The 72,089-nt window shown below is 42.5% G+C and overlaps 1 protein-coding gene across 2 annotated transcripts; it reads left to right on the forward strand.

Moving 5' to 3' along the window:
* The first annotated feature begins 3,586 nt into the window (after nucleotides 1-3,586).
* Nucleotides 3,587-34,944, forward strand: LOC120880534 (quinone oxidoreductase-like protein 2). Of its 2 annotated transcripts, none has more exons than XM_040263912.1 (10): nucleotides 3,587-3,835; nucleotides 3,917-4,025; nucleotides 6,321-6,417; nucleotides 8,434-8,492; nucleotides 9,027-9,092; nucleotides 9,880-9,989; nucleotides 11,365-11,446; nucleotides 16,017-16,198; nucleotides 18,153-18,381; nucleotides 34,859-34,944. In XM_040263912.1, exons 1-10 carry the CDS (start codon nucleotides 3,660-3,662, stop codon nucleotides 34,925-34,927), a joined length of 1,179 nt encoding a protein of 392 aa, XP_040119846.1. In that variant the 5' UTR covers nucleotides 3,587-3,659; the 3' UTR covers nucleotides 34,928-34,944. The 2 variants fall into 2 exon arrangements, with proteins under 2 accessions (XP_040119846.1, XP_040119848.1); XM_040263914.1 differs by having other exon boundaries at nucleotides 3,627-3,808.
* Nucleotides 34,945-72,089: the final 37,145 nt, after the last annotated feature.

A 72,089-nucleotide genomic window follows, 5' to 3' on the forward strand; every position in this document is an offset into this window, starting at 1 on the left:
ACCTTCACTTTTCTTAAATTCTTTTCCTACCAAAGCCTTTTTTTAGGCCATAATTTTAGAAGTTTATTGGTACTTCATTTTTGCTTTCTATTTTTCCTTTATTCCATTCCTGGTCATTCCGTAATTCTGTGCTACCTTGGACTATTGTTTCCATCAAATAGAAAGAGAATTTAGCAATTTAGGGATTATTTTGCCTGATGCTTTCACTTTTAGGGGGAGGAACTGGACTCCACAGCCTTGAGAATTGCCAAAACCACACAAATAGGTGGTAGACTTGGGCTTGAACCTCAGAGGCTATATGCTCTTTGATCAGATGTCCTTTTTGGGGGGTTTAGTTTTGTTTTTTGGCTTCTAGGCTTGCAGGATATTAATTCCCCTACCAGGGATCAATCTAGACCCTCTGCAGTAGAAGCACAGAGTCCTAACCATTTGAACTGCCAGGGAATTCACCAGACTAGCAAAGTAATGCTCAAAATCCTCTAAGCCAGGCTTCAACAGTATGTGAACCATGAATTTCCAGATGTTCAAGCTGGATTTAGGAAAGGCAGACGAACCGGAGATCAAATTGCCAATATCTGCTGGATCATTGAAAAAACAAGAGAGTTCCAGAAAAACATCTACTTCTGCTTTATTCACTATGCCAAAGCCTTTGACTGTGTGGATTACAAAGAGCTGTGGAAAATTCTTAAAGAGATGGGAATACCAGATTACCTGGCCTCCTGAGAAATCTGTGTGCAGGTCAAGAAGCAACAGTTAGAACTGGACATGGAACAACAGACTGGTTCCAAGCTGGGAAAGGAGTACGTCAAAGCTATATATTGTCCCCCTGCTTATTTAACTTATATGCAGAGTACGTCATGCAAAATGCTGGGCTGGATGAAGCACAAGCTGGAATCAAGATTGCTGGGAGAAATATCAGTAACCTCAGATATGCAGATGACACCTACCTTTTGGCAGAAAGCAAAGAAGAACTAGAGAGCCTCTTGATGAAAGTGAAAGGGGAGAGTGAAAAAGTTGGCTTAAAATTCAACATTCAGAAAACTAAGATCACGGCATCCGGTCCTATAATTTCATGGCAAATAGATGGGGAAACAGTGGAAACAATGAGAGACTTTATTTTTTTGGGCTCCAAAATCACTGCAGATGGTGACTGCAGCCATGAAATTAAAAGAAAATCTATGATCCGGTGGCTCAGATGGTAAAAGCATCTGCCTACAACGTGGGAGACCCGGGTTCGATCCCTGGGTTGGAAGATCCTCTGGAAAAGGAAATGACAGCCCACTCCAGTATTCTTGCCTGGAAAATCCCATGGACAGAGGAGCCTGGCAGGCTGCAGTCCACGGGGTCAGAGAGAGTCAGACACGACTGAGCAACTTCACTTCACTTCACTTCAACCTAGACAGCTTATTAGAAAGCAGAGACATTACTTTGTCAACAAAGGTCTGTCTAGTCAAAGCTATGGTTTTTCCAGTAGTCATGTATGGATGTGAGAGTTGGACTATAAAGAAAGCTGAGCGCAGAAGAATTGATGCTTTTGAACTGTGGTGTTGGAGAAGACTTTTGAGAGTCCCTTGGAGTGCAAGAAGATTCAACCTGTCAATCCTAAAGGAAATCAGTCCTGAATATTCATTGGAAGCTGAAGCTCCAATACTTTGGCCACCTGAGGCAAAAAACTGACTCATTTGAAAAGACCCTGATGCTGGGAAAAATTGAAGGCAGGAGGGGAATAAGACGACAAAGGATGATATGGTTGGAGGCATCACTGTCTCGATGGACGTGAGTTTGAGCGAGCTCTGGGAGTTGGAGATGGACAGGGAAGCCTGGCATGCTGCAGTCCATGGGGCTGCAAAGAGTCAACATTACTGAGCAACTGAATTGAACTGAACTGAGGGTAAATACATAATTCATTAACATAGCTTAAGACAAACATAAGTGACTGAACTGAAGACAAACATTTCCGTAAGAAAAACGCATTGGTTAACTCAAGGTTTGAGAAAATTTAAGTTCAGTTGGAACCAGGTGTCATCATGGCAACACAGAATTTTTAAGAGAAACCTCTTTTTAAATTTGTGTAGAGAAGGGGAAAACATCTAACACTTGTTGGTTACCTCCTGCCCCTTAAGAGCAAAAGAAAAAATGTCTGACACTTACAGCCTATTTCCTCCATTTGGAGACCGCTGGCTTTCATGCCTGTTACCCTCTCAAATCCTAGTAAGATGTTGAAGGCAACCATAAAGCCTTTATGCATTTAGGATTTTGCACATGCAGAGGTCCACCCTCACCCCCTAGTTGTTTATTTATTCCTTGTTTTGTTGAAATATAGTGGATTTACAAAGTTATATCAGTTACACGTGTACAATATAATCATTCAATATTTTTTAGAGTTATAAGAAGTTAAGGGAAGAGTTTATATCAAAAGATGTGAGGTCAACAGGGTCAAATGTCCTTTTGAAGCAGTCAAGAAATAGTCTATTAACAGAAAATACTTTTGTCTTGGAAAAGAGTACTTTGATAAAAATCAATAATTCCAATAATTACCCCAAAAGTTATAAAATTGGCAGTATTCCCTGTGCTGTACATTACATCTTTGTTTCTCATTTATTTTATACCTAGTAGTTTGTGCCTCATATTCCCCTTCCCCTATCTGGCCCCTCCCCTCACTTCCACTATTAACCACTAGTTTGTTCTTTATACAAGAACCCTAAGTGTGGGTTAAAAGTCTCCCGAATTGGCTACAAAAAACGACAACAAAGGTTCAGTTTAGTTCAGTTGCTCAGTCGCATCCGACTCTTTGTGACCCCATGAATTGCAGCACTCCAGGCCTCCCTGACCATCACCAACTCCTGGAGTTCACTCAGACTCACGTCCATCGAGTCAGTGATGCCATCCAGCCATCTCATCCTCTGTCATCCCCTTCTCCTCCTGCCCCCAATCCCTCCCAGCATCAGTGTCTTGTCTCCAATGAGTCAACTCTTCACATGAGGTGGCCAAAGTACTGGAGTTTCAGCTTTGGCATCATTCCTTCCAAAGAAATCCCAGGGCTGATCTCCTTCAGAATGGACTGGTTGGATCTCCTTGCAGTCCAAGGGACTCTCAAGAGTCTTCTCCAACACCACAGTTCAAAAGCATCAATTCTTCCGCGCTCAGCCTTCTTCACTGTCCAACTCTCAACATCCCTACATGACCACAGGAAAAACCATAGCCTTGACTAGACGGACCTTTGTTGACAAAGTATTGTCTCTGCTTTTTAATATGCTATCTAGGTTGGTCATCACTTTTCTTCCAAGGAGTAAGCGTCTTTTAATTTCATGGCTGCAGTCACCATCTGCAGTGATTTTGGAGCCCCCCAAAATAAAGTCTGACACTGTTTCCACTGTTTCCCCATCTATTTCCCATGAAGTGATGGGACCAGATGCCATGATCTTCGTTTTCTGAATATTGAGCTTTAAGCCAACCTTTTTACTCTCCACTTTCACTTTCATCAAGAGTTAATCTCAGGGAATCTAGTTCTATCTACTCTTCTTTTCCCTCCACCCTCCCTACACGCCCCGCCGCGGACTCCACCTCCGGGGGAGTCCCCGGGGGATCAGGGGGCTCCGGCCCGGTAGAAGCTGGTGGGTGGCGCGGTCCGGGCTGTTGCCGCCTGCCTGGGTCAGTTCATGTCGCATGCCCCCGGGCCTGTTGCCCGGCGCCCTTGCGCTCTTCCGGTCACCGGGGCGGGGCAGGCGGCGGCCGGCTCTTACTGCCGCGCTCGGACCTCTCCCCTCTGGAGACACTTGCTCTGGGCCATGGCGGCGGCGTGGGGACGGTGCGTGTCTCGGGCATGGTTCTGCAGGTGCGACCTGACTCATCCCCAAACCCCTAAGGGCGGCCCCAGTTTCGGCCCCAATAACCCGACCCTTGTTCCGCTTTGCAGAACGGCCTGGCAGGGCTGCGGCCGAAACTACCGCGCCGCGCTGTGCACCGAGTTGAAGCGGCCCCTGGTCATTGAGGAGGTGGCCCCTCGCCCTGTCCAGCCGCACGAGGTAGGTGACTGGCCGGGCCCCTGGACGCCCCCTTCCCCGCGGCCACCACCCACAACCCGCTGGCTCCCCTTCCGGACTGAGTTCCCGAGTGCTCAGCTAGGGGGCGCCCGTGAGACTGGAGCACAACTTTCTGCTGGGCTTCTAGATGGGCCCTTTCCAGGGTCACAAAAAGCCCAAAGTGCAAAGGGAAGATTGTTCCTCAAAACACAAATGTAGAAGGCCCTAGAGCTGTTGCCTCAGAAACAGAGAATTCTGATTTGCACACGACTTTGCATAACCGCCTGCAAGTTATTGATTTAACACAGATAAATGGACCCCATCCTTTGCTTCCCCTCCTTCAGTTGCAGCATCTAATTATCTGCCTTCCTTCCTCCCCTCAGCCAGCCCTATATTTCCATGATAATGTGCCTTGTGCCCTGCTCTGGTGTACTGCAGTGATTTGGGGTGGGTGGGATTATGTTAGGGTTGTGGGCATCTACCCACATTTAGGGAGGTGGAAAATGTGGTAGTCACTGTGGCTTTGCCTCTTGATCACCCTGGCGACACTCATCTGGTGTGGAGAATGAGACTGACAAGGTGAAACAGGCAGTGAGTCTCAGGGTTGGAGACCACTGGGAGGGGAAGAAATGTGGCTGCAGTCCCAAAGTATCACTAATGTGGACCCTGGGACTAATTGGATAATTTGGGTGACTGTAGGCTAGCAGCCAGCCTGCTTCTTGGGATTCACATGCTGAAAGACATCCATGTTGAGTTAAGGTGGAGTGGCTTCAGGAATTTATATGTGCTATGGAGAAGGCAATGGCACCCTACTCCAGTACTCTTACCTGGAAAATTCCATGGATGGAGGAGCCTGGTGGGCTGCAGTCCATGGGGTTGCTAGGAGTCAGACATGACTGAGCGACTTCACTTTCACTTTTCACTTTCATGCACTGGAGAAGGAAATGGCAACCCATTCCAGTGTTCTTGCCTGGAGAGTCCCAGGGACAGGGGAGCCTGGTGGGCTGCCGTCTACAGGGTCGCACAGAGTCGGACATGACTGAAGCGACTTAGCAGCAGCAGCAGCAGCAGCATGCATGTCAGCACACAATGTTTGAGACAGTCATTGAGACAGCACACAAACAACTTGAGAGCTGGGCTTCTTTGTTCTGTTATTTGCCCAGACTGTTGTGTCAGGAATTAGCTCATGAGAGCTGGGACTCTGTGAGTTTATCCATCATTAAATCTCCATAGTCTGGAATGGTGCCTGGCATGTGGCTGATGCTTAAAATATTGTTGAATGAATGCATTTTGTTCATAAAATATCTTCTTATCAATATGGTCACCTCTGTATAATATGGGAAATGTAAACAGATAAATGAATGTCACCGATTCTGTCTCAGCCTTCATTTCCTCCCATGACTCCAAGCCCTGTTGAGTTGGGTTGGTATGTGACAGTAGTTCTTTAAACTTCAGGCTGCATCAGATTTATCTTGTCAAAACAGGTTGCTGGTCTCTAAAGTTTCTGAGTCAGTAGGCCAGGGGCTGAGCATCTGAACATCTAGCAAGTTGCCAGGTGACACTGAATCTGATTGTCTGGGGAGCACACTATGACAACCACTGCTTAACAAGGGCTACAGAAACTGCTGCAGGGCTCCCTCTTCTCTATCTCTGTCATGAAAACACATAAGCTGGGGAGTCTAGTTCCCACTTCTAGAATTCCTGATTCCCCAAACAGCTGATCATGTTACCCTCTGCTTAAAATCTTTTAATGGCTTCCATTGTCCCATCTATCCTTGGGTTGGGAAGATCCCGTGGAGAAGGAAATGGCAACCCACTCCAGTGTTCTTGCCTGGAAAGTCCCAGGGACAGAGGAGCCTGGTGGGCTGCAGTCTGTGGGGCCGCAGAGACGGACACGACTGAGCAACTAAGCATACACTGGGCCTTTGCACAGGCCATTGCTTTTGTCTGTGCCAGGCTCCCCTCCTCCCTTTTGAATAGTTAACTCCTCACAGTTCTTACTTCCCTCAAAGGTCAAATCTCCCCATTATGTGCTTTCATAGCACCATATATTTCTATCTGACATTTTGTGTAGGAGTTGTAGTTTAGCCCATGAACTCTCTGAATTATCTGGTTAATGTCTGTCTTCTGTACTATATACTCTTAGCTCCTTGTCCATTTTGTCCTGTGATTGTGCACCAGTACTTAGTTCAGTACCTAGCATATAGTGGACATTCAGTAAATATTACTATATAACTGAATGAACTTTGTCTCCAAAGATGTGTACTGATCTGCCTTGTTGCTCTATTTCCTTTGCAGGTCAGAGTTAATGTTCATTTCTGTGGGATTAACTTCGCTGATATTTTGGCCTGTCGTGGTCAGTATCAGGAGAGGCATCAAATTCCCTTCACACCCGGTGAGTATGAAAGGGCCAAGTGATTGCTTCAAAAAGAGAAGATATAGAGACTTTTAAAAGAGCTGCTTGATGGACATGTACACACTGCTATATTTAAAATGGATAACCAACAAGGACCTACTTTACAGCGTGTGGAGCTCTGCTCAGTGTTATGTGGTAGCCTGGATGGGAATGGGGTTTGGGGGAGAATGGGTACATGTGTGGGTATATCTGAGTCGCTCTGCTGTTCACCTGAAACGATCACAACATTGTTAATCAGCTATACCACAAAACAAAAAGTTCAAAAAAATCATAATTGGTAAAAAAAAAAAAGACCCGTGTGCTTCATGTGTTTGCCTGCTATCAGTGGTGATTCAGATATGTCAGCTTCAGTACTTCCCTGGTGGTCCAGGGGTTAAGACTCTATGCTTCCAATGCAGGTTTGATCCCTGGTTGGGAAACTAAGATCCCACATGCTATGTGGTGTGCCCCCCCCCACCCCTGCAAAAAAAAGACATCTCAGCCTTACTGCTAATTAGAATCACTAGAGCTGTGAAGGAAGGTTCTATGACTGTCTTGTTCAACATTATCCTGCCTGCCCACCCTGGCCCTGTTAGTACTCTTGTATCTGGCTCATACTAAATGCTCAATAAATACTTGATTGATTGATTGAAATACAGTTGACAAGCAATGTTGTGTTAGTTTCAGGTGTACTAGGTAGTGATGTGACATTTGCATACATTATGAAATGACACCACAATAAGTCTAGTAACCCTGTGTCCCATACAGAGTTATTACAATATTACTATTTCCTTCTGCTGTATATTACATCTCTGTGGTTTTATTGTTTTCTAGAGACTTGTACCTCTTAATCCCCTTCACTTACTTCATCTACCCCTCAATAAATACTTTGAAAAGGCATAAATGAACAAATAAAATTTTATGTATTATTATGAGCACCAGAATCCTGATCAGAATCATCAATGGCCGTAGTCATTCTCTTTCATTCCTTGACAGTTCCTCAATTTCACTTTTTCACTGAAGGATCATAAACATCTGGTTGCAGCTACGACTCTCAGTCCTCACAAATACATTCCCCAAGAAACCTAATACCAAAGGATCAGAAAAAAGATACAGAGTTTATCCATTTCTTAGTAGGCTGCTCTCTGACTTGCATTATACTCAATCTGATTACATTTAGATCCCGAGTATGTGGACCAATGACTCATTTTTGTTGGTGAAATTTATTAAAAGAGATATAAGTATAGTTTGGTGTGTATCTATCTACTATATAAGTAATATACAGTTATATACTGTAAATATACAGTACATGTATATTTTATACAGATAGACACCACTGAAGATACAGTGATTGCAAAACAGTTGCAGTGTTTTGGCCTTAGGGCATTTGGTTATGCCTCAACAGTTGGAACCGGTTCCCTCTGTTTGTATTTGCTGACATGCTGGCTGGGGGGGGAAGATGTCTTACTCAGTTGAGTTATTCTTCTGGCAGCTCAAGTGGGAAATGTATGATCATTAAACTCAGAAATTTTGGAGGTGGAGGAGGAAAGAGCAGACACCACCAGTTCATCCAACTGGGCCAAGTGCTGTATGCATGAATATAGTTCATGTCCTTGAGGGGCCTCATAGTCCAGAAGAGGATACCTGGGAACAGATAAATACCATATGATGAATATTATCATTGGGCGTGCTGGAGGAGCCCAAGGCCCCAGAGATCAGGGTCAAAAGTACGTGTATACTCATGATTCTCTATTCTTTTGCCCATTCTTGAAATTTTCACTTGTGTCATGGTAAGAATGGGACTGCTATAGCTTTTCAAGTTGTGATCATGAAATCTTAATTCACTTTCCTGTGTGTTGGGTATAACACTCCTATTTTTCTTCCTGGATGGGGTAGGGGGCAGAACACAAACACTTTTGGCTCCAGAAAGCTCATAGGACAGCCTGTTGATCAGAGTTTTCTCATCTCTCTGGTGCTGGGCTTTACAGATAACCTGATCTTTAAAATTTGTTTTAGGAATGGAGTTTTCTGGGATGGTATTGGAGACAGGCACAGATGTCAGCATGGTGAAAGAGGTAAATTAGTTGAATCTAGGGAACTGATGTGTGGGTAACTATGAGAAATAGTTTGTAGCCAGAGGGTCTTGCTTTTCCTGGACTTTGCCAGCGGACACCAAAGGCAGAATGAGATGGAGCGGGGAGAAACGAATTCTGAATTGAGGGAAGGAAGCCTGGCTGGGCTTCGTTAAACTTTTTATTACTAATGAAAGGCAGCACCTGGGGTTGTAGTTACTGAAAGGATAGAGAATTCTCAAGTTTCAGTATTTTGTGAGAGAAATGAGTACTGGGATTCTAATCCATATCAGTTTTTTCCTTTCTTGGTTCAGTCATCGTCCAAAATGTGCTCAAATTGGCTTGGCCACCTGACGGGGGTTGTGTGAAAACAGCTGAATTATTTACTAAGCAGCAACACTGAATAGATAATTAAGGGAACCTGTGTCTTACTGGATCAGAAAGAACAATTTTCTTTCTTTTTTGGGTTAATTTGGGAAGGGGTTAAATGGCAAGAGCATACATCTGAACATACCCTTAATGGTATTTCCCCTTCAGGGAGATCGAGTCATTGGCCTGCCTGCCCTTGGTGGTATGGCTGAAGAATGCATCATTGACCACAAGGTAGCCTGACTCCTCAATATTCATCCTTGGAGATTCTTTTTCTGCTGTCTTTCATTTTCACCTATCCCTCAGTCCTTCTCCTTTTCCTTTCTTTTTTTTTTTTTTTTGGTATTCTTTAGGTTATATCTTGTTTCTCAGCCAAGCATTTCTTTCTTTCAAATGCTAAAACCTTTTTTTTTTTTTTTGGTTTGCTTGTTTTGGTGTGACAGTCATTGCATAGAGCTTTGTTTGTGTGGAGTGGTTTAATGAAGAAGGGCATTTTGTTTTCTGAGGCCTGGAACAATTGACTGGCTGTCCAACTGGACTATAGTTAGGTGGTTTTGGTAGAAAAACTGGTTTGGAGCCTGGATATAATGAGCTTCTTCCCTGCACAAAGCGTGTGAAACATAATCCTCCTGGGAGGTAGCCAGCTGGTGTAGGGGTGTGGTTGTCCAGGATGTGAATGGTGCCCCCTAGTGGTGGCTAGTACACACTTAAAAAAAAAAAACAGCTTTATTTAAGGTAAAATTTTTGTACCATGTTATTCACTTATTATATTAATACCGCAGTGGCATGTGTTATATCCTCTGCAGATTGGTTCCTTCCTGATCCAGATGCCAGCTTTAGGATTTTTGAAAGCTGATGTGCCCAAGTCTTGAAATTGACCATCACTTGCTTGGTCTTGACTACCTCTGGGCTTGGTTCCTGACATGTGTTGCCCTTTGCAAGTCAAGTCATAATATGTATTGAGCAGCCTTTATGAAGAGGTAGGGGCTTAATCTCTAAGTCACTGTTATCTCTTTTATAGAACCTGTGGCAGATTCCAGAAAAGGTGTCCCTCCGAGAAGCTGCCGCCCTGCCCGTGTCGTATGGCACTGCTATTTTCGCCCTGGAGCATCGGGCCTGTACCCAGCCTGGGTGAGGACTGTGTCAACGACAGAGGGATAGATGGCACCTCCTCTAACACCAGAAATGTCCACCAAGATTGTGGCCCTCTGTTCCCTTCCCTAACCCTGTGTACATTCTAAGCCTCTTTGATCATGCCCGACTCTTTGTGACCCTATGGGCTGTAGCCCGCCAGGCTTCTCTGTCCATGGGTTCCTCCAGGCAAGAATACTGGAGTGGGTTGCCATGCCTTCCTCTAGGGGATCTTCCCAACCCAGGGATCAAACTGGAGTCTCTTACATCACCTGCATTGGCAGGCAGGTTCTTTACCACTAGCGCCACGTGGGAAGCCCTCCCTGACCCTTACCTCACGGCTATCTAAGGAAAAGCCAAAGGAAGGGAGTGGCCCAAGATTGGAGCCTGGTGACAGTGGGGATACCCTTTTGCCTGAGAGGGGATGGTAGACTGTGAACTTGGCCAGTATGAATTTGGAGAAATCTTTCTCTCAAATCTGACCCCTCTGGAGATCACTTCCTAGAAAACCTTACATTTTAGAGAGCTGGTTTATTTCAACTCATTTCACTCAGGTTTTAATGGAAGCCTGTGGCATTTGTTTCTGTGAGGCTTGGCTGGGCATCACAGATCACAAATACTGTAGGCAGGTGGTGTGTTGGTAAAGAATCCACCTGCCAATGCAGTGGACACGGGTTTGATCTTTGGGTGGGGAAGATCCCTTGGAGAAGGAAATGGCAGTCCACTCCAGTATTCTGAAAAATCTCACGGACAGAGAAGGCTGGCAGTCTACAGTCCTTGGGGTCGCAAAGAGTAAGACAGGACTGAGCACTGAGTGACTGAGCCCAGCGCACACATAGTGGTATTTGCCTCTTGAGGCTTGGCTGGGTATACTTAACAGGTATTTCAAGCTCAGAGGTGCTGAGTTTCTCACTTAACTGGGAGCGTTCCCACAGCTTCTTGCTCTTTTCTGAGAGCTCAGAATTGCTCCAGGGAGATGGGCTTAGAAGAGCAGCGACTGCTACGTGATCATCAACTTCTAAAATTTGGCAGTGTTTAGTATGGGAGTGATTTTAGGACAGAATTTAAGAAGCAGAAATTGGAGTGGTAGAGCAAAGGAAGGCTACCACTGAAATGAGGGAGAGGCTGCCTAGAGAGATTAAGGACCCTCACCTGGGAATTCTTCAGGACTGGACCAAATTAGGACTCATCTACATATATAACACGGCCCAAGAGGCCGGAGAGTGTTCACGTATGTGTACGTGCACATGAGGGGGTTAAACTAGATGAACTCTCAGTTCTCTTCTTTAAAATGTCCCATCTTCAGAATGTTCATGAAATCATATTGCTGGGTGATTTTTGGTTTCTTGAGTAACACTCATCTTTCCGGGCACAGAGAAACTGTTTTAGTGACAGCAGCAGCTGGAGCCACCGGCCTCGCCGTGATAGATGTGGCGACAAACGTTCTTCAGGCCAAGGTATTTGCAAGTTCGATTCTCCATTAAAAAATATCATACCTCCTGCTTTCAAACATGGAATATATTCCTTTATTTATAAAAAAAAATCAGGTGCGAGGTACTGGGAACGTTAAGTAGCCTGGAGTAGGGTCTTGCCATCTATTTGCTTGCAGACTAGTGAGGGCACTGAGGAGTAAGTCTCTTGTGCTTCCAGTTATTAGACCTTGGTGAGATTCAACTCGCCTCACAGCCTCTGAAGATTCTATTCCTTCTACCTGGAATGCTCTAAACTGTCTCCCCCTGAACTTCAAATTTAAACTCAGATGCTGCTTTTTCAGGGGAGTATTCTCTGTCCCTCCCCACCATGGGACCATTTCTATGTGGTCTCCAAGCATCCTGTACTTCTCTTTCATAGTGTGGTTAGCCCTGTTGGATCAATGTCTCCTTCCCATTGGACTGTAATCCCCCTCAAGGCAGGACCAGTATCGGTTTGATCCATTATTATAATCGCAGCAGCTAGCATGGTGCTGAGACCATCGTAGGCAGTCAATAATTATTATTATTTTGTAAATTTATTTATTTATTTGGCTATGCTGGGTCTTTAGTCTTCATTGTATCCCGTAGGATCTTTAGTTGTGACATGCCTAACTCTTAGTTGCGGCTTGTGGGGTCTAGTCCCTTGATCAGGGATCAAACCTGGACCCCCTGCTTTGGGAGCATGGGGTCTTAGCCACTGGACTACCAGAAAATTCCCTAAATAATTATTTCTTGAGTGAATGAATAAATACATGAAAGAAAGACCCAATTTTCTATATGGGCTTTTCCTGGAGGCTGTGAGTGTCAGAGAAAAAGCATTTCTTGGAGAAGGTGGACATTTACGCTGACATTTACAGTTGACTAGCGGAAGAAGAGAAGGGAAGGAAGGCCGTTTAAGTCACGGGAAGACAGAGACATAGGTACTAACATGATTCCTTCAGGGAATGGCCAAGAGCATCTGTGGAGCAAAGGATGTGGGGAATGGTGGGGGGTGACTCCAGAGAGGTGGGAGAGATAGGATCATGAAGCACTGAGGAATCTGAACATTTCTTGGAAACTGTCAGGCGCTATTGAAGATTTCACAGAGGAATGACGTGATTATCTTTTCGTTTTTGCAGAGTTCACTTTGGTAGCGATGGGGATGAGGGATGGGGCAAGGTCAGGGGGTCAGGTATAGTGTGGAGGCAGTAGGGCAGATTCTTGGAGCAATTGAGGCCAGAGGTGATGATCCTTGAAACAGGGCACTGGAGATGATGATCAGAAAGATACCAAAGTAGAAGAAAATAGAGAATTTGGTGACTGGAGAGCATCCTAATATAGTTGAAGGAACAAGGACTTTGAAGTTGGCCTGCTGTGTTGTGCTTAGTTGCTCAGTCGTGTCTGTCTGAGACCTCATGGACTGTAGCCTGCCAAGCTCCTCTGTTCATGGGGATGCTCCAGGCAAGTGGGTTGCCATGCCCTGCTCCAGGGGATCTTCCCAACCCAGGGATCCGCACAGCAGGCAGATTCTTTACCATCTGAGCCACCAGGGAATCCCTGGAGTTAGCCTGACCGAGGTGCCAATTCTCATTCTGTCTCTAGCTTAATAGCTTCAGTCGCCTCATTTGTACAATAGTGCTTTGCTCACAGTATGGTTGGGGGAATATTGAGATCGCACGTGTCATGTACCAGTCCGAGGCATAGTGTGTTGGGGAGGACTTTTAAAAAGGGATCCTGGTATTATCAGACATGGAGTGGGAAGGCACAGCCTAGATGCACTTAGAGATGTGCCATTTGCTGGGACTGAGAACCTAGGAGGAAGTGGTGAGCTCAGTTTGGGATGTGCTGAGTGTGAGCTTCCTCTGGAGCCTAGAGGCACAAAGATACTGTCCCGGTTTGGTGATAATTGGACTGATCTGGAATTTCTCCAGGTGGCAGCTCTCTTTTCTCACATTGACTCTCTTTTGGGAAGGACATGTGAGTTCTGAAACTAGTCTCAGATACCAGGAGGCTCCTCATGGGATATTAACACATTCACACTCAAAATAAGGGCTTATAGCACCTCTCTTAAGGGGGAGACCAAAATTAGTCTCATTGTTTAGAAACACTGACTATTTAACATTTCTGGGAAGACAAGGCTGTACTGTTTGTTTTAAATAGATACAAGAAATTAAGTAGAGAGAAAAATTTGCTTTAATTCCAATCTTTAATCCCAGGAGACATGGATTCGATCTCTGGGTCAGGAAGATCCCCTGGAGGAAGAAATGGCAACCCACTCCAGGATTCTTGCCTGGAAAATCCCATGGACAGATGAGCCTGGTGGGCTACAGTCCATGGGGTTGCAAAACAGTCAGACTCGACTTAGTGATTGAGCACACACACATGCATTTTCTTTAGCAGGAATAATGGTTTTAAGCAAAAGCAAACAAACAAAAAAATAATGTCATCATGTCACTGCTCAGAACATGTCATTTTGATAACACCTTCCACTCACAGCGTCTCAGGTTGCTTTCACATTGCCTGCACAGCAATTTTCTTACCCTTGGTCCTCACAGAACCCATGGGGGATGGGGAATGGAAGCATTTATTATCCCTGTTTCACAGATAAAGAGAGTGAGGCACCTGGAAAGAAAATGATTCACAGCATGCCTCTCTGGGACTTACAAGGAATCCTGGAGTTGGAGTCAGGTGCCCAACCCTAGTCTGGTGTTTGCCCACTGTAGCACTCTGTGTGGGTTCTGCTGGGCAGTGCAGCCATTGGAGGGTTCCATTGGGGAGCATTTGAGGGTAACTTTTAGCTTCACATAGTTATGGGTGAGTCTGGACTTTTTTAAGGGCACAGATGTTCTTGGGTGTTTGAATGCACATTCTGAATGTCACCTTGAAGCCAAAGTGCTTGGGGTGGTGGGGGCTGCCCAGTGAACAGGCACCTCTAGGCAATGCTTCAGTGTCTGAAGCTTTTCTGAAGACTTCCAAAGCTCAGACCTCCTCACAGTATGGCCCACAGCCATCTATGTCCTCTTTGGCAGGCCGTAGGCATGGCTTTCTCCCAGCTCGAAGGAGTGGGCTTCAGTATCAGTAGCATTGGATTTGAATAGTTGTTCTACCATCTGTTATGTGAATAATCCTGGCTTAATTACTTAACCTCTCTGGGTCAATGTCTCCATCTTCAGAAAGGGACTAACTGTAAGTCCCCCATAATGTTCTTGTGAGGTTTAAATAGAATAAATAATTGCCTATGTCTAACAATAGATTCAATTTATCTAACACTTTGTTTCCCAAGTGCTTATTCCTTTTAATTTTAAAAATATAAATCAGTTTACGGATGAGGGTAACTGAAACTTAGAGAAGTTGGTAGGTAATACAGACAGATGTTAAAAGCATAAACTCTAGAGATGAATTACATGAGTTTGGATTCCACTTCTGCCTCCCATGAGCTGTGTGACCTTGGACAAGATACTTGACTTCTTTGGCCTGTCTCTTCATCTTCAAAATGGGGATGATAATAGTGTGTATATTATTGGGCTATTAAAGTGAAATGAGTTATTAATATATGTAAGGCATTTTATTGCATACTAAGCTAGTGTATTAGTTGGAGAAGGCAATGGCAGCCCACTCCAGTACTCTTGCCTGGAAAATCCCATGGATGGAGGAGCCTGGTAGGCTGCAGTCCATGGGGTTGCGAAGAGTCGGACACGACTGAGCGACTTCATTCTAAGGCATTTAGAATAGTGTCTGGCACAGAGTAAGCACTATGTAAATGTTAGATCTTACTAAGTAATTTATGCCTTACTTTATACTTAATGCCTTAAGTAACACAGCTAGTTAGTAACAGAGCCAGGATTTGAACTCAGGTCTGTCCGACTTTAAGCTCTTTCCACTGAATCATGTTTTACCCCCTGAGAAGCCTTCTGGATCTTCTAGCTCTAGGTTAGGTGCCTCTAGCTCACAATTCGGAGTGCTCTGTTCTTCTCCCATCATACTGCTGGATCATGCTTTCTTGGCTCCGAGCTTGGTATTTAGGTTGTATCCTTACTACTTGACTCATAATGGGTACTCAGTAAGTGATGGGCTTCCCCTGGTGACTCAGATGGTAAAGAATCAGCCTGCAATGTGGGAGACCTGGGTTTGATCCCTGGGTTGGGGAAGATCCTCTGGAGGAGGCATGGCAGCCCATGCCAGTATCCTTGCCTGGAGAATTCCCATGGACAGAAGAGCCTGGTGGGCTACAGCCCATGGCATTGCAGAGAGTCAGACACGACTAAGTGACTAAGCACAGCAATAGTGGTTTTAATTTTCATTTGGAGAAGACGTTGTGTCTCCTGAATTATTTCTTAGCTAGACCCACTGAGCTTCCGGGGTTCCTGGAAATGTGGACCCGGTTGTCAGTGGGGCATGGAGAGGCCAGTGCGTTGATGCTGTGTGATGGGCCTGTGTGTTGGATTGAGGCTGGTGCTAAGACAGAGGCCACATTGGTTTCCTTGATCAGCACCCTTTGTTTGGAGGCTGGGTGGGTCGGGTGAGCCCCTCTTGCTACGTATGCTGGACCATCTGAAGTGTTGTGTTCTTCATGTAGGTAATAGCTGCAGCTGGAAGTGATGAAAAGTGTCAGCTGGCGATGCAGAGGGGGGCACAGTCCAGTGTGAACTACAGTCGGGGCAGCCTTAAGGAGGCCGTGGGGAAGCTGGTGGGCAGTGGCGGGGTGAACGTGGTCATTGACATGGTGGGAGGAGACATCTTCCTGGAGGCTCTCCGCAGGTAGGTGAAGTGGTCCTCCTGGGTGGGCTAGACCGGGGGCTCTGCTGAAACCTTGTCAGACCTCTGGCCTTGCTGCTTTCTTGTTTTTGCTGCTCACTTTTCCTGTATGTACTGGCATCAACAGGAACAGCTGAGTGGGTGGGTGAAAAGGAATAGAAGCAGAGGGAAAATCAGGAAATGCTTAAATATAGCAAAAACAAAATAGCCAACTGGAAAATATCCAAAAAGAAAAAAAAAAAACGCAGACTCTCTAGTTGGCAATATCAAATGCTTTAGAAATTATACATGTGTTAAATTGAGCTCTGCCTGCACCCACTAGCTACTTTATATACATGGTATGGGTAATTCTTTTTTTTTTTTTAATTAAACATTTTATTTTGCACTGGAGTATAGCTGATTAGCAATGTGATAGTTTCAGGTGGATGGCAAAGGAACTCAGCCATATATATACATGTATTCATTCTCCCCCAAACTCTCCTCTGTGGGTAATTCTTGAGGAGATCATTGTTTGGATGTTAGAATTACTGGGGTGGCAGACCCCCAGTTCACTATGCACCAAGGGAGAGTCTTTTTTGATCTTACTGGTTTCCGAAGCTACCACCAGTGTAGGTGTCTTCTTGACTTGTTTTATTAAAAAAAAAAATCACTGCAGATTTCATGGGACTGTTGTATCTATACTAATTCTCATTCTGTTTCAGCCAGGAAGGCTGCAGTGCTCTGATAGTATTAGCTTCATTTCTCATGTCATCCTGGCAAGCATAGTTTTGTGCTTTATCTTAGTTTAAGGAGAAGAAGCAGAGAGAGCAGCTTGCCCACAGAAGGGATCCGTGTGGTCCCCTTACAAGACTGGTTAGTTCCTCTGCTCCTTACTGTCTTTCTTGCTTATGGCTTATTTTTATCTTTTCCTACTGAGAAATCCAAACTGGTGCAGAATGGTTCCCCCCTGCTAGTTTGCAAGGTCAGGAAGAATTCCCAACTGGGGATTTAATGCATGTTGCCTTTTTTGTTGTTGTTAATTGTGGTAAAATACAGGTAACCTAGTATTTAACATTTTAACTGTTAAACTTGTTCACCATCTCCAATATTGTGTAACCGTCTCCAATACAAACTCTGTACCTGTTAAACAACTGCCTGCCAACTCCCATAAACTCTATTCTATTTTCTGCCTCTCTTAATTACTGTCCATTGCTTTTTCTTCCCTCATTCTGTTTTTTATTGTGGTAGAAAGTATATAACAAAAGGCTTGTGTATTAACTGCTATCAAATGTAGAGTTCAGTGGTATTAAATATATTTAGATTGTGAAACAGGTCTTCATGACTCTTCTTGCAAACCTAAAATTCTGTACCCATTAAATAACTCTCTTCTACCCAGCCCTTAGTAATCACTATTCTACTTTGTTTCTATGAACTTGACTATTTTAGATACCCCAAACAAGCAGAATAATACAATATTCATCTTTCTGTAAGTGGTTTGTTTCACTTACCGTAATGACCTTAAGGCTCATCCCCGTCTTAACATGGGACAGAATTTCCTTCCTTTTTAAGGCTAAATAATACTCTACTGTTTGTATATAACACCTTCTGTTTACCAATCCATCAGTGGATGGACATTTGGATTGTTTCCACCTCTTGGCTTTTATAGATAGTGCTACTGTGAACTTGGCTCTTCAAATACCTCTTCAAGACTCTGCTTTCAGTTCTTTTGGATATAGACTCAGAAGTGAGATTGCTGGGTTATATGGTAGTTCTAGTTTTGAGTTTTTGAGGAACCTCCATGCTGTTTTCCATAACATTTGCATCATTTTACAATCTCACCAATGCTCCTTGAGGGGTCCATTTCTCTAGATCCTTGCTAACACTTATTTTCTATTTTATTTTTAATAGTAGCCATCCTGGTGGCCATGAATGTGCATTGTCTTTTATAATCTTTGTTTTTTCCTCCTTTTCCCCTCAGCCTGGTGCATGAGGGCAGGATCGTGGTGGTAGGTTTCGCTGGAGGAACCATTGCTTCTGTACCAGCCAATCTTCTGCTGCTGAAGAATATTACTGCCATGGGGCTCTACTGGGGCAGATACCGGCATCAGAACTTTCCCATCTTCTCCAGAAGCCTGTCCTCAGCACTCCAGTACTGCCAAGAAGGGCGCATCCAGCCACACATTGGAGAGGTTTTTAAACTGGAAGAGGTGAGATGCTCTTGTGTTCAGTCGTTCAGTCATGTTTGACTTTGCGACCCCCTTGGACTGTAGCCCACCAGGCTCTTCTGTCCATGAAATTTTCCAGGCAAGAATACTGGTGTAGGGTGCCATTTCCTCCTCCAGGGGATCTTCCTGATCCAGCAGTTGAACCCACATCTCTTGTGTCTCCTGCATTAGCAGGTGATTCTTTACCCCTGCACCACCTGGGAAACCCCGGAGACACTCTTAAGGGATATGATATAGCTAGTCAGTCAGTTCAGTTGCTCAGTCATGTCCGACTGTTTGCAACTCCATGGACTGCAGCACGCCAGGCTTCCCTGTCCATCACCAACTCCCAGAGCTTGCTCACATGTATGTCCATCAAGTCGGTGTTACCATCCAGCCATCTCATCCTCTGTCGTCCCCTTCTCCTCCTGCCTTCAATCTTTCCCAGTGATATAGCTAAGGCCAGGAAATAACGTGTCAAACTATGGAATGATTTCTCTCTGCATGCGTGTGTGCTAAGTCACTTCAGTTGTGCCTGACTTTTTGCAACCCTATGGACTGTAGCCCTCTGGGCTCCTCTGTCCATGGGATTCTCCAGGTAAGAATACTGCGGTGGGCTGCTGTGCCCTCCTCCAGGGAGTGGATATTCCCAACTGAGGGATTGAACCCCGGTCTTCTGCATTGCAGGCAGATTCTTTACCACCTGAGCCACCTGGGAAGCCCCAATTTCTCTCTACATACTATAAATCTTCCTTATATGGAATTAAAGGGTGAAAACAATGGGGTCTCACAGGCTGCAGGGTCATTGGATTTCTCTCTGTCTTGTAGGTTGTATAGTTATATACTCAGGCTTAGTAAGTCAGAGGGAAACTGAAACTGTGAAGGCTATGAAGAAGCTGGGTTTTGAGGGCTCTTGTCTACATCACTGGTGTCTTAAACAGAGGGTTGTGATAGTACTTTAGAAAATGATTTACTGGTGTTGATATGAACTCTGAACTGCACAGCATACAAGTTTAAAAAGGAAGCCCTTCATTTGACCTTTGGTTTTAGAATACAGACTCTTTTAAAGTACAACCAGATGATGTAAGCTGGAGTTCTGTGAACAGAACAGCAAATCACGCTCGGTATCATATGACTATAATTCATCCATTAGTCACTGTAGTTAATTTTGTTGGCTAGTCAAGCCCTTTTTTCACTCCTTTACAGTCCCATTAATGTGGCTTAAACGTCCTCCAAAGTGTAATTATGTGCATGTGTATGCAATGTAGTTGCAAATGCAAATCTGTTAGACATTCACTGGGAAGGTTTTTTTCTTTTTCCCGGACAGTGCTGCATGACTTGTGGAAGTTAGCTCCCCAGCCAGGGGTCAAACCTGGGCCCTGACAGTGAAAGTGCTGAGCTACTGGACTACCAGGGGATTCATGGAGTTTTTTTTTTTTTTCTTAATATGTTTTACTCTTCAAAAGACTGTTTTGGTAACTCTAGTCAGCCACTGGTGGAGGCGATGTTTTGTTCATATGCAGATTAGTGGAGCCCAAGGTGCCAGGTTTCATTCTCTCCAGCCTTCCATTTTTATGTTTTTCCTATGATGAGATGAGACACATTCTTCTCAAACATGATTTACTTTCTTCCTCATCTTTTTGGTATGTTAGTCAAGAAGGTAATGTTCAGTGGTAAAAAGAGAACCTTATTGGCCATCAGAAAACTGAGTAGATTCTGTTTCCAGCTTTGTCCCCATCTATTTGCAATTTTGTGGAAGTCCCCTCACCTTTCTGATCTTCACTTTCCACATCTGTAAAGTTGAGGAGTAGGCGTTCCCTTGTGGTCCAGTGGTTAGGATTCGGTGCTTTCCCTGCTGGGGCCCAGGTTCAATCCCTGGTGGGGGAACTAAGATCCCATGAGCCACATGTCATGGCCAAAAAAATGCTGAGGCTTTCAGTTTATTCTTCCGAGCCACATTCTGAATGAGAGTGAGCTGCTTGGCTCTGGGGCTCCATCTCTGCTGGGACCTCAGTGAAGTGAAGTGAAAGTGAAAGTCCGCTCAGTCGTGCCCAACTCTTTGCAACCCCATACAGTCCGTGGAATTCTCCAGGCCAGAATCCTGGAGTGGGTAGCCTTTCCCTTCTCAAGGGGATCTTCCTAACCCAGGGATCACACCCAGGTCTCCTGCATTGTAGGCAGATTCTTTACCAGCTGAGCCACAAGGGAAGCCCAAGAATACTGGAGTGGGTAGGCTATCCCTTCTCCAGCATATCTTCCCAAACCAGGAATCAAATTCTCCTGTATTGCACGCAGATTCTTTATCCACTGAGCTATCAGGGAAGCCCTGGGACCTCAGTACTGCACGTTTTATTTCTTGTGTTCATGCTTTTCTTTTCGGAAAAGGTTTTGTGGCTTAAAAACTTGAAAACCATCAGTTAAGAGAATTTCTGTGTCCCTTTCCTTTTTTATTTTGTGACTCGTAAACTGAGGTTTGCTTTACCTGAGGCTCATATACACCTGCTAATAGAGGATAAGAACAGTTAGGCAGTAGCCAAGTGGAAACATGTGCTAGTTTGAGCTGTTTCTTCTCTGCTTTGACGTGTTCTAGGTACTGCTCAGGCATAAAAGAAAGCTGGAGGTGATTATTGTTTTAATTACCCACATTGAAGTTCTCTCTTCTCTTAAACACAGATTACCTAATTATTAACAGTTCTCAGCTTCCATTTGCCTACCTCTGCAATGAGGACTCTGCATGTAGGATTTTTCTAGATCTTCCCACTCTGCTGACTTCTCTGTTATTAACTGTTGTCTGAGGCCATGTTCTGTAACACATTTCAAGCATCTTATTCACACTCTGTCCATTTACTATTTCTTCCCTTTCTTCTTCTTTCAGTATGCAAGCTATTTAGAATAATAGTAATAATGGCAGCTCACAGACAGTAGGTGTTTATTATGGGTCAAGAACTGTGCTAAGCACTTTACAGGCATTTTGTAATCAATCTTCACAACAAACCTTTGAAATATGAACAATCTTTTATCACATGTTACAGATGAAGAAATCAAAACTTGTAAATGGTAAGAAACCTGTCCAATGACATGTAGTAATGACAGACCTGGAATCTAGTTCAGGTATGTCTCTGACTCTGGAATCAGAGCTCCTTAAGGTAAGGTCAGACTCTGTCCTTAAACAAATCAGAAAATTTCTTCTTAGAAACCGTTTCCTAGAGCATGAAGTTGATCCATCTGTCACGGAGGCATCTATGTGAACAAACTTATTGTTAAAGTGACCAGGAGTCGTGAATTTTTAAAATGAAGATTAAATGAAATTATAATTAATTTCACTAAACTTTAAAGCCTGGGTAATAATATTTTTTTCATGTAAATCAGTTAACATATTGGACACATTTGTCAGAACCTGCTTGGGCTTGGAAAATGACCGTTGTACTTGTATTTCTATAATACCAGAGATATCGGTGCTTCCCAACTTATATTTTCTCCTGAATATGTAGAATATTGGTTTGACCTTGATAGTTGATATTAATATTGTTCCTGATCGGAGTTCTTGTTTTCCTTAATCAATAGAAGTTGATAAGAGGCCGGAGGAAGAAATCAGGCAAGGCTTTGCAGAGACAGCAAAAAAAGGAGTAGTTTCCCTTGCTCACTCCCTGAAGTGGGGCAAACTGGTCCCTCAAATGTGGTGAGGGTAGGGTCAGCCTGGAGAGGGGCTTAGTGGTCTGCCCACCCCCTTGGTGGTGCCATTTGCAGAGATCATGCCGCAGCCCCCTGCTTTTGCCCCTAACACTTCAGAAGTGGCAGGTAGGTTTTTTTGTCTTTTTGTATCATGTTGTTCATAATTTGCCCCAACTGCACATGTGTGCAGTTATTTTAGTTTTTAAAAGAATATTTGCCTGCTCTGTGTCTTAGTTGTGTCACGCAGGATCTTCAGTCTTTGTTGCGGCACGCAGGTTCTTTAGTTACGGCATGTGAACTCTTACTGTGGTATGCAAATTCTTAGTTGAAGCATGCAGGATCTTTAAGTTGCAGTATGTGAGATCTAGTTCCTTGACCAGGAATTGAACCTGAACCCCCTGCATTGGGAGCATGGAGTCTTAACCATTAGAGCACCAGGGAAGTGCCCATGCAGTTATTTTTAGTCCCTTCCAGTTTCTTTGTGTTCTGTTGCTCGAGGGGACATTTGTCCAGGTGTAAGGACCACAGCAAAGGGACCCAGCTTCTAGTCTGTTTCTACATGGTTACATATTTTGTATCATAGCCTTTTTAGTAGGCATGAGGTATGGACTTCTGTAACGCTCTGTACTTCTCCTTTATCTACTTGTAATTACTGGTTCCATGTTTGTCATTCCCATAGTCCATAAACTCCATGGAGGCAGGGACCATGTGCTGCCGCACCTGTGTGTCTCCGGATTCTGCCAGGACTGAGAGGAAGGGGCTCTAGGATCAGGCCACCAGAACTCACACCCTGGCGCTGCAGCTTAACTGGCTGTGTGACTTACGTCTTTGTGATTTAGTTCCCTCATCTGTGGGGAGGGCAGTAACATACCCAATTGTTGCAGGAAGGGGGGCCCCTTCCAGGGCCCCAAAGTGGGCTGTTGCCTAACACTCAGAAATTAATTGTCTGAGGAGATACAGGTGCTGACAAAACAAGAGACTTTATTGGGAAAGGGTGCTCAGATGGAGAGCAGGAGGATAAGGGAACCCGAAGAGCTGCTCTGCTACATGGCTTGCAGTCTTGGGTTTTTTGGTGATGGGCTTAGTTTCCCGGTTATCTGTGGCCAATCATTCTGACTCAGGGTGCTTCCTGGTGACGCACACATTGCTCAGCCACGATGGATGTCCGGGAGGAGGATTCTGGGAGGTCGTAGGACACGTGGAGTCTCCTTTTGACCTTTCCCGGATTCTTCCGGTGGCTGGTGGCTTGTTAGTTCCGTGTTCCTTACCAGGACTTCCTGTTGTAAAATAACTCACACAAGTGGTTACCACATCTGGCACCACCTGGCCAGGGTGGGTGGTTGCAGTCAGTTTCCCCTGACACAGTCTTCCAGGGTTGACAATTAAAGAAGATAATACACATAAAAGCACATAGCAAACATGTTTAAAGGAAAATGACCGGTCATTATAAAATAACAGAGTTGAGCTTTTTCAGTCCCTGAACTGTAACATTTTGCATTGACACTTTGTGCGTGATAAGTCGCTTCAGTCGTGTCGGACTCTTTGTGACCCTGTGGACTGTAGGACTCCAACCCCTCTGGTCTATGGGATTCTCCAGGCAAGAACACTGCCATGCTGTTCTCCAGGGGAACTTCCCAACCCAGGGATCAAACCAGCATCTCTTATTTATCTCCTGCATTGGCAGGCAGGCTCTTTACCACTAGCACCACCTGGGAAGCCTGTTGACACTTTAGCGGACAGGATTAGAGCCACAGTCTCCAGGTTTTGAATTTTTACTAGAATTTGCTGTTTTCTGAACTGTTATGTCTGTACCATGATGGGTAGATCATGAATTAGCACTGTGATCTGCTCAGAGGGTGGCATTATTTGGATGTGCTGGGTTTCTTTTCTGTAGGGAGCCGCCCACACACATCTCAGTGTGACACAATACTTACACCTCACGGAGCTGAGCTTGTTGTTATGTGAAGGTTGGGTGAGATCACCCCATGAACAGGTTTAATGGGTAGAAACTGTTTGGTTTCCTCAGTGTATCTGTGGAATTTTCTAAAGAATTAAATGACTCTATTTTGATAGAATGTGTATTATTTTAGTCCATTGCTCTAGACCCAGTTTATGGGCCCCTCACATCAGCCAGCCCACCTGCCCTAGGCCTTGGCCACTTACCACACTTCTCTTGTCCACACAACGATGCAGCCCAGGGCCTATCCCTAGCGTCCGTCTCCTGACGCTGTTGACTGTCTCATACTTTCCCTAAGTATAGGGCTGATCTTAGGCAAGGTCGCTGCTTTGTTCATCAGGGAGCTGCTGAAGCTCTAGCTTCTCCAGAAACCAGATGTGGGGCTCTGGGTAACACCATCCAGAAGTGTGAGGGAACTCCCTCGCAACTGGACAAGCTGGGACAAGTGAGAGACTGGAGATAAATCGCTTGCCTTTCCTCTTTTCCTATGTGCCTTGGGCCCTATACTGCCTCTCCGGAGAGTTCCCAAGTGGACAACAACCAGCTGCATCTGTCCCTGAGGCTATGAGCAGTTCAGGATTGGTCACACTCATCTTGTGCTTCCTCTTCCTCCTTCCTTGACTCACCCATTTCCCTCATCCTCCCCGCTAGCACCGCAGTGTAGCATTAGAACATATGTTTTGATCAGGCTGTATTTTCTAGGGAACCCAGGCTGACACTAAGTATTGAAAATTTATTTATTTTTGGGTTTAATAATATATGGCTTGACTTTTTTTTTTAAAGTCAGGTTTATTGAGGTATAGTTGCATATTCAAAATCCAAAATTGAGTATTCAAAATTCTCCCAGTCAGGCTTCAACAGTATGTGAACCATGAACTTCCAGATGTTCAAGTTGGTTTTAGAAAAGGCAGAGGAACCAGAGATCAAATTGCCAACATCTGTTGGGTCATTGAAAAAGCAAGAGAGTTCCATAAAAACATCTACTTCTGCTTTATTGACTATGCCAAAGTCTTTGACTATGTAGATCACAATAAACTGTGGAAAATTCTGAAAGAGATGGGAATCCCAGACCACCTGACCTGCTGCCTGAGAAATCTGTATGCAGGTCAGGAAGCAACAGTTAGAACCATACATGGAACAATGGACTGATTCCAAATTGGGAAAGAAGCACGTCAAGGCTGTATATTGTCACCTTGCTTATTTAACTTACATGCAGAGTATATCATGTGAAATAACGGGCTGGATAAAGCACAAGGAGGAATCAAGATTGCTGGGAGAAATATCAGTAACCTCAGAAAGCAGATGATATCGCCCTCATGGCAGAAAGTGAAGAACTAAAGAGTCTCTTGATGAAAGTGAAAGAGTAGAGTGAAAAAGCTAGCTTAAAACTCAACATTCAAAAAATTAAGATCATGGCATTTGGTCCCATCACTTCATGGCAAATAGATGGGGAAACAATGGAAACAATCAGAGATTTTACTTTTTTGGGCTCCCAAATCACTGCAGATGGTGACTGCAGCCATGAAATTAAAAGATGCTTGCTCCTTGGAAGAAAAGCTGTGACCAACCTAGACAGCATATTAAAAAGCAGAGACATTACTTTGCCAACAAAGGTCCGTCTCATCAAAGCTATAGTTTTTCCAGTAGTCATGTATAGATGTGAGAGTTGGACTCTAAAGAAAGCTGAGTGCTGAAGAATTGATGCTTTTGAACTGTGGTGCTGGAGAAGAGAGTCCCTTGGACTGCAAGGAGATCCCACCAGTCCATCTTAAAGGAAATCAGTCCTGAATATTCATTGGAAGGACTGATGCTGAAGCTGAAGCTCCAATACTTTGGTCACCTGATGGAAAGACCTGACTCATTTGAAAAGACCCTGATGCTGGAAAAGATTGAAGGTGGGAGGAGAAGGGGATGACAGAGGATGAGATGGTTGGATGGCATCACTGACTAGATGGACATGAGTTTGAGCAAGCTCTGGGAGTTGGTGATGGACCGGGAAGCCTGGCGTGCTGGGGTCTCAAAGAGTCGGACATGACTGAGCGACCGAACTGAATTGCATGTAGTAGTGAAAGTCACTCTGTCATATCCAACTCTTTTTGACCCCATGGACTGTAGAGTCCATGGAATTCTCCAGGCCAGAATACTGGAGTGGAGATCTTCCTTCTGCAGGGATCTTTCCAACCCAGGGATCGAACCCAGGTTTCCCTCATTGCAGGCGGGTTCTTTTACCAGCTGAGCCACCAGGGAAGCATATAGTAAAACTTTTTCTAACTTTGACAAACGTACGTAGTCATGTAAGCATCCCCCTGCAGTCAAAATGCAGATCATGTCCGTCACTCCAAAACGTTCCCTTGTGCTCCTTTGTCATCAGTCCCCTCCTCCTGCCCCTGCATCGCCTGGAAACTATTCATCTGCTTTCTCTCCCTATAGTTTTGTCTTTTGCAGATGGTCGCATTAATGGAATCATATACTACAACAGCCTTTTGAGTCTGGTGTCTTCACCTTTGCAAAATGAGGTTCATCTGTGTTTTTTCCTAAGTCAGTAGTTTTTTATTTCACAGTTAGTAGATATTTGATTATTTTCAATTTTTGGTGATTATGAATAAGTTTTTTTTATAAATGTTCATGTATATTGTTTGTATACAAAGGTCCATCTAGTCACAGCTATGGTTTTTCCAGTAGTCAAGTATGGGTGCGAGAGTTGGATTGTAAAGAAAGCTGAGTGCTGAAGAATGGATGCTTTTGAACTGTGGTTTTGGAGAAGACTCTTGAGAGTCCCTTGGACAGCAAGGAGATCCAACCAGTCCATCCTAAAGGAAACCAGTCCTGAATATTCATTGGAAGGACTGATGCTGAAGCTGAAGCTCCAATACTTTGGCCACCTGATGCGAAGAACTGACTCATTTGAAAAGACCCGGATGCAGGGAAAGATTGAAGGTGGAGGAGAAGGGGACGACAGAGGATGAGATGGTTGGATGGCATCACTGACTTGATGGACAGAGTTTGAGTAAACTCTGGGAGTTGGGGATGGACAGGGCAGCCTGGCGTGCTGCAGTCCATGGGCTCGCGAGTCAGACAAAACTGAACTGAACTCAACATTTTTATTTACTTTACGACTGAGCCTTCTAGGCTTAACCTTTTTTTTTTTTTAATTTAATTTACACATTTAATTGGCTTTATTTATTGAGCAGCAGATCCCTCACCTGCCCCTGCCCAGGCTACAGTGGTGGCTAGATAACATCATTAGATAGCAAGACCGATTTAAGACTCTGCCAGAGAACAGAACATCCCCTCATTTGGGGAAGGGGTGAGGAGGAATGGATTGGGAGCTTGAGATTAGTAGATGCAAACTGTTATATATAGATGGATAAACAACAAGGTTCTGATATATATATATATGTGTGTGTATATATATATAGAGAGAGTGTACAGGTAACTACATTCAATATTCTGTAATAAACCATAATGGAAAAGAATATGAAAAAATATATATCTTTAACTGAATGGGGGCTTCCCAGGTGATGCTAGTGTTAATAGAACCCGGCTGCCAATGCAGGAGACAGAAGTGACACAGGTTTGACCCTGGGTCGGGAAGATCCCCTGGAGAAGGAAGTGGCAACCCACTCCAGTATTCTTGCCTGGAGAATCCCATGGACAGAGGAGACTTGGGAGCTATATAGTCCACAGGGTTGCAAAGAATTGGACACAACTGAAGCAACTTAGCATGCATGCATAACTGAGTCACTTTGCTGTACATCAGAAACTAACATGTTGTAAGTCAACTATATCTCAAAAAAAAAAAAAAAAAGAACATCAGTTTAAAAGTAATCTATGCAGAATTCTAAATATAACAGGTGTTTATGCTCCTCAAGGAAGGGCAAGCTAGACAGATCAGTAGTTTGCTCTCTATACCTCAGCTGCTGAGAAGCAATTCTGTTACAGACTCTACAGCCCATGATTTTGAAGGCAAGGTTGCTATTATTGCATTTCTTTCAAAGCCCATAGTACATAGATTTTCTTTCTTTTGGTATATTCTGGATTAGAAACTGGTACTTCAGTATACGGCCTTCCCAGGTGGCTCAGTGGTAGAGAATCTGCCTGCCAATGCAGGAGACTTGGATTCAATTCCTGGATTGGGAAGATCCCCTGGAGAAGGAAATGGCAATGACTGTCTGTGTGAATATTTCAGAACAAGCATTGTACTGGTCTGATACTATATGTTTACCTTTTAATAACTATCAAACTGTTTATCCAAGTGGTTGTAACATTTTGCATGTCCCCCAACAATGTAGGAACGTTGCTTTGCACCTGCCAGAACTTAGTGTTGTCAGCTGTTGTCTTTAATTCTAGCCATTCAGTAGGTGTATAGTGGTATTTGATTCTGGGTTTAATTTGCATTTCTCTAATGAATAGTGATCCTGAGTATCTTTTCATATGCTCCTTTGCCAGCTGTATCTTTTCTGGTGAAATGCACTGACTGACTTGTAAAAGAAGATTCAGATTTGCTTCTATCAGAGCAGTGGTCTGATAAATATAATTCAACTATGACAGTGTATCACTGACTAAACATTTCTACCTTTTAAAAACAATCCCACTCAGTCCCCGATATACTTATTCATTCATGAGTTTGTTTTATTCATCAAACGTTCACTGGGTACATTCTGTAAGACTTAAGGAATTTTTTTTTTTTTTTTTTTAGTTGGGACAGTCTCAGGACAGTGCTGTGTTAGGAGGAACAGCTGCTTTCTAATGGGAAACATGAATCAGCATAATATATTTAGGGAACTGTAGGTTACGCTGATTGGGGCTTCCCAGGTGGTGCTAGTGGTAAAGAACTCGCCTGCCAGTGCAGGAGACTTAAGAGACCTGGGTTCCGTCCCTGAGTCAGAAAGATCCCCTGAAGGAAGGCATGGCTGCCCACTCCAGTATTCTTGCCTGGAGAATCCCATGGGCAGAGAAGCCTGGCAGGCTACAGTCCATAGGGTCACACAGAGTTGGACACAACTGAAGTGACTTAGCACAAACACACACACACAGGTTACTCTGATTACTCCTGTCTGATGAGCTAATTAAAAATTCCAACTACTGCTACTGCTGCTGCTAAGTCACTTCAGTCGTGTCTGACTCTGTGCGACCCCATGGACGGCAGCCCACCAGGCTCCCCCGTCCTTGGGATTCTCCAGGCAAGAACACTGGAGTGGGTTGCCATTTCCTTCTCCAATGCATGAAAGTGAAAAGTGAAAGTGAAGTCACTCAGTCGTGTCTGACTCTTCGCAACCCCATGGACTGCAGCCTACCAGGCTCCTCAGTCCATGGGATTTTCCAGGCAAGAGTACTGGAGTGGGGTGCCATTGCCTTCTCCGAAAAATTCCAACAGCAGAACCTAAGGTTCTCACCCTGCCCCTACATTCCAGGCTGCTTATCTTCAGACAAATGTAATTGACTTCAGCCACTGCAGGGCAGAGAAGCAGGGTTCTGGGTACAGTCTGTGTATCTATCTAGGCATCAGTATGGAGCAGCCTCTCTCCCTGTGACACAGCCTGTAGGATACAGAAGAGGTGGGGGAGGGCAGGGATGTCCCCAGCTATTTGAATTATCTATCAAAAGGCTCTGGTCTAAAGCCATGTGCTTCACTTCCTGGTCTCTGACTGAGAGTCTTATCACTCATTAAATATCTAGTTTCAACACCACCAGTTGTCTGTTTTCCCAGCCCAGATAGAAATCAAAAGGTAGAAAGGGACAGAGCTGGGTTATTTTTAGAAGCAGCTGTCACAACAGAGGTAGCATCTGGACATACAGTTAACAGAGCATCTAAAAAACAAAAGGCAGAATAATGAATATTCAGAATTATGAGATTCCCAAGTCATGGAACAAAAAGGTTCTATTTCCTTCCATCCCCCATATTATCTTTTAAAGAAGTTAGATAAATGTGCTACATTTTTATGAGGATTTATATGCAGACTGATGCAAAATAAGTTTTAACATTTGAAGGGACAGCTCTTTTTTTATGTTAACATTCATTTGCAGAGGATTCCTCATGTCTCTAGGATGCCAAGTAAAGAGAAATACCACTCTCTCCAGTTATGTTTGTTTCCCCAAGTATTTTCTGTTGTTGGCCTGTGACAGATCTCCGGGAACAAGCAACTTCTAACTGACAGGGAGAGTGATGCAGCTGTGAGTCACCTGGAGATGTACCTTTGAGTTATCGACAGGGTGAAGATGAGCGTTTCAGACATCTGTCTTAGACGTCTCCCACCTCCTCTGAGTGCATCTAAATCTGCATAGATTGGGAAGGTCTCTGTAAGGCACAAAAACCCCTGAAAGACAGATGTTCCTGAGAAACCAGGGATTTCATACTGCGGGGAGATTGCCACAATTGATTTGCTTCTGTGCTTATTTTTATTTAGTTATTTTTCTTATGCTTTGGGGGGAGGATTTCAAGGGGAAAGGCTTGGTTAATCAAAATCCTCTTTCAAAGCACATTTTCATTGTTGGACCACACAAGGCCCCTCTTTGGCTTTTATGTCTGTATATTTATGGCTGTCTCTATTTACTTACTCCCTTATCTTCCTTTCCTCCCCTTAGAGTCAGTCTTTATAATGTATTTGATGCTTATCTTCGGATTTATATTCCTCTGTAAAACACACAGAATCATTTTGTGTGCTAATTTATTTTCAAGTGATGTAAATGTGCGGTAGATCTTATTCTGTTTTTTATTTTTTCATGCAGTGCCATCTTTTTTTAAAAAATATTGATTTATTTGGCTGCTCCAGGTCTTAGATGTGACCCTTGGGATCTTTGATCTTCTTGCGGCGTGTGGGCTGTAGTTTCCTAACCAGAGATTGAATCTGGGCCTCCTGCACTGGGAAGTGTAGTCTTAGCCACTGGCCCACCAGGGAAGTCCCAGTGCTGTCTTTTTAAGATCCCCTCACATTGCTGTTCCTATGTCCAGTTTGTTACCCTTCACTGCTGCATAGTAGTCTCTGCATCTACCATGGTTTACAGATCCCTTCCCTAAAGAGAAAACTGATGTGATTGCCTGCCCCTGTGATTGGTGCTATAATGAACAGTCTCATGGTCACCTGTTAGGACTTGTGCAAGTGTTGCTATGGGAGTATCTTCCCAGGAATAAGGTAGTTGGGTCATAGGATGTATGCCTATTTTATCTGACTGCCAACTGTTCTCCAGAATGACCTGCCGTGTCCACACCTCTACCAGCGATGCATGAGAATATTTTTATTTATTTACCACCTGTTGGCATATAGCATGGTGGCTCAGCTGGTAAAGAATCCGCCCACAATGCGGGAGACCTTGATTTCGATCCCTGGGTTGGGAAGATCCGCTGGAGAAGAGAATGGCTACCCACTCCAGTATTATGGCCTGGAGAATTCCATGGGACTGTATAGTCCATGGGGTTGCGAAGAGTTGAACATGACTCAGCAACTTTCACTTTCACTTTCTTTCCAGCTTTCTGATTGCTTATTCAAATTTATAAGCATAAAGTGGTATTTTACCATTTTAATTTGCATTTCCCTGGTTTCTAATTATTTTTAGCATCTCTTTGTATATTTGCTAGCCATTCAGGTCTTCAATTCTTTGAACTGTAATTTAGCCCTTTGGATGTTTTCTATGGGGGGGGGTTTCTCTTTCTTACTGATTTGCAAAAGTTCCTGTATAACCTGTGGTCCTCAAACTTTAATGTGCACAGGAATCATGTTAAGATACACATTATAATTCAATAAGAGTGGGATGGGGCTTAAGGCTATGCATTTCTAATAAGCTCCCAGATGATGCAGAAGCCTGTGGTCCTGAACCACAATGTGATTAACAAGGTTCTACGTGTTAATTTGGGGGCTTTCCCAGGTGGCTCAATGGTTAAGAATCCACCTACCAAGTAGGAGATGTGGGTTCAATTCCTGGGTCAGGAAGATCCCCTGGAGAAGGAAGTAGCAACCCGCTTCAGTTTTCTTGCCTGGGAAATCCCATGGACAGAAGATTCTGGCGGGCTGGAGTTGCAAAAGAATTGACAAAAACAACAGTGTTAGTCTGAGGCTTTGAGAAAGTCTGTCCTTCCAAAGTTGTCAAGTGTATGTCACCTTTGTTTGCATTTAATATAATCAAACACATCGATGTTTTGCCCTGTGATTAGTGCTATTTGGGAGTTATTTAATAAGTCCTTTATCATCCCTGGTTCACAGTGATTTTCTTCTCTATTTTTCTTTTTTAACTTTGTATTTTTCATTTCACATTTAAGGATTTAAATCCATCTGAAGTTACCTTTGTATTAGGTATAAATTAGGTAATCAATTTCAATTTTTCTCCTTATAATGAGCTTGCTTTCTCAGACTCAGTAGTTCATTGTTTCTATTGATTTGTGATACTACCTTTGTCTTATTTTAAGTTCCCAGGTACACATGTATGTGTCTGCCCTCTGTTTTGTATTCTGTTTCCTTGGTTCACATGTTTATTCCTATAATAGTATCACACTGTTTTTTATTTATAGCTTTGAAGTATGTTTCAGTATCTGGACGAGTAACTCTTCTACCTGTTCTTCTTTTTCAAATATGACTTAGATATTTGTGAATCTTTATCCTTTTAGAATAATTTTGAAATAAATTTCTTAAGTTCCTCAAAATTCTAGCTGAACTTTTGAATGGAATTGTGTTGACTTTAGAGATTAATTTGGAGGAGTAGTGATAGTTTTACAGTTTAAAGTTTTCTAATTTGTAAACAGGAATATTTTGCTATTTATTCACATCGTTCCTGTTTTTAAATATAATTTAAAGTTTTTCTCCTTAAAATCTTCTGGATTGCCTGAGTTATGTTAATTACAAGTACTTTTTGTTTTTGTTGTTTTTGTTGCTCTTGAGAACAATATTTTCTGTTGTGTTTTCCAGTTGATTATTTTTGATATAGAGAAATATTAATAATTTTTGTAAGTTGATCTTATATCTTGTAAGTTTCCTCCATGTCTTTTCATGACTTGATAGCTCATTTCTTTTTATCACTGAATAATATTACGTGGTATGGATATACTACAGCTTGTTTGCCCATTCTCCTTCAGAGGGACATCTTGGTTGCTCTCAAGTTTTGGCAAATATAAACAAAGCTGCTATAAACACTCTTGTGTAGGTTTTTGTGTAGATATAAGTTTTCAACTCATTTGGGTAAATACTTAGGAACACAATTACTGGATCATATGGTAAGAATATGTTTAGTTTTATAAGAAGCTGCTGAACTATCTTCCAAAGTAGTTGTATCATTTTGCATTCCCACCAGTAATGAATGAAAGTTGCCATTGCTTCACATCGTTATCAGCATTTGATGCTGTTAGTTTTGAATTTTAGACATTCTAACAGGTGTGTAGTAGTGTCTCACTGTTGTTTTAATTCTCTAATGACATATGATGGACGTCTTTCATAGGCTCCTTTACTGTCCGTATGTCTTCTTTAGTAAAATGTCTGCCTGGACCTTTTGCACACTCTTAAATGGGGTTGTTTGTTTTCTTATTGTTGAGGTTTAAGAATTCTTTGTGGATTTTAGATAAAAGTTCTTTATCAGATATATATTTTGCAAATACTTTTCTCTCAGGCTGTGTTTGATATTTTTATTCTTTGAAGTGTCTTTTGCAGACAGCAGTTTTTAGTTTTAATGATGTCCAACTTACCAGTTTTTAAAAACTGAATTCGTTTTGTTTATTTATTGGGTCTTTGTTGCTGTTTGAGGACTTTCTCTGGTTGTAGAGGGTTGGGGAGCTGCTCTCGAGTTGCAGAGCAGGGACTTCTCATTGCGGTGGCTTCTCTTGTTTCAGAACATGGCCTCTAGTAGCTCTCGTTGGAGCTGACGGACTCTAGAGCTTGGGCTCAGTAGCTGTGGCACACAGGCTTAGCTGCTGCACGGCATGTGGAATCTCCCCAGACCAGGGATTGAACCTGAATCCCCTGCATGGGCAGGCAGGTTCTTATCCACTGTACCATCAGGGCAGTCCTACCAATTTTTGTTTTCCTAGATTATGCTTTGATGTTATATTAAAAAACTCATTGCCAAGCATAAGGTGCCTTAGATTTTTTTTTCCTGTTTTCTTCTGGAAGTTTTATAGTTTTGCTTTTTACATTTATGTGTAAGATTTACTGTGAGTTAATTTTGTGAAAGATATAAGGACAGTGTCTTGATTAATTTTTTTTGCATTGGATGTTCAGTTGTTCTAGCACCTTTTTTTTTTTTTAAGAGTATTCTTTCTCCATTGAATTGCTTTTGCTCCTTTGTCAAAGATCAGCTGACTGTATTTGTGTGGGTCTATTTTTGGGTTCTGTAATAGATCCATTGACCTGTTTGTCTATTCTTTCACCACTGTCACAATCTTGATTACTGTGGCTAGTTTTTAATTTATGTTTTATACCTTTGTACTTCTAAAAAGGGATTTCAGAGAGACTGTAATTTCAGTTACACTGGAAACAAGGTAATTTAAATAAAAAGAAAAAAATTGTAAAAAATTACATTATTGATCCTTCTGGCAGTGGCTCCATTCTTTTCAAAAGCTAGAATATTCAGAAATATTACAGTAGAGTATGGGCAGGCCTGAAGACTTTTAACCTGATGTTATTTATCTGATAATGTTAAAAATTATAGTTTAGACAGAAAAATTCAGAGGTTAGATTATCTTTATTGTTTTCCTTTGAGTTTGTGGTGATCAGTTACTTAGTTAATATTGCGTGAGATAGTTACATACATTTTGTTGAAGACATCTTAATACTTTAGCTGTTTTAAGAATTGAACGAGTCGAGTAACAAATCTTTGTTGAAATATGCATCATTGCAAGTCTGACCACATATTTTTGGATTTTCTTTTTAGGTCAATGATGCCTTCCTTCATGTCACACAGCGTAAATCCACAGGCAAGGTGCTTCTCTCCCTTAAATAAATTTTCACTTCAGCAAACAGCATGTCTAAATCCAAACTCATCATCTTTCCAAAGAAACCTGATTTCCCTTCCATGTTTTTTTTTTTCCATATTACCACCTTCCTTATTAATCCAGTTTCAAGATCTTTTAGAGTCATCTTTTATTCTGTTTTCTTATTCCTAGATAGTGTGAATATGTACTTTATTGTCCAAACTTGGACATAGTTGAGAGTGAAAGGATGCTATTAGTAATTACACCAGGAGACCAGGTGTCCCAATATGTATGATCACCTATTCATACTGCATCCATGACCAAGTTCTGTCATCTCCACCTCTAAGAAGTCTTACACACCACATCCTCTTTTCCATTCTGACTAATCATGTCATATCTGCTAATTCCAGTGACCTCCTAACTAACTTTCCTACCTTTATCTACCCCCTCCCTCTCCATTCTTGTTATATGTTATTGCCTTGGTGACCTTCCCAAAGTGCAGCTACGATTGCGTGTTGTCTCAGAACCCTACAATGGTTCACCATTGTCTCCATGGTGGTGTTCGGACTCCTTGAGCAAGCATTTCACCATGACCAGGATTTTGCCTCTCTCTACATACCAGCCCATATTGGACAGCAGCATTGGTCTCTCAGTGTACACTGAGATTGCTTGTCTCCTCCACCTTCCTCTTCTCAAACTGTTTCTCTTCTCCCTTATCTTTGTTAAACATAAGCTGTCCTGGCCTCTGAGACCTACCTCTGCCACGAGCTTTCCTCCTCAGGTGGGTGGCCGTCTCTTCTCTACTTTCCTATAGCACCTCCCTCAGGCCGTGTCACATTCTGCCTCGTACCAGCAGGAGTGGCATGTCTAAAAGAATGAACACAGGATTCTGAATTCAAGAGGTGGGTTTGAGTCTCAGTCTCAGCACGTTGGAGGTGGTTACTTAAGGTCTTCAAGCTTTCATTTTCTCCTGAAAGTGAAGTGAAGTCGCTCAGTCATGTCCGACTCTTTGCGATCCCATGGACTATAGTCTACCAGGCTCCTCCGTCCATGGGATTTTCCAGGCAAGAGTACTGGAGTGGGTTGCCATTTCCTTCTCCAGGGGATCTTCCTGACCCAGGGATCGAACCCAGGTCTCCTGCATTGCAGGCAGACGCTTTACCCTCTGAGCCACCAGGGAACCCTGAAAAGTGGATGTTATAGTCTCCACCTCACGAAGTTATTCTGAGCAATACCTGCAGTGGTTGGGCAAAGCACCGGCACACAGTAGGTGATTAGCACTTGCTAGTTACTTTTACTTCTTTCTTTCTTCCTTTCCCAAGGTAGCATAAGTTCCTAGAGAGCAGGTACCATATGTTAGTCACCTTTGTACCACACACATACCTAGTACAGTGAGTTACCCTTGGACTGAATTGAATTTGAATGGTCTAAAAGTCTTAAGTTGTGGGATTAAGTTAAGAACATATTACCTTGGGAACAGCCCAAATGTTCACTGACAGACCAATATATATACATACAATGGAGTACTATTCAACCTTGAAAAAAGAAGGAAATTCTGACACATTCAGAACATGGATGAACCTTGAGAATACTGTGCAAATTGAAGTAAGCCAGTCCCAAGAGGCCAAATACCATTTAATTCCATTTATGTGACGTACCTAGAAATGTCAGATTCATTGAAACAGAAAGTAGAATTGTGCTTGCCAGGGCCTGGGGTCGGGGAGGAAATGGGGAGTTATTGTTTAATGGGTCTAAAGTTCCAGTTTGGGAAGAGGAGAAAGTTTTTGTGATGAACAGTGGTGATGGCTGCAAAACAGTGTAAACATAGTTAATGCCACTGACCTGTATGCTTAAAAATGGCTAAAAGGGCAAATTTCATATTGTATATATTTTACCAAAATAAAAAATAGAAGAATATATTACCCTCACATCTAAGTGACTTTATTCAGAGAAGAGAGCAGAGAGTAAAGAGAGTGACTAGCTTAGGTTGAAGGATGCTCCTGTCTCTGCCTGAGTCCTGGTCTGTGGGGAGAGGTCCTTTCTTTTTTTGGTTGTAAACATTGTTCTCTATCACCACTCAAAAGGGGGGAGTAAGATGGGGGCAAAAACACACCTGATATCACCAGAATGGAGGTATTTCTGCTTGTTCTTGATGAGCTCCAGTTCCAATAAACGTGGTAAGAGGCTTTGTTTTCTTTTTCTTTTTTTAAAATTTTGGCTGCTCTGGGTCTTAGTTGTAGCATGTAGGATCTAGCTCCCTGACCAGGGGTCGAACCTGGGCCCCCTGCACTGGGAGCTCAGAGTCTTAGCCGCTGGACCACCAGGGAAGTCCCTGTTTTCTTTTTCTAACCATTTATCAGAAGTTAAACAACAACAACAACAACAACAGAAAGCCATATAAGATGCTGTTGAAGTATGCTTACAAGCAGGTATGATACGATCATTAAACCAAGCAGTGAATTGACAACTAGATGAAATAGACAAATTGCTTGAAAGATGTAAAATAAGAAATTCAGCACAAGAGACAAAATTAGAAAGAGGTTTTGTTTTATGATAAATATCCAGGCCATTCAAAAACACCCATCTTCTCAGGGTTTCCTTACCAAAAAGCTTTCGGAAAAATTGCATTATGAAATATAAAGTGAACATTTAGGGAGATAATTTAAAACCAAGAAATCAGCAGAAGGAAGGGGGAGGGGGATGAGATCAGGGACCACCATGTGTCTGTTGTGGGCCCGCGTGGAGCTGCCACGAGAGCCAGAGCTCAAACTTCTTCCATGCCTGGCTGCCCATTTTAGTCTCTAGGGGCTGCATGCCCTGTGGTTCCATTGAATGACAAGCCTCTCTTTGCCTGCATTCTCCCCACACTCACTTCTTAACATGAGCTGATTTTGTATTTAAATGAAAGTTAGTTTTCAAAAATATCAAGATACCAATTTTAGAATTTTTCTGCTACCCTTTGGGATAATTGGAAGACATGCTGGATAGACCCCAGGAGAGAAGGAAGACAAATCAAGATTGAGAAAAGTGTACAACCTCTTCCCCTCCCCAAGGGAGCTCCCTTTCCCACTGTTCAGAGCTGATCAGTAGATGTCACTAGTAATAAAGATCGATTGTCCCCAGCTCACTAATGTCAAAATGACTTAGATTGAAAGAGGCAGTTATTAAAGAGAGTGAGCTTCTTCAGGTTTAACAAGTATTGGTTAGAACCGCTAATGACCTGTTCTCTGCTTGTCTGTGTTCCTCCTTCATTGGAATGATTTGATTTGAAAGCATTTGACTCACATTTTAGTCATCGTTTGGTTGTTCCACCATCTGAGCCATTAGTCTGAAAAAAGAATCAGTGCAGCTCCAAGTGACAGCATTTATTCTATATTCACAGACTTTTCCCAGCTCCCCATTGTAGGCTGGCTGCTGAAGAAATCACTCCCACACAGTTCCCTCTTCTTTTCTCTAACTGTGGGTCTATCCACCTGCACACACTTCTTTCGACAGCAGAAGTGGGATTTTGTTCTGTTAGCTGTGGGATAATCCTGTCTGCATATCACCCATGTATTTGTCCCTGCTCCTTCCTCTGCAGTCTGCACGGCTATAGAAAGCTATCTTTCCTGTTGGAACTATGGTTGTTGTTGTTCAGTTGCTAAGTCATGTCTGACTCCTTGCGACCGCAGGGACTGCAGTACACTAGATTTCCCTGACCTTCACTATCTCCTGGAGCTTGCTCAAACTCATGTCCATCGAGTCAGTGATGCCATCCAACCATCTCATCCTCTGTCACCCCCTTCTCCTCCTGCCCTCAATCCTTCACAGCATCAGGATCTTTTCCTATGAGTTGGCTCTTAGCATCAGGTGGCCAAAATATTAGAGCTTCAGCTTCAGCATCAGTCCTTCCAATGAATATTCAGAATTCCTTTAGGAAATCTTTGGACCATAAAGAAGGCTGAGCACTGAAGAACTGATGCTGGAACTATGGTAAAGGCAACAAAAGATTTGTTCTTTGGCAAGTAAAGGAAAATAATAGTATTTACACAAAATCACTTTTATTTAAAACCCAAACTAAGGAAACTAAGAAAAATTCACATTATTATTTCTTTCTCTTATTTGCCTTCCAAGATTGTATAACTGGATCAAAACCAGTGATTTTTCAAAATGTTTACTGTTTATACAGGTCATGTGAGGGAAGGAAATGGTTGTATATGATGTACGTCCTCATTATGCACTTGTTCAATTGCTAAGTCATGGTCAACTCTTTGGGACCTCATGGACTATAGCATGCTAGGCTCCTCTGTCCTTCACTATCTCCTGGAATTTACTCACATTCATGTCCACTGAGTCAGTGATGCTACTTAACCATTTCATCCTCTGCTGCTCCATTCTCCTTTCCTCTTCAATCTTTCCCACTATCAAGGTCTTTTCCAGTGAGTCGGCTCTTCGAATGAGGTGACCAAACTATTGGAGCTTCAGCAAGTCCTTCTAATGGATATTCAGGGATGATTTCCTTTAGGATTGACTGGTAGCAGTTATTGAAAAGAATGAGACAGGGACTTCCCTGATGATCTTGTGGCTAAGACTCCATGCTTCAAGTGCAGGGGGCTTGAGTTCAATCTCTGGTCAGGGAACTAGATCTCACATGCTGCAACTAAAGATTCCATGTGCCAAGGTGAAGATCAACTCGGCAAGTTGAAGTTAATGAGTGCTGCAACTAAGACCTGGTGCAGCCAAATAAATCAATAATGAGAAAAATCAGGGAATACAAGAATGTGTTAGGACCCGGTGGCAAAAGAAAGCATGGTGAGTAAAAGGGGTTGAACAAAGGCTAGTGGTACTGGAGCCTAAGAAATGAAGGCGAGTGTTGTGGGATGAGGCTTCAGGGGGACCAGGTTAGGCAGTGCTGGTGGGTCAGTTCTGGGTGTTTTGCCTTTACACTACAGGCAGTGGGATTCCATTGAAGGGTTCTAAGCAAGGGTTGGGAAGGGATGGAATGACCAGAATGGCATAGTCTATAATGGGCAGGAAGGATTGGAGAGGAGGAGATCAATTAGGGACTGTGAAAGTCCCAATGAGATAGGATGCTAACCTTGAACTACGGTGTTGATGATGGGGAAGGAGAGAAAGGAAAGGATGAGAGCTGTGCAGGAAGAAGAGAGAAATGTTGAGATGACTCCTAGTTTCCTGATAGGTTTTTTGAGAGGAGGGACATCAAATGAGAATTGGGGAGAGCAGGATGGCGGAGGAGTAGGCAGACATGGAGTACATATCTCTCCAAGGATACATCAGGAATATACCTTCAGACACAGAAGTACATGCAGAACACCAGCTGAGAACAGCCAGCAGTACCTGACCAGCAGAAAAGAATATATAGAACCACGCAAAACTCAGTAGGACAAAAGAGCTAGGGGGGTAAACAGGAGTGTTAGTAGGACCGGACCTGCCCTCGGTGGGTGGGGGAGCTGAAGCAGGCGTCCGATCCCCACAGCAGGGCAACTGTCTGAGTCAGAGGAGAAATATTTAAGGCTGAGAGTGAAACAACTGATCTGTGGCAGCCTAAATGGAATGAGAATCCGACAGTCCTTGCCGCAGCCATGCATACCCTGGACAGGGATGCATTTCTTGGAAGGTACAGCGGCTGGGAGCTGTTTAGGGATTGTGGAGCAATCCCAGGTCGAGGGCTGCTGTTGACTGCAGAGAGATGGATCAAGAGGATTAGAAGGAGGAGACTGTGGTGGGAAAGGCCTGTGGCGGAAAGCCAGGCAGCCATGGAAGCAAGGCGATACTGCTGAGTCACATGTAGGGGGTGGAGCTATCACCAGAGCCTCTCTCTCCCCACACACCAGCTTCAGGCAGCTGAACAATAGAGAGGCTGGCCCATCAAAGCCCTGATGCACTGAACTACAGAGTAGGGCCCCAGCCAGGGGTGCCCCTCTATGTGCCTGATGTGCTGAACAACAGAGAAGGACCCCAGGCAAGGGAGCCCTCTAAGTGCCTGAACGGGTGGAGCTACAGAGAAAGACTGACCAAAGAGGCCTTCTGACTGCCAGCTACAAGAGCCTCCAAAAGAGACTCTGACAGGGCCATAACTCATGCAGCGGAGGGAGTCTGTGTCCCGTCACACTTGGCACTGCCAGGGTCCCCACAAACCAAGCAGCTGCGACATAGTCACACTCAACTCTCACTGGGGCAGAGCTGCCACAGTCAAAAAAAGTCGTGTCTGTGTGTGCAGGGTCGCTTCTGTCATGTCCGGACTTTTTGGACCCTGTAGACCGTGGTCTGCCAGACTTCTCCGTCAGAGAGGTGGTGGCGGCAGTGGTGGTGGTGGGGAAGTTCTCCAGGCAAGAACACTGGAGTGTATTGGCCAATACTGGTTGCCATACCCTTCTAGAGCACTATATTTCCTGCTGCCCTAGCTGCCAGCTCCCCTGAATACCTGGTGCTGCAAGAACCCCTGCCACTCAAGCAGCTGCACCACCTCCACACCTGGCCCTCACAGGGGCAAACCCAAGTCCTCCAGGGCAGCCTCAGGAGCAAACCTCAGTGGAGGACCCACACATATAGGTGGAAATAAGACCACAGTTGAAACCCAGGGGTAGTGTGGCTAAGGAAGAAGGCCCCAAACCTTCCCGCTGCTGTACAAGCTGTAGATTAAATCCACATGATCAACTAGGCAGACTCTGTGTGTATGGAATATATAAAAGATCACTGAGAGCTGCTACAAAAGTTCTGATAGCTGTGGACACTGGAGGCAAGAACACACAGGAGTAGGACCAGATTAGAATCTGAGCTGCTCCCACAGCAGGTCCAGAGATCAGCACAGTGTTGGAGGGCATCCTAGGGAGGTAAGGTGGACTGTGACTCCCAGCGAGGGAAAGGACTCTGACAGCAACGACTCAAGAGAAACATTTATTATTATTACGTTTTGACTTGTTCCCTGGATTCTTTTGGATTCCACCCCCCCACCTCCCCCCCTCACCCTGGTGATTGTAGTTATCAATTTTATTGGCACTATGAAATCTAATTAAGATTTTGAGCTTTTTTTTTCTTGGTCACATTTTTATTGTTGTTATAAACCTCTGCCTCTGTGCTGGGCTTTTGTAGTTCTGTGGAGTTTTCCTTTATTTATTTATTTTTTCTTTCCTTTTTTAAATTTTAATTTTTTAAACCTATTATTATCTTTTCTACATTTATTCCTTTGTTTGCTTTTTCTACGGTATTTGCCCCTTGCAATTAATCTTTAATGTATATAAATCTTCTACCTCTATTTAACTTTGCATATCTATCTTTCTTTCCTTTCCTCTCAACATATTTGTTAGTTTTATTTTCATTACTTTATTCCCTATTTGGAACCTTGCTTTAGTTTTGTTTTCCAGTTTGTGCTTTAATTAGTTTTGTCCTGGTAGATATAATTTTGGTTTCCTTTGTTTGCTGGGTTAATCTATTGTACTTTATTTTTGTTGGACTGTTTTGATTTTGCTTATGGGTGTATATGTGTATATTCAGTCACAATTTTTATTGTTGTTATAAACCTCTGCCTCTACATTGGGCTTTTGCAGTTCTCTGGAGTTTTCTTTTTCTTCCCCCTTTTTCTTTCTTCTTCCGTTTTTTTTTCTTTCTTTTCTCTTTTTTAATAATTTTAATTTTTTAAAACCTATTATATTTTTTCTACATTTATTCCCTTTTTGCCTTTCAGACTGTTCTTTACCCCTTGCAGTTAATCTTTAATGTATATAAATCTTCTTCATCTACCTCTGTTTAACTTTGCATATCTATTCTTTCTTTCTTTTCTTTTTTTCCTTTCCTCTCAACATATTTGTTAGTTTTGTTTTCATTGCTTTATTTCCCACTTGGCACCTTGCTTTAATTTTGTTTTCCAGTTTGTGCTTTAGTTTTGTTCCTAACTCGTAAGTATAATTTTTGATTTCCTTTGTTCCCCAGGTCAATCTATTGTACTTTATTTTTGTTGGACTGTTTTGACTTTGCTCATAGGTATATATGTATATGTATATATTCCATTATTTTAATTATTATTTGCCTGATTTTGTAACTGCCATTTGTCTGGGGTTCATCTTTGGTTACTTGTTTTGGTGTATTTGTTTTAATCTCACTTAATGCTATAACAAACCACGTATGGAATCTTCGTTCCTGACCAGAGATCAAGCCCTGGGCCTTTGGAGTGGGAACACTGACTCCAAGACCCTAGGCTGCCAGAGAACTAACCCTTAGTTCACTTCAGTCGCTCAGTCGTGTCTGACTCTTTGCAACCCCATGAATCACAGCACACCAGGCCTCCCCTGTCCATCACCAACTCCCGAAGTTTACCCAAACTCATGTCCATTGAGTTGGTGATGCCATCCAGCCATCTCATCCTGGGTCGTCCCCTTCTCCTGCCTCCAGTCCCTCCCAGCATCAGGGTCTTTTCCAATGAGTCAACTTTTCGCATGAGGTGGCCAAAGTATTGGAGTTTCAAAGTTATGACAAACCTAGATAGCATATTAAAAAGCAGAGATGTTACTTTGTCCATTAACAAAGGTCCATCTAGTCAAGGCTATGGTTTTTCCAGTGGTCATGTATGGATGTGAGAGTTGGACTGTGAAGAACTAAACCCTAGGGAGTATCAAATAGTGAGAACTCACACAAAAGAAACCACTTGAATACAAGACCCAGCATCACCCAACCACCAGTAGTATCCTGTGCAGGATGCCTCAACTAAATAGCAAAGAAAACAAAAATACAAACTTAATCATCAGCAGACAGGATTACCACCTCACTCAGCCTTGCCCAGGAAAAACAAATAAAAAAGCTCAGCACAAGTCTCACCCTATACCAAGCTTATACAAACCACTGGACCAATCCTAGGAGGCAGAAACCAAAAGGAATAAAGAATTCAACATTGAAGCCTGGGAAAAGGATACCTCAAACATAATAAATTATATATATATAAATAATGAAAAGGCAGAGAAATACAACACGAAGGAACAAACTAGAAACACAGAAATCCAAATTAATGAAGAGGAAATAGGTAAACTACCTGAAAAATAATTCAGAATAATGATAGTAAAGGTGATCAAAAACCTTGCAACAAAATGGAGAAAATGCAAGAATCAATTAACAAAGACCTAGAAGAATTGAAGAATAAACTTACAGGGACAAACAGCACAATTACTAAAATTAAAAATACTCTAGAAGGAATCAATAGCAGAATATCTGAAGCAGAAGAATGAATTAGTGAGCTGGAAGATAAAAAGGTAGAAATAACTTCTAAAGAGTAGAATAAAATAAAAAGAATGAAAAGAACTGAGGATAGTATCAGAGACCTCTGGGACAGTATCAAACATACCAACATTTGAATGATAGGGGTCCCAAAAGAAGAAGAGAAAAAGAAAGGGTATGAGAAAATTTATGAAGAGATTATAGTTGAAAATTTCCCCAACATGGAAAAGGAAATAGTCAACAAGTCTAAGAGGCACAAAGAGTCCCATACAGGATAACCCCAAGGAGAAACGCCAAAACACATAGTAATCAAACTAACAAAGACTAAGCAGAAAGAATATTAAAAGCAGCAAGGGAGAAGCAACAAGTAACATACAAGGGAAACCTCATATGCTTAACAGCTGATCTTTCAGCAGAAACTCTGCAGGACAGAAGGTAATGGCAAGATATATTTAAAGTACTGAAAGAGAAAAACTTACAACCAAGATTACTGTACCCAAAAAGGATCTCATTCAAAATTGATGGAGGAATAAAAAGATTTTCAGACAAGCAAAAGTTAAGAGAATTCAGTAGTGTCAAACCAGCTTTACAACAAATGTTAAGGGGACGTATATAGTCAAGAAATATAAGAGAAGAAAAAGATCTACAAATTCAACCCCAAACAATTAAGAAAATGGCAACAGGAACATATGTATCAATAATTACTTTAAATGTAAATGGATTAAATGCTCCAACCAAAAGACACAGACTTGTTGAATGGATACAAAAATAAGATCCATATATATGCTCTCTACAAGAAACCCACTTGAGACCTAAAGACACATATAGAATGAAAGTGAGAGAATTGAAAAATATATTCCATGCAAATGGGAAGCGAAAGAAAGCTGGAGTAGCAATCCTCATATCAGACAAAATAGACCTTAAAGAAGATTACAAGAGATAAAGAAAGACAGTACATAATGATCAAGGGATCAATCCAAGAGGAAGACATAACAATTGTAAATATCTATGCACCCAACATAGGAGCACCTCAATACATAAGACAAACACTAACAGACTTAAAAGGAGAAATGGGAGAAATTGACAGAATAATACTAGGAGACTTTAACACCCCACTCACACCAATGGACAGATCATCAAAACAGAAAATTAATAAGGAAACACAAGTCTTAAATGATACATTAGAGGAGACGGATCTCATTGATATCTTTAGGACATTCCATCCAAATGCAGAAGAATACACCTTCTTCTCAAGTGCACTTGGAGCATTCTCCAGGATAGACCACATCTTGGGTCACAAATCAAACCTCAGTAAATTTAAGAGAATTGAAATCATATCAAGCATCTTCTCTGACCACAACACTATGAGACTATCAATTACAAGAAAAAAACTGTAAGAAACACAAACACATGGAGATTAAACAACACATTTCTAAATAACCAACAGGTTATTGAAGAAATCAAAAGGGAAATTAACAAATTTCTAGAAACAAATGGCTACGAAAACACAACTCAAAACCTATGGGATGCAGCAAAAGCAGTTCTAAGGGGGAGATTATAGCAATACAGTCCTGCCTCGAGAAACAAGAAAAGCATCGAATAGCCAACCTAACGTTACACCTAAAACAACTGGAAAAAGAAGAACAAAAAACACCCAGAATTAGTAGAAGGAAAGAAATCTTAAAGATCTGAGCAGAAATAAATGAAAAGAAATGAAAGAAACAATAGTAAAGATTCAGTTCAGGTCAGTCGCTCAGTTGTGTCCGACTCTTTGTGACCCCATGAATCGCAGCACGCCAGGCCTCCCTGTCCATCATCAACTCCCGGAGTTCACTCAGACTCACGTCCATCGAGTCCGTGATGCCATCCAGCCATCTCATCCTCAGTCGTACCTTTCTCCTCCTGCCCCCAATCCCTCCCAGCATCATGGTCTTTTCCAATGAGTCAACTCTTCTCATGAGGTGGCCAAAGTACTGGAGTTTCAGCGTTAGCATCATTCCTTCCAAAGAAATCCCAGGGCTGATCTTCAGAATGGACTGGTTGGATCTCCTTGCAGTCCAAGGGACTCTCAAGAGTTTTCTCCAACACCACAGTTCAAAAGCATCAATTCTTCTGCGCTCAGCTTTCTTCACAGTCCAACTCTCACATCCATACATGACCACAGGAAAAACCATAGCCTTGACTAGATGGACCTTAGTTGGCAAAGTAATGTCTCTGCTTTTGAATATGCTATCTAGGTTGGTCATAACTTTCCTTCCAAAGAGTAAGCATCTTTTAATTTCATGGCTGCAATCACCATCTGCAGTGATTTTGGAGCCCCCCAAAATAAATAATAAAATGAAAAACTCATTCTTTGAAAAGGTAAACAAAATTGACAAACCTTCAGCCAGATTCATCAAGAAAAAAAGAGAGAAGAATTAAGTCAACAAAATTAGAAATAAAAAAGGAGAGGTTACAACAGACAATGAAGAAATTCAAAGGATTATAAGAGACTATTATGAATAACTATATGACAATAAAATGGATAACCTGGAAGAAACAGATGGATTCTTAAAAAAGTCCAATCTTCCAAGACTGAACCAGGAAGAAATAGAAAGTATGAGCAACCCAATTACAAGTACTGAAATTGAAGCTGTGATCAAAAATCTCCCAAAAAACAAAAGCCCAGGATTGCATGGCTTCACAGGAGAATTCTATCAAACATTTAGAGAAGAGCTAATGCCTATCCTTCTAAAATGCTTCCAAAAATTTGCAGACGAAGGAACACTTCCAAACTCATTCTACAAGGCCACCCTCACCCTGACACCAAAAGCAGACAAAGACAACACACAAAAAGAAAACTACAGGCCAGTATCACCGATGAACATAGATACAAAAATCCTCAACAAAATTTTACCAAACAGAATTCAGCAACACATCAAAAAGCTCATACTCTGTGATCAAGTTGGGTTTATTCCAGGGATGCAAGGATTCTTCAATATACACAATCAATGAATGTGATACACCATATTAACAAATTGAAAGATAAAAACTATGTGATAATCTCAATAGATGCAGAAAAAGCCTTTGACAAATTCAGCACCAATTTATGATTAAAACTCTTCAAAAAATGGCATAGAAGGAACCTGCCTCAACATAGTAAAGGCCATATATGATAAGCCTACAGCAAACATTATTCTCAATGGTGAGAAAGTGAAAGCATTCCCCCAAGATTAGGAATAAGACAAGAGTGTCCACTTTCACCACTATTATTCAACATAGTTCTGTAAGTCCTAGCTACAGCAATCAGAGAAGAAAAAGAAATAAAAGGAATCCAGATCAGAAAAGAAGTAAAGCTCTCACTGTTAGCAGATGATGTGATACTGTACATAGAAAACCCTAAAGATAGTATCAGAAAATTACTAGAGCTAATCAGTGAATTTAGCAAAGTTGCAGGAAAATCAATACACAGAAATCACTTGCACTTCTATATACTAACAATGAAAAATCAGAAAGAGAAATTAAGGAATCAATCCCATTTACCATTGTAACAAAAAGAATTAAATATTAAGGAATAAACTTACCTAAGGAGACAAAAGAACTGTACACAGAAGATTATAAGACACTAACAAAAGAAATCAAAGACAACATAAACAGATGGAGAGATATTCCATGTTCCTGGATAGGAAGAATCAATATTGTGAAAATGACTATACTACCAAATGTAACCTACAAATTCAATGCAATCCCTATCAAATTACCAGTAGCATTTTTCACAGAACTAGAACAAAAAATTTCACAATTCATATGGAAACACAAAACACCCAGAATAGCCAGAGCAGTCTTGAGAAAGAATGGAGCTGGAGGAATCAACCTTCCTGACTTCAGATCATACTACAAAGCTACAGTCATCAAGACAGTATGGTACTGGCACAAAAACAGAAGTGTAGACCAACGGAACAAGATAGCCCAGAAATAAACCCATGCACCTACGGTTACCTTATTTTTGACAAAGGAGGCAAGAATATACAATGGGGCAAAGACAGCCTCTTCGATAAATGGTGCTGGGAAAACTGGACAACTACATATAAAAGAATGAAATTAGAACACTTCCTAACACCATACACAGAAATAAACTCAAAATGGATTAAAGACCTAAATGTAAGACCAGAAATTATAAAACTCTTAGAGGAAAATATAGGCAGAACATTTGACATAAAGCAAAATCCTCTATGACTCACCTCCTAGAGTAACAGAAATAAAAACAAAAGTAAACAAGTGAGACCTGATTAAACCTAAAAGCTTTTTCATAGCAAGGGAAACTACAAGCAAGGTGAGAAGACAACCCTCAGAATGGGAGAAAATAATAGCAAATGAAACAAGTGACAGAGAATTAATTTCCAAAATATACAAGCAGCTCATACAACTCAATGCCAGAAAAACAAACAACACAATCAAAAACTGGGAAAAAGACCTAAACAGACATTTCTCCTAGGAAGACGTACAGATGGCTAACAAACACATGAAAAGATGCTCAATATCACTCATTATTAGAGAAATGTAAATCAAAACTACAAAGAGAGATCACCTCATGCCAGTCAGAATGGCCATCATCAAAAAGTCTACAAACAATGAATGCTGGAGAGGGTGCAGAGAAGAGGGAATGCTCTTGCACTGTTTGTGGGAATGTAAATTGATACAGCCACTATGGAAGACGGTTTGGAGATCCCTTAAAAAACTAGGAATAAAACCACCATCAGTTCAGTTCAGTTCAGTTCAGTTCAGTCGCTCAGTCATGTCTGACTCTTTGCGACCCCATGAATCGCAGCACGCCAGGCCTCCCTGTCTATCACCAACTCCTGGAGTTCACTCAGACTCACGTCCATCGAGTCCGTGATGCCATCCAGCCATCTCATTTTCTGTTGTCCCCTTCTCCTCCTGCCCTCAATCCCTCCCAGCATCAGAGTCTTTTCCAATGAGTCAACCCTTCGCATGAGGTGGCCAAAGTACTGGAGTTTCAGCTTTAGCATCATTCCTTCCAAAGAAATCCCAGGGCTGATCTCCTTCAGAATGGACTGCTTGGATCTCCTTGCAATGCAAGGGACTCTCAAGAGTCTTGTCCAACACCACAGTTCAAACGCATCAATTCTTCAGCGCTCAGCTTCTTCACAGTCCAACTCTCACATCCATACATGACCACAGGAAAAACCATAGCCTTGACTAGACGGACGTTTGTTGGCAAAGTAATGTCTGCTTTTGAATATATGACCCAGCAATCCCACTCCTATGCATATACCCTGAGGAAATCAAAATTGAAAAAGGCACATGTATCCCATTGCTCATTGCAGCACTATTTACAATAGCTAGAACATGGAAGCAGCCTAGATGTCCATTGACAGATGAATGGATAAAGAAGTTGTGGTACATATACACAATAGAATATTACTCAGCCAAAAAAAGGAATGCATTTGAGTCAGTTCTAATGAGGTGGGTGAATCTAGAACCTACTATACAGAGTGAAGTGAGTCAGAAAGAGAAAAATAAATACCGTATTCTAATGTATATATACGGATTCTAGAAAAATGGTCCTGAAGAATTTATAGAGCAGCAAAGCAATGGAAAAACAGACATAGAGAATAAACTTATGGACATGGGGAGAGGGGAGGAGAGGGTGAGATGTATGGAAAGAGTAACATGGAAACTTACATTACCATATTTAAAATAGATAGCCAGAGAGAATTTGCTGTATAGCTCAGGAAACTCAAACAGGGGCTCTGGATCATCCCAGAGGGGTGGAATGGGGAGGGAGATGGGAGGGATGTTCAAAAGAGAGGGGATATATGTATACCTATGGTTGATTCATGTTGAGGTTTGACAGAAAGCAACAAAATTCTGTAAAACAGTTATCCTTCAATAAAAAAATATATTTAAAAAAAAGAGAAATGGGTTTTGGCAGTGGAGGGGAATGTGACTGGGACAGAAGATAAACTTTTCTGCATATTCAGACAATCAAAAGATGTCAGGTATGCAGTTTTATACTTTTCTGGTGCTCAGAGGGGAGGTGTGGCCTAGAGATAGAGATTTGGAAGTCACTTGCCTGGAGGTGACTATGATGCCCGCGGTGTTGCTGAGACTGTGCCTGTAGAGCATGTAGAGAAAGAAGGGAAGAGAGTTTGTCAAAGTCGCTCAGTTGTATCTGACTCTTTGCGACTCCATGGACTATACAGTCCATGGAATTTTCCAGGCCACAATACTGGAGTGGGTAGCCTTTCCCTTCTCCAGGGGACCTTCCCAACCCAGGGACTGAACTCAGGTTTCCTGCACTGCAGGTGGATTCTTTACCAGCTGAGCCACCAGGGAAGCCCAAGAATACTGGAGTGGATAGCCTATCCTTCTCTAGCAGGTCTTCCCGACCCAGGAATTGAACTGGGATCTGCTGCGTTGCTGGCTGATTCTTTTCCAACTGAGCTACCAGGGAAGAGAGAGAAAGGAAGAGTTTAGATTGACCTTAAAAACCCTTTCTTTCAATAGAATTATAGACTATTTTGTGACTATGCTTTGACCACTAACATAGACTTAGCGGCAGTTTAGTGCTTTAATGTAAATCACAAGTGTTTATAAGGAAGGCTGTATTGCACAGTGAATAAAACACCATTCTCTTGATGGAGGGCTTGTGTCTAGGACTCCAGTTCCAGCTGTTTGACTAGAGGCTAGACTAATCTTTTTCCTTTTCTCATGTAAAAAAATGAAGATAATGTTGTTTTTTTTTTTTTCCCCTGCTGTGCATGATGCATAGTTCACGTGAGGGTCAAGTGAGATAATGTATATGAAAGTGCTTTGCAATTTGTCATTTCCATAATAGATTACAAGGTTGCCTGGTAGCAATGTGTTCAAATTCATTTCAGCCTTGAAGCAAAATTTAAATTTTTTCAGCCTGTACTGGGCTGGGGTTTCCCAGGTGGCACTAGTGGTAAAGAACCTGCCTGCCAATGCAAGAGAAGTAAGGGACTTGGGTTTGATCCCTGGGTCTGGAAGAACCCCTGGAGGAGGGCATGGCAACCCACTCCAGTATTCTTGCCTGGAAAATCCCATGTATAGAGAAGCCTGGCAGGCTGCAGTCCATAGGGTTGCACAGAGTCAGACATGACTGAAGTGACTTAGCACACATCTTGGGCTGACATGAAGCAAAAGAATTGCTTGATTTTTTAAAATGTTCTATTGAGGTATTTTGAATTATCATGTGTTAATTACTACTGTACAGCAAAGTGACTCAGTTATACATATATACATATATATATACACATATACACACATTCTTTTTCATATTCTTTTCCATTATGATTTATCACAGGGTATTGAATATGGTTCCCCATGCTATACAGTTGGAAGAATTGCTTGATTTTTAAAGAGTATCTCTCAAATATTTCAACATTTGATTTTATCTGAAGCCATTGTGCTCTTTTGTACAGAACAATGGACAAAGTGATGAGGGCCCGATGATCTGATATACCTCAAAGACATACAGAGCCAGACAGGATTCAGAGGACACCTAAATTGATCCAGAGGGTCAAGAGAGTCCTTTGTGAGGGATGATAAAAGAATTAGGGCTTTTCATCCTGGGAAGACCCAGGCTGAGAGGGGAATATAATTGAAATTTATAAAATAATGAAAATCATAGGATAAAAATATGAACTTATGAAATCCCAGAGCACAAGAACTAGGGGCAACTTTATCATTTTAAAGAAATAATTTTAGAGTGAAGTAAAAATAGCACTTCCTTCCACAGAAATAGTGAGTATATGGAACTTCATACGCTAAAGGTTGGCCAGGACCAAACCAACTAGTATAAGAGAAAGACATATGATTGGAGGGTAGAGTCATAGGAGATTATAAAGTGAAATTAAAACCATTGGGTAAATCTTTCTAATCTTGGAGGATGACAACATGGAGACTGACCATTAAGCTTTCCTGTCCCTATCTGGCATTTTGTCCAAATCAGGGTTCCTGAGTGAATATGCCAGAAAGGACAGAGCACAGACTGAGTTCAGAGGGCATGGCTGCAAGTTTTACCTCCTTGATCTTAGGGACTTACTTCTTTATAACGTACCCCGGTTTCCTCAAATGGGGAGAAAAAAGGTAATGTCAGCATTAAAACCTGCCTAACTATTGTGAGAGATTCAAATGAAGGCCTTTTTCTGGAAGTGTTTGTTTATTTATTTTAAAATATTTATCTATTTGACTGTTTTAGGTCTTAGCCACACCGGACTTTCTGCAGAATCTTCTTTGTGGTCCATGGACTCTCTAGTTTGGACATGTGGGCTCTCTAGCTGTGGCATGACGGTTCTGGGGCAACTTGGTTCTAGTGTGTGCAGGCTCAATAGTTGTGGTGCGTGTGTGGGCTCAGTTGCTCTGCAGCATGTGCGATCGTAGTTCGTTGACCCGGGATCAAACCTGCATCTCCTGCATTGCAAGGTGAATTCTTAACCACTGGACCACTAGGGAGGTCCCTGGAAGTGGTTTATAATTGATAAGCAGATGTTATCTATATGAACTTAAGAACTTCTGCTTTTATTGTAGCGTTTCTAGTTTTCTGCCCACTGGGTGGGTTGACCTTCATCTTGCCTTGCTTGATCCTGGTTGGCCTCCTTGGAGAGCAGTATTTCTCAGTTCAGAGCAAAGGAAAGGACTGAGGGCTGGGAACAATCCCGCATCCTCTCGGGAGGTGGAGAGAATGCAGATATATCTTCTCTCATCCCCCTTTCCTCCCTGGGAAGATGTGAAAGTAAAAGCTAAGGAGAAATTTGCAAGCATCTCTTCTCCTTTATATGTTTTGAGTGGTAAAATGTCACCTAAAAAGCCAGTCTCTGGATAGCTTTGAGGGTTCTTTTGAATCTTGGGAAAACTACAAAAGGCCAATATAGGGGCCAGATGAGAAAAACCACGGGGACTGGTTTCTCATGGTTTCCTGTAGGTTTAGGATTTAATGGAGAGAGAAAAATTAGGACTCAAATTTCCTTTAAAGATGGTCATTGCAGTTCACTGTAGCCGGAAAGCTGATAGACATCTGGAGGGAGAGAGCACGTCTTGTCTGGAGGGTCATCTGAATTTTGGGTGTGTCCCTTGGGAATCTGACTTACAGCAGGTAAGGCAACAGCAGGAAGATACACTGATAACAAATAACTTAACCTCCTTCATAGCAAATGTGGACTGCTTTACCAGGCTTCCAAGCACTCCGCCATCCACCCTCCGCTGACCTCATTTCCCATGAGGTATAGTGGGAAGGGAATGGCCCATGAGTCAGGCAGTCCTAGATTTGAGTTTTGGCTTCACCACGAATTATCTGAGTGTGCCTTAGTCTCCAATTCATAAAACGGTGATAATAGAAACTCCACTTATCTCTGAGTTGCAGTGAGGAGCAAGTGAGATTATATTTGTGAAGCACTTAGCATAGTGCCTGGCACATCATAGTCCCTAAATCAGTGTCAACTTTTGTTGCTATCCAGTGCCCTGGACTCTAAGGAAAGCAGTCTCTGGAGACTGCAGCTGTGTGAAAGCAGGGGCCAGGATGCACTTTGCTCACTGTTGCGTCTGTGGGGCACACACAGTGCCCGAAGAAACACGTCTTTTCACTCCAAGAGACGGTCATTCCCTTCAGTGCAAGCTGTGCCCATTCTGAGCTCAGCTGAAGTCTTGTTTGCTCAGTGAAACCAGCTTATATTGACCTTGCCCCCGGGTACCTCCCATGGCACACAATTCAGCTCTCAGGTAGCCAAGGATTTGCACAGTTGCCTTGTTGCCAGGTGGCTCGGGGTAAAGAATCCACCTGCCAATGCCAGAGGCACAAGAGTTGTGGATTCGATCCCTACGTTGGGAAGATCCCCTAGAGGAGGGCATGGCAACCCACTCTGGTATTCTTGCCTGGAAAATCCCATGGACAGAGGAGCCTGGTGGACTACAGTCCAAGGGATCGCAAAGAGCTGGACATGACCGAGCATGCATGCACTTGTTGTTTTGTATGTGGTAGTGTTATCTTTCAGTGATGTTCAACATTTAGGGGTTAGAGACCCAGCCTGGGAGTAAATTCCTTAGACTCAGAAGCTGCCTCTGATACTCTTTCCCCTGCATGGGACCCAGGGGTGGAAAGTGACCATCGTATCGCAGACCTGAGGGAAACTTCTTAGGTGCTCCTTTCGACACAGGACATGGTGGGATGCTTTGCAGAAACCTCTCACTCTGAGCTCCTGGGAAACAGAGTCCGTGGCACTTAGAGCGCCCTCATTCCTGGTTTCTTTGAGTTGAAGGGACAGCTGTGCAAAGGATGTTATATTTTTGCTGATTTCTCTCAAAAAACACAAAGCAGCATTCAGAATATCTTTCTCATAAGACCAGCATTCACATATCAATTGGAGCCACTTTTGTAACATAAGGGGATAGCTTAAAACATTCCCCTTCTTTTCCTTTTGTTCTGAAACGCAAAAGCCAGTGGTAGAATCTGGGAACCAGGTCCACTGAGTTTCTCTCTCCCTTTCTTCTCTGAAGAAAGGTCAAGGGTAGTGTCTTTTTGAAGGGAGAGCAGGCATGGGGAGGTGACACCCACACCTGGATGCCTCCTGCTGTTAGTTTCTGCTCCAGTCTCAAGTCCACTTTCTGATGTAGATTCCAGGGCACCCTTCTCAGTTCTCATGGAGCCAGGGACCACTGTGACCCACATGGACCCCTCCCTGCAAGTCCACGTCAATAACCTATTGAATAACTATTCAATAACCTGTTGAATAGTTCCCTTTGGACTTGAGCTTGTAACATTTCTTATTATTTTTTATTCATTTTTTTATCCTGTCCTTTTCTTTAAAGGTTATATTTTTAAGTTAAAAATAAGCACAAGGAGACCTTGTGATCCTCTTCTCACTGACCCAGATATTTTCAGTGCTGGAGGACCGACTGCAGCATCTCATCCGGGGATATGGGCTGGCTCTCAAAGAGCCAATTAGCTAAATGTAATAATAAAATATTAATCCTGTTTCCGACACATACAACCCTCTCCTTTTTTCCCTGTACCTATCCAACCCTATTCATTCTTCAGTGTGTTGTAGAAAAAGCCATGGACTTGAGGATAAAAGATTTGGTCAACTCCTGACTTGAAAGTTACAAACTGTCTGACCTTGGGTGAGTCATGACATGTCTGGGAACCTTGGTTTTCTTGCCTGTGAAAGAGAAACATTGATCATCTCATGGAGTGAGAATCGGGGGCTTAGGGTCTGGCCTGTTGACTGGGGTACACAGAACAGCCTCCAAAGAAATACTTACCAAACTCCAGAAAGCCCCATTTGAGTAATCCTGGAATCATTAATCCCTCCTATTTTTGGGTTTCTGTGTTATTGAGTCTATCTGCACCATACAAGTTAACGGTTAACTAACATTGACTTTAAAACGTGGCTCTACTTTCTTCACATTTCCAGTTGGTGGATGGATAGGTTCTTTGCAGAGCTGCACCGTGCATTTTTTCCCCCTTGTGTCATTGTTACAATAATAGGCACTTAATCCTTGATCATTGATGGAGTACATTACTTTTTCAACTAAATTTGGGTTCTTAGCACAACGCAGGTTATTTTCCTCATCTTTATCGCTCCTTCACTGCTTGCTGCTAATAGTGAGGTAGCTGGAAGTCTTTGAGGCTTTCATTATCTTGTCACTTTGTAGCTTCTCATCAAATATATGCTCTATGTATATTCAAAGATACTGCTGACCTGCCATGAACACAAAACTGAATTGTTTATCCACTAGGAGGATGGGCTTTCCCCGAATCGCCTTTGTTTTCACACTTAGGCAGGGTTAAGGAGGGTCTGTTGAGCTGGATGTGTGCCTGGTGAGGCTGCCCATTCCCCTGTTCTGACCCTGAGGTTTATAAAGAAGGCCTGAAGCTGACCCTTTAGGCGATGATAGGCGAGCAGTGAATTTAATAGAAGCCCCAAGAGCCTGTGCTCTTTGGATAAGAACACTATTCTGGCTGTAACATCACCTCCATGGATTGCCTCTTATGGTTGAACTGTGTCTTTCTCCTCACCCCAAAAGGCATGTTGAAGCCCTAAACCTTAAATGGAAATAGAGTCTTCATCAGTTCAGTTCAGTCGCTCAACTGTGCCTGACTCTTTGTGACCCTGAGAACTGTAGCACGCCAGGCTTCCCTGTCCATCACCAACTCCTGGAGCTTGCTTAAACTCATGTTCATCGAGTTGGTGATGCCATTCAACCATCTCATCTTCTGTCTTCCCTTTCTCCTCCCACCTTCAATCTTTCCCAGCATCAGGGTCTTTTCCAATGAGTCAGTTTTTTGCATAAGGTGGCCAAAGTATTGGAGCTTCAGCTTCAGCATCAGTGAATATAGATGAATATTCAGGACTGATTTCCTTTAGGATTGACTGGTTTGATCCTCTTTCAGTCCAAGGGACTCTCATGTGTCTTCTTCAGAACCACAGTTCAAAAGCATCAGTTCTTTGGTGCTCAGCTTTCCTTATAGTCCAGCTCTCACATCCACACATGACTACTGGAAAAACCATAGCTTTGACTAGATGGACCTTTGCTGGCAAAGTAATGTCTCTGTTTTTTAATAGGCTGTATAGATTTGTCAAAGCTTTTCTTCCAAGGAGCAAGCATCTTTTAATTTCATGGCTGCAGTCACCATCTGCGGTGGTTTGGAGCCCAAGAAAATAAAGCCTGTCATAGATATAATCTTCTAGATATAGATATAATCAAGATGAGGTCATACTGGGTTAGTGCATGTGTGCTAAGACGCTTCAGTCCTGTCTGACTCTTTGTGACTCCATGGACTATAGCCCACCAGGCTCCTATGTCCATAGAATTCTCCAGGCAAGAATACTGGAGTGGATTGCTGTGGCCTCCTCCAGGGGATCTTCCTGACCCAGGGATCGAACCCTCATCTCTTATGTATCCTGCACCGGCAGGTGGGTTCTTTACCACTAGCACCATCTGGGAAGCCCATACTGATTACACTGGACTCTAATCCAGTGACTAGTATCTTTTAATTTATTTATTTAGAAGTAATTTTTCTTTTTGGCCCTGCTGTGTGGCTTGTTTTCCAACTGGGGATTGAACCTGGGCTCTTGGCAGTGAAAGCACCTAACCTAACCACAGAACCACCGGCAAATTCCCCAGTGACTGATGTCTTTATAAGTAGGAAGGACTTGGACACACACAGAGGGAAGACAGTCGTGTAAAGATGGAGTCAAACATTGGGGTGATGCAGCCATAAGCCAAGGGATGCCAAGGATCGCTTGGAGTCATCAGAAGCAAGGACGAGGCAGGAAGGATTCCCCCGGTGGGGCCTTCAGAGGGAGCATGGTTCTGCTGATTTTCGACTTCCAGCTCCCTATGGGAGAATAAGGTTCTGTTATTTGTGGTAATTTGTTATGGCAGCCCTAGGAAATGAATCCACTGCCTGAGAGTCTAAAGAAAATGCAAAAGAGAGGTTCTAATTAGAATTGATTACCCATCTTCCCTGAAAGGCATTGGTACTAATCCATCATGCCTTCCCTTGTCATTACTTCAAGGCAAGACTCCCAGGCCCCCTTCCTTACACATCTTTGTACATCTCCTTATTTGACTCCCATCCTCCTGATCCAAACCGTCTCCTATGTCCTCAGCCTCTTCTCTGAATGTCCTATCACCTTTTTGCTTGGATACCTGACTCAGCCTTGGGGATGCGGGGACACCCCTCAGATGTCCCAGGACCTGATTATGGGATTGGTGTCTGCCTTGCTCCTCATGGCCACTCCCAGACCTATTTGAAAGATGGGCCCTTGAATCTCCAGAAACCTCCGCATTGTAGTCCTCCACCAACCTGCCGTCACCCCCTCATCCAGTGATGCTTCAACCCCTGCTGGCTCACTTCCACCCTCATCTGTCCTCACTCTTGGTGGATGGACCGCTTAGATCAATCAGCCCCAGTGCTGACTGCACTCCAAAATTATTCAAGAAGCTTAAAAAAACAAAGGCACAGGCACCATTCCCCCTCCTACCAGTCGACTGAACTGGAATCTTTGGGGGTTGGAGGTCTGTGTAGTTTTTAAGAGCTCCCAGTCATTCTAGTATGGTTTGAGACCATCAGTAGAGGTGATCCAAGTATTATTCTGGCTTCTTTGATCCTTAAACTTCCTTACTTTCAACAATCCTTTTTCCCCTCTCAGACACCCACTCAGTAACACTGGTGTTTGCCATTACTAGTACCTGTCCCCACTTAAAAATGTTGGTTTCTGGCATTTCACTGTGACTGCCACTTCTTCACTTCCAGCTCGCTCCCTTTAGAACCCCAATTCCAACCATTCTTTGACCTCGCCAGGTGCAGCAGGCCATCATCTCTACCTCTTTCCACTTGTCTGTTATGCCCCCTGGCCTTGCCTTCCACCTCACCAATGTGAGTCCATGGCCCAGCTCAACTCCGCTGCCTCTCTACCCTTCTGCTGCCTGCACCTGGCAGACCCCAGGAACTGATAGCCCTCTACTCACCTGTTCATGTTTGCACCCAAGCACCAGATCTCAGAAAGTGACTGAGTGAAAACACACAGCCCCTGACTGGTCTTGATTTTATGAACACAGCACTCAAGTGGATTTGGCAGTGCTACCTCGTTTCCTTAGTTCATTCATTTCCCTTTTCTTTGAGAAGCTCTTTTACAACTTCCCTCTCCAGACCAGCTCACGGCAGGAGCCTTTTCACACCTCCAACAGGTCAGTCTTGTTCCTGCCTCATGACGTGTTAATTACAGTTCACCGCACTGTTTCCATTCTTTCTCCAGATCTTGCCTGGAGCACCCCTCACTGAACTGTCTCTCCTCAGCAAAATATTCTCTGACTCTTCTACCTAAAGGAGCCCATCTCAGCCCTGACACTCTCTAGTCTCCATCACTTTCTTATTTTCCTTAGGGCACTGACTGCTGTCTGTTTCATTACATAATGGATTGATTTTTGTTTGCTTGTCTGCCTCCCTTATCAGCATGGAGGCTTCATGAAGACAGTTTGCTTCTGGTTTGCCTAGGTCATGGCTAGATCCCCAACACCGGGGACAGAGCCTGGCATACACTAAGCTCTCCAGTGACTGAAGACATGATTGAATGAATGAACAATAACAACAAAAGGATCTATGTTGTCCGTTTTTTTATTTTGAAAAATTTTTATTGGAGTATATTTGGTTAACAATGTTGTGTTAGTCTCAGGTGTACAGCAAAATGAATCAGTTACACATTTACACATATCACTCTTTTTTAGATTCTTTTCCCATATAGGTCATTACAGAATATTGAATACAGTTCCCTGTGTTATACAATAGGTTATTATTTATCTATTTTATACATAGTAGTGTATACATGTTAATCCCAACCTCCCAATTTACCCTCCCTGCCCCCCTCCCCCACCCCTATCGCCTGGTAACCATGTTTATTTTCTCCATCTCTGTGTTGTGTGTTTTTGAACTGCTGACTTGGGAGGCAGTATAAACAAAGATGAAACGTTTGTAGGCCTGGATTCAAAGTCTGGGTTATCCTTGCTGGCTGTGGGACTTTTGAGCAAACTGCTCATTCTCTGTGAGTTTTAGTTTTCTCATTTGTAAAGAAAGGAGCAGAACTTCCATGTCAGTGACACGCGGAGACATGGTACATGGGGAGAGTGGCACGCTGGGAGAAGGCGTGGGAGCTCCCTGGGCCTTCCTACATAGCTCGTTCTGGGTGTCTCTCCTATCTGGCTATTACCAAGTTCACCCCCTTCCCCCCCCAAAATCAAGGTAGATCATGGACCTAACTGTGAAAGCTGAAACTGTGAAGCTTCTAGAAGAAAACATTGGAGAATATATTCATAACTTTGGGGCAGGCAAAGATTTCTTGCATGAGATCCCCAAAGCACTAACTTTAAAAGAAAGAAAAATTGATAAATTGGACTTTATCACAATGAAAAGTTTCTGCTTATTAAAAGACAGTTAAGAGGGAGGAGGGATAAATTAGGAGCTTGGAATTATATATATTTGTATATATCTGAATCACTTAGCTGTATACCAGAAACTAACACAACATAAGACATTAACATAATAAATCACAACATAGTAAATCAGTTCAGTTCAGTTCAGTCGCTCAGTCGTGTCCAACTCTTTGCGATCCCATGAATTGCAGCACGCCAGGTCTCCCTGTCCATCATCGACTCCCGGAATTCACTCAGACTTGCGTCCATCGAGTCAGTGATGCCATCCAGCCATCTCATCCTCTGTCGTCCCCTTCTTCTCCTGCCCCCAATCCCTCCCAGAATCAAAGTCTTTTCCAATGAGTCAACTCTTCACATGAGGTGGCCAAAGTACTGGAGTTTCAGCATTAGCATCATTCCTTCCAAAGAAATCCCAGGATTGATCTCCTTCAGAATGGACTGGTTGGATCTCCTTGCAGTCTAAGGGACTCTCAAGAATCTTCTCCAACACCACAGTTCAAAAGCATCAATTCTTCAGCGCTCAGCCTTCTTCACAGTCCAACTCTCACATCCATACATGACTACTGGAAAAACCATAGCCTTGACTAGACGGACCTTAGTCAGCAAAGTAATGTCTCTGCTTTTGAATATGTTATCTAGGTTGGTCATAAATAAATACATAGTACATATACAACATAGTAAATCTCAACGAACACAACATAGTAAATCAACTATACTTTGATATAAAAAGACCTTAAAAAAAAAGACAGTTAAATGAAAAGGCAAGCCATAGACTGGGAGAAAATATTCCTAATAGATATCTCTAACAAAGGACTCAGATCCAGAAGCAGAACTCCTATGAATCAATAATAAAAAGAAAAAAATAAAGCTTAAAATGGGCAAAAAATGAAAAAGAAAGAAAGAAAGAAGAGCAATAATAGGAACTACTTAAGGCAGCTGCATGGATTGTGTAAAATTAATCTAAATGCTTTTAGCTGTAATAATTTAAGATCTATTCACAACAACCCCTGAGGGAGTTACTATTAACCCCGTTTTACAGATAAGAAAACTGAGACCCAGAGCTATTCAATGACTTACCTGATAACAATGGGGCTAACGAGTGGCAGAGCCAGGACCTCAGCTTGGTAGTATGGCTTTAGAGCCCACACACACTGTATACTACCTCTGCTCAAAAACACTTTGCTTAATCTCTCCTGGGAAGTTTAAGATGTTTTCCCTTCTCATAACTTAGCCTTGGACATGAGTTTGAGCAAACTCCAGGAGATAGTGAAGGACAGGGAAGCCTGGTGGGCTGTAGTTCATGGGGTTCCGAAGACTCGCCCATGACTTAGCGAACAACAGCAACTTAGCCTTATGGTGGGTAAACGCTGAGACTGGACTGTCGTTAGAAGTAATTTAATTTAAGGGGTGGAGCTTAAAATCCTTTCAAGAGGAAACATTTGTGCGTATTGTGTTCGACTGTTTGTTGTGGTTCACCAACATCTGAGTTAATTCCTTGAATCTGCTGATGAAACTGTGAAGTAGGTGCCTGTGAGAAAGCACGTATTTGGGAACATAGCAGTCATTGCATTTTCTCCTTTTTATTCAGTTGGTCAGTTACATATACACAGGTCTATACCTTTTCAATTTACTGGAGATGTCTGAGCCAAGGAAAATGCTAGTTTGTGAAAATATGGGTATACTTTTTGCATCTTTTCCTAATGTGTCTCTTTTTAAGTGAGGGAAGTGTATGGAAAATGAGACTGCTAGATTGTCTTTGGATCAGGGTCACAAGTCCCATGTAAGCTAAGGCCCAGTATCGTCTATAACAGCCTGAGCAGTAGATGTGTTCTCAAACAAGAAACCTTGTATTTTCAATATTCTTTCCTATCTCCTTTTGTATTGATTCCTTTTCTTCTCATCCTTGAAATTGCCTTAGGTTTATTTTCCTCTCCTCATCTCTTGTAGCTGACATCACATGTATGGCACTTATTTACATCTGCTTTTTATAGATTTCTGTTTCTATCCTTCATTTGTCTAGGTGAGTGATTATTAACAGGATAACAGAGCCTAAACTAATCATAAGACGAGATGGCAAATGCAGGTCATATTTAAGTATTCTTTGCATAAATCTAAGGAGGTGTTCTTTGCATATAAAGCAAGAAAATGGTAATTATGGGTATCTTCTCTAGTTATGACAAATCAGGTTATGTATGATCTATTCTTAATATTTGCAGCACAGTGTTGTGAGATGATCTCTGAGAGCCAGAGCCCTAAGTTCTACTGTGTGACCTTGGGCAAGTTATTTAACCTCTCTCATCTCTAATTATTTCTGTCTAAAACAATGAGGTGAATTCAAGATCGGTTTAGGTTAAAGATTTTTGGCTTCTACTTTGGTTTATTTTTGTAATTGAAAGTAAGGAACAACATTTATTTTTAAAAAGTTATTTTCAAAATGTTTCTATAATTAAACTATTTTATCTAAATCAGGTCTTTTTCTCATTTAAGTTTAAAATTGAGAGCTTCACCCATTCCAAAGTAGTGAATATATACACACAATATATCCTTTCTGATTCATACACACATCTACTTAATACAATAGTCTTTATGGTGATGGGACATCTTGAATTTTCTATGATTGTACCAATTAAAAAAAAAAAAACTCTGTGGTGTTTCCACACAGTATATAAGTAATTTTATATCCAAGTACCTTCATATACCTCATTTCATTTTAATTCAGAAAATGTGGCCAGTGAATACATAGTGACCTTGCCTCTAGTTTAATTATGTAAAATATGTTGGTTGTTTGGTCACTGATCAATAAGAGCTTATTTCTCAATTTCTGGCTTTGTTGCTGAAAGCAGGGATTGACAGGTCCAACAATTCCAGCTCCCTTTTCCTCAGGTGGCATTTTCCCAAATGATTCCTGAGTCACCCGTAGAGGGATAATCTGAGGCAGTATGGGTTACAGCTCTGTCACAGCTGTGTGTGTGGACATGCCATAGAGCGCCCCTCACTGCACCACACATCATGGGAAGGTGTGAAGATATGACCCCCCTCTGCTATCCATCTCAAAGGAGAGGAGGGCCATGTGAGTTCTGGGCTACAATAGTGTTTTACGTTTCTCTTTGGCATGGCTTGTCTGCTCCAGATAAGCACAAGAACATCTTCAGAATTCTTGAGTGTATTTGGAACATGAAGGAAAAAACCCAAATCTATTTAAGATTCAGCAGAGGGCCTCAGAAACAGGAGAGCTCAGGCAAGTTACCACTTGTCAATAATTTTTACATAATAGAAGCAGTTTTATTGCTTGTTCTGATTATATAAAGAAAAGCTTTCTTTGAGAAAGATTGAAATACATGTAAAATTATAGAGAATAAAATAAAAATCATCTGGAAGCCCACCACCCTAAGATATCCAATTAACACTTTTGTTAATTTCCACACACTTCTCAAATATACATGCCATTCACATACAGATACTTTTATATACATGGGATGTAATAAATGCTGTTTATTGTGAAGCCTTTAAAAAAATCACAACCATCCCTGGTCGTTGTCCTTGTATCGCCTCCCCCTCAAACAAAGCAAGTATTATTAACTGCTGGGTATATATCTTTTATATACTTTTATCTATATAGATACATAGTTATATATAGCCACATATTATAATATATATGCATATATTATAGCATATGGGATAATATTATACTTTTCACTCAATTATATGTCATAGAAACCCCAAACAGAATATCATTATACCTTTTTTATTTTGGCTCATTAATGTTTCATAGAAACCCCTTCAAATTAACCCCTTCAAATCCCTTCAAATTATATCTCTAATTCATTATTTGTCATTAGATACCTGAATATTCCACAACTTAAATGTCTCATAATCCATTAAAAAAAAATCTCTCTATTTATGAGCATTTACTTTTTCAGTTTTCTACCATTCCAAGCTCCTAATTTTTTTCAGCTCAGGCTCATAATTTAACTTTCTAAAATCTATGATGCTGTCTACAAGTCTAAGTTTTACTTTTTTCACTTGAATTTTTTGGTCAGTTATTAACTTGCTATCATGATTGTTTAGAAAGTCATCATAATATTTAGGTTTCTTTTGGAATTCTCATTTAGATACATGAAAGGGTCTGCGATTTCTTTCTGTAATTCTGTTATAAAAGAGGTAGTGACCTCTTTTACCCAGACCTTCTCAATATGGTGGTCAGATCATGTTTCCAGCCTCAGGATCTACATATAAATCATTCCGTCAGGAAACTGTTGCAGAAGCAGAAAGGTTCTGGGCAGCTGACGTGGCAACACAGCTTACAGTGTCTGCCAGTTGTGAGGAACAGCAGGCTGTCATGTTGGGATATAGCAGAAGCAGCAGCAGCAACTCCTGATTTAGGGGCAAAAGATGTAAGTACTTACTTTGACCATTAACCAATTAACACAAAGCAAACTCAAACTGAAGAAGGCTAAGAGAGAATTCAGTTCCCACTAGAGACCCTTTAGAAGATTCATTTGAGAAACATTTGGTCTTAACCAGAGTAGAAAGTTTTCAAGCCGGCACCTGGTTTTCAGCAGAAGGGGAAACTCACAGGGTCTTGTTTGAGAAAAACAAGCTTTAACTGTGGCTAATGCCCCTTTCAAGTCTTAACTCCTCCAAGGACCTGCATACTCTGGCAGGGGCTGTCCCCTGTGGGATAGAGTGCATTGCTAATGTGCAAAAAAGACATGTGATTTCAGCAAAGATAAAAATTTTAGGCAGGTTTGGTTATGGGAAGATCAAAGGAGGCTTAGCACATAGAGTGTTTGAGGGAGGGAGAGAGCCTGCTAAATATTTAAGGTGGATTCAAACTGGTGAAAGCTAACTTAGAGGCAGCGGTGGAAACTTCTATTCTCAAGCTATGCAGATGACCAGGGGCGTGGGGCCTGCCAACCCAATGACAAATGAAGCCCTGGCATGGATCCTTACCTTGAGCTGCTGTTCCTGAGACTGCCACCCTGGAAATCATGTCTGGAGTTTCTGGTATTTTCAGAGTTTCTAAACCATATGTTTATGTGTTGGTGATTTTTTTTTTCCCCTGTTGAGATCTTTTACTCTGATGTTCAGCTCTTTTTAAAACCTCACAAAGGGTCAGCAGTGGTCCAGCCTAAGTGTGGTTAACTTACTAACAGGTATTTCTGATGTTTACCTCTATGCTGGGGGTGCCTAAGTGAACAAGATGAAAGAGGTCTCTGGTCCAATAATGTTTGCTGCCCAGCCAGAAAAGCAGATGTTATGAGAAGAGGGATGAACAGTGGGTGGAGAGTCAGGAGACCTGAATTCTGGGCAAACCATATGGCACTCTGGGCTGCAGTTTCTGTGCTATAAAATGAATGGGTGGGAGGATAACTCTGTCAGTAATTGATTCCTTATCTACTGTGAGTTTTCCCCTTGCTGAACAGCTTTTTACCCAGCACTGAATTTGCTCCATGTCTTATTTGGGAATGAGTACTTTATTTATGAAATAGATTTCACATGTCATCAACTAGGCTTTATCAAATTGTGATTTTATTTTTTAAATAATTTTATTTATTTATTTTTTGGCTGTACTGGGTCATCTTTACTGCGTGGGCTTTCTCTAGCTGCAGCAAGCAGGGGCTACTCTCTAGTTGTGATGTATCGGCTTCTCACGGTCGTGGCTTCTCTTGTTGTGGAGCAGAGGCCCTAGGATGTGCTGGCTCAGAGGTTGTGGCTCCTGGGCTCTAGAGCAGAGACTCAACAGCTGGGGCACACAAGCTTAGTTGTTCTGCAGCACGTGACATCTTCCTGGATCAGGGATCAAACCCGTGTTTCCTGCATCGGCAGGCGACTTCTTTCCCACTGAGCCTCTAGGGAAGCCCAAAATGTGATTTTCTGTGACCTAAACTTGAAGGATCCTTTTTGGATGGGTGCACATATAGTATGATATTGGTAGGAGGAAAGATTGTTTCTGAAAAAGATATCTTAAAGGTAGCGATTCCACACCGATTCATCTTAAAAATCTATTTCCAAATGGTTATCGATTGGAACTTTTCTAACTGCTGCTGATTTTTAAGGAGCAAAGACACAAGAGCCTGGCACTAAGGAAAATGAAATTTCTTAAAATAGGTGTGACCCACAGGCTACAGCTTGACAGAAATTAAATTGAATCAAGAATAAGTCAGGCTGTGCTTCCAATAGAACAGGAAAAAAAAAAAAAAAAAACCTACCACAAGTGACTGTGTGTTACGTCCTCAGCTTTCTGAAACCCAGCACCATCAGCTCAGTCATTTTTAGCTTTGGAAATTGTGGGCGTCTCATTAACATGTTTTAATAGAATCTGAAGGATAAGATCAATTTCTTTAACATAATTAGTATGCATATTTCCCCCATCAGCTTTGCCTAGCACCCACCTGGGCATTTATATGTCCCTTGCTGCCTCCAGCCCTTCTCAATGGCAGAAGCGTACTTCCTGACCCAAGTAATCCCTTCTCCTGGGCTATGAGCTCCATCCCTCTATGGCCTCCTAAGGGACCACATCCATCACTCATTTCCCTTGTTCCCCCATCTCTTTAGCTTCTCTTTTACACTGGCTTTCCACTCCACCATAGGGAAAAACATATTCAAGTGTCTCCCATTTTATACCAACCAAGCAGCCAGCCAATAAACAACCCTCTTTAATGTTCTACCCCTTTTCTTACCATTCCACGAACCCTATGGAATCCTGTGGATACTTTTAAGTTCCTATGTAACTTGATCTCTTACTGTTTTTATTCTCTTTACCTCTTTCTATGTCTTGATGCCTTGGTTTCCTTGATGCAGTTCCAACTCCGCCCTCTTAGTCTTCATGAACTTCTCTTTCTTTGCCTTTTACCTTTAATTCTTCATCTTATTTTTTATTTTAAAGTCTGTGCTGTTCCTTGACAATGTCATTCATGTCCATGATTTTCATTATGACTTGTGTGCTGATAACACGTAAATCAAAACATATACAAATCTTCAGGAAAGAAGCAACATATAAACAAATAAATACCACCCACCACACATTTGCATCCCTGCAGACTTTTCTCAGGAGCTCGTGACTCATATTCACTGTCCGAGACAAGTATATTGGTATGTATACTCCCCTGAAAGGGCATTATCTTCCTGTCTAATTGAATATGGTGCGTCACCAGAGCCTGTCCAGCTGGGCCTCCCCTCCATGCCTTTGAACTTACTGATTCCTCTTCTGGAACCACCCTCACGCCTCAATTTACCTGATTAAGTCCTAATTATCCGATAAGGTTTAACGCATTTTTTCCTTCCTCCTAGGAAGATTTGCTTGAGTTGGTTGCCCTTCTGTGATCATATAAGAAGCTATGTAACTTTTATCACTTTTATCTAAGGTGATTATTTTGTTTGCCTTTCCAGCTGATAGTGAAAACCTAAAAAGCAGAATTATATCCTTATTCCTGTGTCCCTAATGTCTACAACAGCATGAGGCACATATTAGTTATCCAAGAAACTATTATAGATTGAATGAATGGTGGACCAATGGCTGCCTGCAGCTCCAGGTTGCTATTCTATCATCTCAGTCAATCCAGTGGGAAGACTTATTTCCCAGCAGTTCAAGCATAAGCTCTGGGAGCATGCTTTGTAGACATGTCCCTGGACATGTGCTAACTGCCAAATGAATCACTTCAGGCAGGGAGCTGCAGGACTCTGTCATGTATGAATTTTGTGTTCATTCTTAAAACAGGGATGGGATCAGTCCTATCCATGCTATATAAACTGAGAGGGGGCAGGGAAGCTCATCATAGAAAAACTAATGATTTATTACCAGAAGCTGGAGGAAAAGAAGCAGGCAGGCCGTAGTAGCACATGTCTGCCACATTGTGTGCAAACAGTCTGGATGCTAGGGACAGCTGGGGCTACGCTCTGCTCTGCACACTGGCGGAGACAGCTAGGACAGTCTCTTCAGTCTCAGCCCTCATCACTGCTGTCTTTATCCACTCAAGCGGCTATGATGTGATACCATAGACTGGCTAGCTTATAGACTACAGCAATTTATTTCTCATGGTTTTGGAGGCTGTCAAGCTGAAGGCCCAGGTGCTGGCAGGTTCAGCGTATGGGGAGGGCTTGCTTCCTGGTTCATAGATAGCTGTCTTCTCACTTCTCCCATCTTCTCACCTGTGTCTTCACAAGGGGCATGGGATCTCGCTGGGGTCTTTTTTATAAGGACACTAATTCCATTTATGAGGACTCTGCTCTCCTGACCTAATCACCCCTCCTCCAAAGTCTCCACAAATACATCAATCTGGGGATTAGGTTTCAACATACGAATTTTGGAGGGATACAAAAATTCAGTCTTAGCAACTCTTTTTTGCATTCTAGGCTCCAGCCACATGAACGTAAAACCTACTGATGATGTGCTAACGCGCAGGTCCTCCTTCACCTCGGAGCCCTTATCATATCCATCCTCCTGCTGGAACACCTGCTCTCTTGCTATCCCTTCCCTTCTTCCAGATAAACAGACTCGCATCCTTCCTGGGTGTGAGTCCTCCTTCCTGTGGTCTTCACCGAGACGTCCTTCTTTGCTGGGAAGACTCCTCTGCCTAGGTTTGGCACCTCTGGTGTGTGCTTCATCTGTTTCTTACTGCCATCTTCTCCTAGCACTGATCACTGGAGTTGCCTGTAGTCAACTCCAGGAGGATAAGGAACAAACTCATCTCGGTCACTTCCTGTGGCCTGCATTTAACACCTGAGACAGTGCATGGCACATAGTAGGCACTCAGTAAATACATGGTAAATGAAGTTCTCAGCTTCTCACCCACTTCTTGGTTGTTAAACAGGAATTGGGATTTTTTGGGGGTTTCTTCTACATAGTCCTGGGACTTAGCAGCTTTATTAGAGAAACCGTGGAGAGTCAGCTCATACAGGAGAAAATATTCTTATTACAGTGAATAATGAATCATATGTGTTTAAAATATTATTTACTGAATGAAGGAAATAATTTTTAAAAATTCTCCCAGGGTGAGGCTGTATACCCCAGTCAGGTTCATTCAGTGACATCATCCCTCTAATGAATGGCATTTGGACCAGCACTAGGACATGGTGTTGCAGTGTCACGATCCTTAGTGAAAAAGGAAGTATTCTTAGGAGGTTTGTACAGAAGCTATGTCGCAGAAGCAATGTTGAGCAAGGCAGTAAGTATTTTCTCAGCATGCAGAGAATCTATAACATCCATATATGGACAGCTCCCAGAAAATAATGAACTTTGGTCATCTCCCTTTCTATGACTACAGACATTTATGCTTAGAAAAGAAACTTCTCCATCAGCTTGTCGTGTCCTTCAGTGTCCTCCAGAAACTGAAATCTGAGCTTTGTTTTTTGGCATCATAAGCGGCTCCTATGGAAATTGTCCTGATGTGCTAAATTCAGCATTAGAACAGCACTCCTGGGGATCTTGGCTTTATCTGCAGTCACTTATTCCAGGCCGAGAGAACAAGAATGTGAGTGCCGCTAAAATGCGTGTACGCACTCATGCTGTGCACACATGGGCTATTTCTGTATGTGCAACAGCAGGCAGAGGAGTAGAACCAGCAAAATGGTAGCACCTTTACCGACTGACAAATGAGACAAGGAGGAAACCCAGAAGCTAATCTTTGAGTTTCTATTTTTATGAATATATATTCCCATATATATGTCAAGTTCAATGAGCCTATTTACAGTGACTGATAACTTTGAAGTGTATGGAATGGGTATTTAAATAATTGCAATTTTGTCTTAAATATGCTTGCATGTGTGCTAAATTGCTTCAGTCGTGTCTGACTCTTTGCCACCCCACAGACTGTAGCCCGCCAGACTCCTCTGTCCATGGGATTCTCCAGGCAAGAATACTGGAGTGGATTGCCATATCCTCCTCCAGAGATCTTCCCGACTCAGGGATCACACCTGTGTCTCATATCTCCTGAGTTGGCAGGTGGATTCGTTACCACTAACACCACCTGGGAAGCCTGGTATTAAATATTTCACATGGTTTTTACTAACCAGTACGCTTTTCTGAACAAAGCCTTGACTAGAGGTCCTGTAATTGATTTTTTGCCACTTGATGACTGATACTGACACTGCATGAGTTTGGTGAAATCTCTTACCTTTTCTGGACTCACTGTCATTGCCCCTAAACGGACAAACTCTGCCAATACCACTGGGTGGTATAAATAAAGAACCAAGGATGCCTGTCTCGGGGGAAGACAAGCTCTGAATGTAGTGGATTATGATGATGAGAGAGAGAGAGATCAGGAGAAAAATTAAAAGCAATAACTCAAGATTAGATTTGAAGCCAATGATAAAGGCCAGCTAAGATAAAAGCTATGGACTACTATGATAAGAGAACCTAAGAACTTACACCCTGAACAGCCCAGAAGGGAATGCTCCTGCTATGATCTTTTACACAACAACACTGGCAACAAGCACTGGTGAACACTTCCTATGTGCAGGCACCATGCCAAGTGCTTTTCCTAGCTCGTGCATTCATCTGGCATCAGATATTCATTGAGCACCTCCTACATGCCGTGAACAGTACATTGTCTTACCCATCCTACAACAACCTTGTGAAAATATCGATTATTATACAATCGCTTGACAAATAAGAACACTCAGGTTAAGTGACCTACTTGAAGTCTTACAGTTAGTCAGGGGAGGCTCTGGGACTCCAATCCAATTCACACTGCAAAGCCTGAGCCCTTAACCATGGTATTGTATCATACTCATGAGCTTTGCCTACAGTTTAGATCGTCACACCTTTAACAGCAGGTAAGGAACCTGGAAGATGATGCTGTGAAAGTGCTGCACTCAATATGCCAGCAAATTTGGAAAACTCAGCAGTGGCCACAGGACTGGAAAAGGTCAGTTTTCATTCCAATCCTAAAGAAAGGCAATGCCAAAGAATGCTCAGACTACCACACAATTGCACTCATCTCACATGCTAGTAAAGTAATGCTCAAAATTCTCCAAGCCAGGCTTCAGCAGTATGTGAACCATGAACTTCCAGATGTTCAAGCTGGTTTTAGAAAAGGCAGAGGAACCAGAGATCAAATTGCCAACATCCGCTGGATCATGAAAAAGGCAAGGGAGTTCCAGAAAAACATCTATTTCTGCTTTATTGACTATGCCAAAGCCTTTGACTGTGTGGATCACAATAAACTCTGGAAAATTCTGAAAGAGATGGGAATACCAGACCACCTGACTTGCCTCCTGAGAAACCTATATGCAGCTCAGGAAGCAACAGTTAGAACTGGACATGGAACAACAGACTGGTTCCAAATAGGAAAAGGAGTACGTCAAGGCTGTATATGATCACCCCTCTTATTTAACTTCTATGCAGAGTACATCATGAGAAACGCTAGGCTGGAGGAAGCACAAGTTGGAATCAAGATTGCTGGGAGAAACATCAATAACCTCAGATATGCAGATGACACCACCCTTATGGCAGAAAGTGAAGAGGAACTAAAAAGCCTCTTGAAAGTGAAAGAGGAGAGTGAAAAAGTTGGCTTAAAGCTCAACATTCAGAAAATGAAGATCATGGCATCTGGTCCCATCACTTCATGGAAAATAGATGGGGAAACAGTGGAAACAGTGTTGGTGTGCTGCAATTCATGAGGTCGCAAAGAGTCGGACACGACTGAGTGACTGAACTGAACTGAAGGAACCTGGAATACAGAGAGGCAGAGATTTATGGCAAACCTCTATTTAACAGGCACTGTGGTGTTTTGCCATAAATGATTTCAGTCTATCTGCATCACAGCCCTGTGAGGTACTTTTTCAGTGCAGTTCAGTCCAGTCGCTCAGTTGTGTCTGACTCTTTGTGACCCCATTTCCTGCTGCACGCCAGGCTTCCCTGTCCATCACCAACTCCTGGAGTTTACTCAGACTCATGTCCATTGAGTCGGTAATGCCATCCAACCATCTCATCCTCTGTTGTCCCCTTCTCCTCTTGTTTTCAATCTTCCCCAGCATCAGGGTCTTTTTAAATGAGTCATTTCTTTGCATCAGGTGGCCAAAGTATTG

The sequence above is a fragment of the Oryx dammah genome, unplaced genomic scaffold (genome assembly GCF_014754425.2).
Source record: "Oryx dammah isolate SB20612 unplaced genomic scaffold, SCBI_Odam_1.1 HiC_scaffold_21, whole genome shotgun sequence".
NCBI lineage: Eukaryota > Metazoa > Chordata > Mammalia > Artiodactyla > Bovidae > Oryx > Oryx dammah.

What these genes read in the sequence shown, in the direction of transcription:
- LOC120880534 (XM_040263912.1), top strand. Translation starts at nt 3,660, where the DNA reads ATGTCGCATGCCCCCGGGCCTGTTGCCCGGCGCCCTTGCGCTCTTCCG. An exon ending in AATGCATCATTGACCACAAG is followed by an intron (nt 9,093 to 9,879) that starts GTAGCCTGACTC and finishes TCTCTTTTATAG; the next exon opens with AACCTGTGGCAGATTCCAGA. An exon ending in TTCCTGGAGGCTCTCCGCAG is followed by an intron (nt 16,199 to 18,152) that starts GTAGGTGAAGTG and finishes TTTTCCCCTCAG; the next exon opens with CCTGGTGCATGAGGGCAGGA.